At 44.3% G+C, this 72,089-nt stretch overlaps 1 protein-coding gene and 1 long non-coding RNA gene across 2 annotated transcripts; one reads left to right on the forward strand and one right to left on the reverse strand.

Moving 5' to 3' along the window:
- Positions 1–20,477: 20,477 nt before the first annotated feature.
- FBXO32 (F-box protein 32) lies at positions 20,478–49,251 on the reverse strand. The gene is made up of 9 exons (XM_006028450.3): positions 48,992–49,251; positions 43,736–43,848; positions 41,953–42,002; positions 41,254–41,346; positions 33,744–33,837; positions 33,032–33,216; positions 28,120–28,302; positions 27,014–27,157; positions 20,478–26,027 (listed from the first exon to the last, which is right to left on the reverse strand). Exons 1-9 carry the CDS (start codon positions 49,105–49,107, stop codon positions 25,938–25,940), a joined length of 1,068 nt encoding a protein of 355 aa, XP_006028512.1. The 5' UTR covers positions 49,108–49,251; the 3' UTR covers positions 20,478–25,937.
- Positions 49,252–49,626: 375 nt separating this feature from the next.
- On the forward strand, positions 49,627–54,301 carry LOC112551057. The gene is made up of 4 exons (XR_003095185.1): positions 49,627–49,807; positions 50,440–50,668; positions 51,820–51,982; positions 52,332–54,301. It is a non-coding gene; the product is annotated as an uncharacterized LOC112551057 (long non-coding RNA).
- The last annotated feature ends 17,788 nt before the right edge of the window (positions 54,302–72,089 follow it).

The raw sequence follows: 72,089 nt of genomic DNA on the forward strand, positions 1-72,089 counted from the left end.
TGTGGTCAGCAGGATGTCCGGGGTCACTTGGGAATGGGCTGGCTTGCTCCTGGGGCAGCATGGGAAGGTAGCAGGAGGGCAGCTGGGTTTGCTGGCAGCTGGAGAAGGCAGTGGGGATGGTGCATGGGGTGCTGGAAGCCCGGGTGGGCTTGGGGAAATGTTGGATCAGGTGCCTCCGAGCTGGGCAGCATCCAGCCAGCTAGCAGCCTGCCTGGGCTTCCAGTGCCCTGTGTACCATTCCCATCGCCTTCTCCCACTGCCAGGAAACCCAGCTACCCTCCTGCTGCTTTCCCATGCTGTCCCAGGGGCAAACGAGCCCATTCCTAGGTGGCCTCAGGCGGACTTCTGGCCACAGGAGCCTGCTGAAGGCAGAAGCAATGAGAGCCTTGATCCTTTTTTTCTGTGGAGCTTACCTGCCTCTCCCATATCCAGGGGGCAAGCTGACAGCTACATCATTGCAATTTGCAACATTGCAAACTAAACTATATCGGGATGTAGTTTAGTTTGCAACAATGCAAACTCATTAAAAAACTCTCAAACTCTTCCATGTGTACACTGTGACGCCATTAAGCCACACAAAGTGACATTTTCATCATGTGTACATGGTAATTGCATTACTTGTACAAGCAGCCACGGTGTGCGTGGAGCAGGAGTGAATGTGCTGGGCATATTTCCAAAATGGGGCTCCTCAGCATGATCTGATGCAGTGTAGACCTGCTTGGAGAGGAGGGGGATCTTCATAGTCCTGCTTGGCCTTAATTAGCCTATGTATCATTAAGGCCACTAATTAGCTTGCCTATTCTACTACACTTCTTTTGCTTCTAATAATACCTCCTCACTCCTAGTTTATAGCTCTCCTCCTTCCTTCCAAGCAGACTGTTTGTATTTACACAGTCTTCTCCTGGCTATTTATCTCAGCTTGCATCTGCCTCCTTCTTGAGCCTGAGTGTAACGGGGGTCTAGCCAAGCCCTGTACCCACTGGGATAGTGGCTGCTGGCATTCCCCACAGGTAGCAGATCTCTGATCAGGCTCGTGGGGAAACGGTGAGCCTGCGCACCAGGGACATGCTCCATTGCGCTGCCAGCCAGCCAGCCAGTGCACAATGGACATTCCCTGGGCCCACATCCAGAGCAAAGCAGGGGTCAGAACCCCAGCTCCACACAGACTAGGACTTCATCCCAGAGAGGGAGCAGGCAGCTGGTGCAGGGAGCACTACCTGGAGGCAGCAGCTTCAGGGAATGATGAACCCCTCAGGGGCTCCTAACGCCTGTTGACAGCAATCAGGCATGCAGAGGCAAACAAGGGGCAGGATTGTCTCCTGTCAACCCAGAAACCCCTACATAACCATGTGCGGACTCCACGATGGGGGAATGCACAGACAGATGAAGGCTCTCTTTACATTTCCCCATGGAGGCAGGTGACCTGAGCATAGCTCAAGACCTGAAGCATTTGAGCTATGCAGACTTATGCTGGATCACCATGCTGCTAGAAGAAGCCAGGTACCCCTAGGTGCTAAGCTGGGGTTTGTGACACCTTTGGTCCTGCATTACTCCAGGGACCCGCCTAGGACAGGCAGGTCTACACAGATTAAGCAAGTACAGGGCAACCCTTGTGGGACTGGGACTGCCTAAGGAAAGGTGACTGAGATGCCTGGAGCACCATAGAAGAGTCTAGGTCATGGTCATTTAAGTTGTTATTAGTTTGTTTGCTTTTTTACACAGGCCTTGTCTGGCCCACCCTGAACTTGCAATAGAATCCAGTCAGCACAGCCAGAACACGCCAACTCTGGACATCTTGGCTGCTTCTTTCTCCACCTGAGCTGCAAGGTGGTCACTCAGGATGGCCAAACATATGTCCAAAACCAACTGGAACCTGAAGTGGAAAGAGGTGGGGCGTAGGGGAGGAGGAGTCCCACAGAAGACCCCATCAGCGACCGATGCCAGCATCAGCCAGCTCTCTTTAAGCAGGTGCTACGTCCTTCTGCCTCTTCTCAACTACATCAAGTTATGGCAGGTGGCAAAACAGAGCGAGACATCTCTTGAGCGCGCAGTGCAGTCCCCATCACGGTGTAGCTGCTTAGCTTGGGTTCCTCTACACTGAGAAAGGGCACTTAACGTTCGAAAGCTTGTCCAACAGCCCTCCCAACTACATGGTTGGTCCAGTAAAAGATATCATTAAAAAATTCTTGACTCTCATACACTTCCTGAACCATGCCTGCTACAACAATACTCCAGCATACTCTAAGGATCATGTTAATGAATCTGAATGCTTCCCATTTTTTTGTTAGAAAAAATAATGGAACAGATTCTGATGCTTTTATATTTACATTTGGTATCATATCTCTTCTTAATTACACCCATCACCTTCATTTATGGAGTAAGGTTTGACATGACATGAGTAAGCACAGCTCAAGTTGGCATCACATGACAACAAACTATCACATGATATGACAAACTATCACATGATTTCTTTTCCCTCTCTGCTTCCTTTTATTCCTTCTCTCTCATTCTTTCTTCTTCCTCATTTTCTTTTATTGGCTGAATATGTTGTTTATTGAATATTTATATAACTGAAATTATTCTGGACCCCAGAGAAGACCCTCTGTAGTATTTTAGAGTGCATTTGTCCTATCATTATATTTCTGCAAGCTTGTAAACAATGAGAGTTGATTTTGTAAATGGTGGTTTCTCAGAGGGCCAGCAGGGAGAGCAGTTACCATTCAATAAACCATGCAGCCAGATGCTCCTTCCTTCCCCCATTTTTTTCCAGTAACTGTTAAACTTGTTTAATTCTGCAAGACAGCTGGCATAAGCTCTACCTTACATCTCTGTAACTAAAGGGTTATGTTCTGCCTTTGACTGTTTCAACATATCTCATTAACATCAGCGTGAGTTGTTCTTATGCCTCCAGAAGAGTCAAGGCAGCATTTTCAAACTCTGTAGTTTGCACCTGAACAAGTAACCTGATTTGTGTTATCTGTTTATATACATAGTAAACTTATTATATTGGCTGCATAGTTCTCTTCCTTGGATCTCTCAAAATATTTTAATAAACTGCTTCCTATCATTGCAGTGGCAGGATATTGGCAGTGCCCCCTGCTTTATCTGTGGCAAGTTAGAGTGTTTTTGATGCGTTGGGGCGTTGTGCCTGGTAGTTGTACAAGATGATTTTACTGCAGGTTTAGGAACAGGTTAGACAAACACTTGTCTAGGATGGTTTAGTCAGGGATGATCCTTCCTCAAGCAGAAGGTTGGACTTATATGACCTCTTGAGGTCCCTTCCAGCCCCACTTTTCCACAATACTATGGTACCCTCAAAAATGCTGTGCCATTTTTTATAGGCTGCCTCCTGAAAGGAAAGCAATTGGGCTGCATCTGTGCAATGTTTTGGGTGGGATAACTGGCACTGCTGAATGACTACCATTTGGTCTACCCCAGCTAATTAGCTTACCTGTTACACTGGGCAGACATAGCTACATGGCTGCTGGAGGGCACTGCTGCTAGGCAGCATGACCTTGACATGTAGACATAGCCTTTAGCATCCACCCTTCCTCTTACAATTGTTGCTTACCACTTTGGAAACTCAGGTCAGTTATGTAGGTACCAAACTGTGGAGCTGAATAGCTCCTTTTATGGACATAGGACCATAGTCTAATCTGCACAGAGTCCTGTTGGGCAGTAGGGTTCATCTTAATGTATTAGATTCCAGGATCAGAGCCCACGTTTGAGCATGCTGACCTCTGTGGCCTTCTCTTCTGATCTATTACCAAACTAGCCCAACCCCCAAGCATGTTTTAAAACTCTTGTACTCCCAATACATTGTCAGAATGGCAGTGTGGAGTTCTGCCTCTTTATTTTTATGACTTTGGACCAGATTTCCTCAGATTTTACCTGCTAGCCTTGCAACTTCAAGTTACAACCTGAATGGTAAGCTCAGAAAAATTCATATACTCGAAGACAATAGTAGTGAAGCAACAATACTTCTTTTGTTATAGTCTGTTTTCACTCTTTGTCTGCCTCCAAAGGCAGATGGGGCACCCCTTTTGGCCACTGCTCCTATTCTCCTACTACAGGAGTAGGAGTGGCCTCGTAAGGCTCCTGTGCTGCAGCCTGGGTCAGCTCTGCAAGACTCAGGCAGGCTTCTGCCTTGCAGCCCTTGTTAAGTGCACTGACCCAAGCTGCAGCACAGGAGCTTTACAGGCCTCTCACTTGCCACACCTTGATGTAGAAGTTAATATATTTAGGAGGCTGCTTTCACTCAAGTATCAGGGGCGAGGGGTCCCCTGTTGCACTATTAACTCGTACAAGTATCTTCTACAACAGTTACTGATCAGCCAGGGGGTACCTAGGCAATGACCTGGAGGAGCCATGTGGCAAGAGGGCAGAGCAGTAGCTTATTCAACAAGGCTCTAGCTTCTACAGAGGTGGGGATGTTCCTCTAAGGATTTGCATAGAAGAAAACCCTTGCCTCATTTCACACACACGCATGTGCACACACTTTTTAAAGTGATTGTGTACCAGAAAGTCTAGCAGAACTTTTTAAAATTTTCACTTTCCTCTGGCCTCTTCCCGTGAGTGACTCATGCCCTGGGCCAAAGCCTGGATCTAGGCCAGTTCAGCATGTCTAGAAACAGCAGCGCTGAATCCCTGAAAACACTTGTGCAGTTTTGCATGAGTTCACAGCACTGGGCAGCAGGATGTGACTTTTCATGACTTCAGCTGAGAGCAGAGATTTTCTTTTAGGCTATCATGCGGTCAACAAAGCAACCTTTCTGGACAACAATGCAGCCTTTCAGCAAGTTAAGCACAGCTGCAGTAGTGGTTTGTCCGAAGACAAACAAATATGGTTACTAGGCATCCTCAGTGCTTCCTTATGCTTATAGTAGGAAATACCTTGAATACTGAGGGACGCTAAATGCACCTTGTATTCAGTAACCTAAGGCAGCTGGCAAGGTTCTAAGGACCAGCACTGTGGTCTGGCACAGGTCCTAGATGAGGTGTTCAAAACTTAATTGAATGTAGGTAAAAATACAAATTTCAAAGGCTTGTCTTGAAGTCTGGTGAAAGTGGGTGGCATTAGCTGCCTAAGAAATTGTATGGGGGACTGGACAATGAGGGAGTATAAAATATTCCACATTTGTGCCAACCAGGAATTGAGATACGCAGGGTGTCTCCAATAAGCTGAACTTCTGAAATTATATTACTTAAATGCAGGAAATGCTCATTTGGTTTGGTTCAGTGTAATACCACTCTTCCCATATGAGACTATATCTGGAAAGCTAACATTGCAATAAAGCAGGAGTCATTATATGTTATTTTTTTAAACAGCCTACACAGTAAGAATATGGTAGTTATCTCGGCCCGCTCTTCTGTTTAATATGTAATTTTGGTGGCACTCTTCCCATGGTCTCAGCTCAGATGTTTAAATGGCGATGCATCAGTTTATGCTTGGAGCCGTCCAAAGAAAATGTTCTGCTGTGGCCTTTAACTGTTGCTTCTATGGTTCATGACGCTGATATTATTCCTGACTTCTGGGAGCAAACCCAGCACTTTCTAGTTCATGTTTATAGCTAATCTAATCTGTTTAGATATTTATACTGCACTCATCCAAGAGCACTTTACTACGTGAAACCTACACGTTAATATTTACCCCAGGACAAAAACAACAAGAACATACACACAGGAATGAGACGAATTTTACATTTTCCTTGGTATTTTGCTTTTTATATGACATGATTTCTTTAGCAATTTAGATGTTACAGGACAAAGTGAACCCTGCTGTAAGCTTTAAATCAACAGTTACATTAGTTAGGTCAGGGCTGTGCTTTACCCCTACGTATTATGCACTGAGTACATGTCACTGACATGCAAACTAATACTTATAACTGTAATAATAAATTGGTACAATAAGCAGCTACTTCTTAGATCAGTGCTCAAGATGAGAGCACTGCAAACAAGTCTAAAAGAAACTGCTTGCTTGGGAGTAAGGAATACATTAATTCCCTCTCAAGTAATGCTCCTCGGCTAGCTAGGCTGGTTGTCTTTCAACTCCCTGATCAGAGTCCTGCATCAGGTTACAAAACTAATGGCATCAACTAGGATCCTGCATTCTGGTTAATATTTAATCATCTTTTGACCTTATTTGCTTACAGGAACAATAAGACTGGCTTGTCCAGGTGACAGAGCAAAGCAGGGCTTTATAAGGGAAATCCCCAAACAAACAAAACTTTGGCTTGATAGTCCACATTGGTACTGGTGGCTATCATGTTTGGGCTTTATTAAACCACTGCAAACATTGTAAGCCAGTTAAGGTGAATAGCTGCGAGTCCATGTTTAAAGGTTTTTGGTCATATCACCAAGTGAGATGTAGTTAGCCACGTTAGTCTGAAGTCAAGTGGAAGGCAGGGTAGATTTGCACTTCATGGACTAGTCAAAGTAGAGATGTAGATAGATGTAGATGTAGATCGGGACGGGCAAATACGGGTGTCAAGGGCCTGCAGCAAGGCAGTAGCCCTTGACTTCAAGAGGGCCAACTTAAATGAGTTGAGGAGATTAGTGGGAGAGGCACTGGGGTCCTGGAGAGTAGGGGAACTGGGTGCCCAAGATGAGTGGTCGTTTCTTAAGGAGATGCTACTCAGAGCCCAAGGGGTGACAATCCCAACGAGAAGCAAAGGGCACAAGAGTGCCCAAGAGCCCCCCTGGCTCACCAAGGGCATTTGGGAATGCCTGATTGCCAAAAAGGAGGTATACACCCAGTGGAAGGGAGGGGCTATCACCAAAGAGGAGTATACCTCCACTGCTCGGGTCTGTAGGGGGCCTGTTAGGAAAGCTAAGGCAGATACAGAACTAGGGCTAGCATCAAGGATCCAGGATAACAAAAAGTCCTTTTTTAAATACATAGGGAGTATGAAGAAGGCACTGGCTAATGTGGGGCCCCTGCAGGATATGCTTGGCAATCTGGTGGTTGCACCAGAGGAGAAAGCAGACCTCCTTAACAATTTCTTTGCCTCCATTTTCTTGTGCAGGGACCGGGACTCCTCCACCGAGATTCAGGACGGACTCAGGAGAAACTCCGCCAGGCCTAGGTCAGGGAGGACCGAGTTAGAGAACTTCTGGAGGGGCTGGACATGTTCAAATCAGCAGGTCCAGATGCTCTCCACCCCAGGGGCTATCGTAGGGCCCCTGGCACAGCTTTACGAGCACTCGTGGTGCTCTGGCCATGTGCCAGATGACTGCAAGAAGGCCAATATGGTCTCCATCTTTAAAAAAGGGAAGAGGGAGGACCCGGGCAACTATAGGCCCGTTAGTCTTACTTCAATCCTGGGGAAGCTCTTTGAGAAGATTATCAAGGAGCACAGCTGTGATGGGCCAGCAGCAGGGACAAGGGCAGCTCAAGGGCAACCAGCATGGTTTCATTAGGGGCAGGTCATGTCATACCAACCGGATTGCCTTCTACGATCAGGTCACAAAATCACTGGACGCAGGTGTCACGGTGGATGTAGTCTTTTTGGACTTCAGGAAGGCCTTTGACACTGTCCTCCACCCCTATTAAAAAGCTAGGTGACTGTGGCATTGATGCCTACACAGTCAGATGGATTGCAAATTGGCTGAGGGGCCATACTCAGAGAGTGGATGGGTCATATTCGACCTGGAGGGAAGTGGGCAGTGGAGTCCCCCAGGGCTCGGTCCTTGGGCCTGCACTGTTCAATTTCTTTATTGGTGACTTGGATGATGGGGTGAAAAACATCCTGTTTAAATTTGCAGACGACAGCAAGAGTTAGAGTGAGGTGGCATGCTAGAAGGGAAGGACAGATTACAGCGGGACCTGGACAGGTTACAGGGGTGGGCAAATGAAAATAGGATGGGATTCAATACTGACAAGTGCTGGGTGCTGCATTTGGGCAGTAGGAACCAGCAGCATACCTATAGGCTGGGGAACTCACTTCTCAAAAGCACGGTGGCAGAAAGAGATCTTGGAGTCATGGGCCAACAATGCGAGGACATGGTCAGTAGGTGCGTACCTTGTCGTGCATCCACAGATGCATCACAAGCAGGGCCAAGGAGGTGATCCTCCCCGTCTATGCAACATTGGTCAGGCCGCAGCTGGAGTACTGCGTCCAGTTCTGGGCGCTGCACTTCAGGAGGGATGTGGACAGCATGGAGAGGGTCCAGAGGAGGGCCACTCATGTGATCCAGGAACAGCAGGGCAGACCCTACGCGGAGAGGCTATGGGACCTAACCTGTTCAGCCTTCACAAGAGAAGGCTGAGGGGGGACCTGGTGGCCATCTATAAACTTACTAGGGGGGACCAGCAGGGATTGGGGATTGTTCCCCCTAGTGACCCCTGGAGCAACAAGGAGTAACGGCTGTAAGTTGTTAGAGAGTAGGTTCAGACTAGACATTAGAAGGCACTACTTCACAGTCAGGGCGGCTAGGATCTGGAACCAACTTCCAAGGGAAGTGGTGATGGCTTCTACCTTGGGGGTCTTTAAGAGGAGGCTTGACGTTTCCCTAGCTGGAGTCATATGAGCCCAGTTTTCTCTCCTGCCCGGGGCAGGGGGTCGGACTAGAAGATCTACAAGGTCCCTTCCGACCCTACATCTATGAATCTAAGAATTATTTCGGGCAGAGGGCCGCTTATTTAGTTTTGGAAAGCCATCAAGGGCCACATGACAGGCGGCCCAGGGCAGATAAATATTAATTTTCTAAATTTTTTAGGGGCCCCGTGGGCTGGATCGAATGGCCTGGGGGGGCGCATCCAGCCCTCGGGCCGCATTTTTCCCCCCCCTGATGTAGATCTATCTATCTATCTATCTATCTATCACACAAACTTTTGTGAGCTGAAGCTCACTTGAGACAGGACCCTATTGTGCTAAGCACAGTAGAAACATAGAATAGGGTCATATCTTATCAACATATCTTTTCCAGACAAGGTGTGAGGCAATCTGGCATTTATTTTTTTTCTATTGCTGTTTTAATCTTCTGCTGTAGATCAGTGCTATTTCTGGGAACGTAGGATTGTCCAACTGGCTATATTTACTTCAGGCTGAATCTCTTCATGAAAAGAGGATCATGATTAACACAACAGTGTTCCGATCCTCCCCCACGGTATGAGCCACATCCTGCAGTCCTAACTCAGGCAAAGCTGCTGTAGACAAGGACCTGGCTGACCTTCATTACTCATGCTACAAACCCAGTATTCTAAGGCAGTGGGGGCCAACCTTTTTGACCAGCATGCCACAAATTAGCCCTGCATCCGCCCTGAGTGCCACTCTGATCCCCTGCCCAATCTGCTGCTCTCCTTTCTATTCCCTGCCCATGTTCCCTGCCTGATCTGCTGCTTTGCTGTCTACTTCCTGCCCTATCTACTGTTGTGCTACCTGCCCCCTCCCCAATCTGCCGCATGCCACACACGGAGGCTGTCTGCGCCACTTGTGGCGTGCATGCCATGGGTTGGCCACTGGCTAGGGCTGTGCAACATTTCACCAGGTGTTTCATTTCGATGCTGTTTCAGCTCATTTCGAGCTTGAAACAGCGAAATTGAAATAAAACAAAAGGCTTTGAAACAGCCTCGAAATGAAACAAGGGCAGTTAAAACGTTTTGAAAGTTTTGAAATGTTTTGAGTTTGGAAGCTGGGCTTACTTGCAGGGAAATACAAACTAAGGAGAGGGAGGGGGAAGAGGGGGGAAGGACTGCTCAACATTGCCTGTGTAGCTGGCCAGTGACTGTGATCCTTCCCCGAGGTCCCAGGGCTCTGGGGGAGGGACCAAAAACCAGTTGTGCCTTAACACACACACACAGTCACATGTCACAAGTTTTGCTTGTCAGCAGTTTGAGGTGCAGTTTCCCAGAAACCCCTGCACCTATCTCCTTGAAAGGTGGCAGGATCTGTGGCCTGAGAAGGGGCTAGCATGCCTGCTGTTTTCACTCTGCAGCACCTTAACACACACGTCATGGGTTTTGCTTGTCAGCAGTTTGAGGTGCAGTTTCCCAGAAACCCCTGCACCTATCTCCTTGAAACTTGGCAAGATTTGTGGCCTCGGAAGGGGCTACTACCCCTGCCGTTTTCACCCCCCTGTGCCTTCACACTTACAAGTGACACGAGTTTTGCTTTCAAGCTTTGAGGTACATTTTCCCAGAAATCCCTGAACCTATCTCCTTAAACCATGTCAGGCTTCATGCCCTCAGAAGGGGCTGCCATCTCTGCTGTTTTTATCCAAATCTACCAAGTAATGACGAAGTTATAGACAATTTTGTGCTTCCCCATTATAGCCTATGGGCGAAAGGTCGAAACAGTGTGAAAACAGCGAAACAGTTCTGACGAAACGAAACGGAACAGCGCTTCAAAATGAAATGAAACTTGAAATGAAACACTGTCCCATTGAAACGTCGAAACAAAACGATGCCGTTTCGCACAGCCCTAAGCATCCTGAACCACAGCTGTAGCTAACCCCTGGTAGCATTCTCTGCAGTGAATGCAGCTCTACTGGCTTCCAGGCTTGACAAGGTCCCTTTCTATTCTAACATGGTTTGAACAAGCCACGATTGTATCATTTGACACAGTTGTTGATTTCACAGAAAGTGGAAGAACTCAGCACTGCATTCCAGTCCAGTGTGCTACTGTTGCCCAACTGCAAACAAAACAGTTTTACAATCCCACTACACAAAGAGCTAAGGGCCAGATGATACTGTCACAGAGACAAGAACTCCATGGCAACTTATAGAGCTTGGCACAAGTGTTGAATAATATTCAGCTGGATCCTCAAAGCATCAAATTAAAGGTGGAATCCTCTCAATAGGCACCACAAATACATTCTCCCAGCAGGCACTTCCTGAAACCCTGATGGCTCTTTCAGTAGAGAACTCAAGGCCTGGAGGCCCTGGAAACTGAACTGCCTTACAAATCCTAGAGGTTGAGCTATGTTGCTAGGAAAGCACGAGAGAAGCACGTACTGGCATAGCATATGCTGTATCACATCTGTGGATACCTTCAAAGGCTTTTATTTCCAGGACTTCTAGTCCAACACTTTCAAAGGTTGTCACTGGTACTAAATTTCCTTAGAAACCTTTTAAAAAAAAATCTTGTGAGGGGTCAGAGGCTAGATCCCTGCTGGAAGACAAACTCTCAGTGGAAACACTGACAAAAAAGTGCAACATACTGTATTGCTGCAAGACCTTACTTTGGGCTGCTCCATCTTTTCTTTATAGTCCTAAAGGTGCCAGAAACGTAGCTACGATGTTATTCCAGTGAATTGTACCCTGCAAATCCATTTGCTTCCCGAATGATGACTCAGTGATCAAAACAACCATCTTTCAGCGAGGCCTGAATGCTTCCCACACTCCAGTGACCGCTGGGAGTTGCAGGCGGGCAGTATGTGGCATGACCTTGATGAAGCTGTTCAGGAAGGCTTTGGTTGCTCAGTCGTGAGGAGCTGAGGTCTGCTGGGAAATGCACAGCGAGCGCAGAGACTGTAAATCTTGAAGATGGCAAGGGGCTTCACACAAAAAATAAACAAGGGTCTGGGCAAGGCTGCCTAACTCCCAAATGGCTCCCTCCCAATGGGCCACATTCATCACAGTTGAATGGATCAGAGTCATCACAGTTCTACTGATAGTGACGGGAAGGCGTCAGAGGCTCCCAGACTGAGCCTAAGAGCTAGAACAATATGTTTACAGAGAGAGAGAGCCTGTGGCAGTGGGGCCACGTTCTTGGACATACTGATACTAGATCCAATATTAACCCTCTATTCTTGGCGTCTTCCTGAAGCCAAGTTCCTCCTTGGCCAGAACCAGTGGCAACTCATTCTTCCTGGAGTCTGTAAGTGTGAGGTAGGCTTCTGGCTTTATACCGGAGCAGTGGGTAATAGGGCAGTCTGTCTCTTTAAGAAAGAACAGTCAGCCCTATGAGGGAGCCCAGCTGTGGGGCATTGGGTAATGAGGCTTAAAACCCCAGAGGAGAGAGCAAAGATAGGCAGCAAACTGTGTGGGAATAGTTTGCAAGGAGGAAAGAAACAGGCTGCAAGCTGAACTGCTTGCTGCAGGGAGGGGGCAGGCTGCTGTGCTGGGGCTAGAGTAAAAGGGGTTTCCCTCCCCATGTCTGGAACTGGGCCACAGGATTTTGTTTTGCTTGGTTTTGTTTTTTTGAAACCAGGGTGTCAAAGTTATGGCCTGCAGGTCAGATGCCCATCATTTGCCCTCCTGTGCTGCCCCCGGAGCTCATATTGACCCACAAGCTGCACAGCATGCACCAAACCAGCCCCATGTGCAAGGCCCCAGGCACATGCACACAGTGCTTGCTTTACTCAGCTGGGGACCCACGCCGCATGTACTGTCTGCCCCAGCTGATCCAGGACACATGCCACACATGGTGCCTACCCCAGTCAGTCTAGGATACATACCACATGCAGTATTTGTTCTGGCTGGCCTTGGACCCATACTGCAAGCAGCACACCCCTGGCCACTCCGGGGCAGGTGCTGCATGCAATGTAGGTCCCAGACCAGCTGGAGTGGGTACCACGTGTTCTGGATCCAGCATGTGAGGGTTGGTGGGAGGTTGGGCCAGATTAAAAGATTGTTTTATTTGGGAGGAATGGGTGAGGTGCTCCTCAGGGAGCAAAACCCACCTGCAGAAGCCAGTAGGTGAGACAACCCAATAAGAACCTGCCTGAAAGCTAACTCCATAGCATCATAACTGTAGCAGGTCCTTTTTCTTCTTCCCTAGGAAGAACTGCAGGGGCTCTGCTTAAGAGGTCAGTATGCTGCAGTCCACATCGCATAAGGTTCAGAAAACAGATATAGTGCCATTTGTATCTATCACAGATACCTTTAGGACTGCCTGCCCATAGTTCTTCAGATGAATCTGAGAGTTATTTCCATGCACGCAATTTTATGCCACAGAAAAATAAGCAATGCTTTTCCACAGGGCAGTCCAAGTTCTGGGCAGCTTGGGGCTACATACCACATGGACCACAGACCTGAGGGCTGCATAATGTGTGGGTGTGCCCCCAATAAGGCTCCATCATGCAGGGTGTCCAGCACCCCATTACACACAGCGTGAGCAGCCCAGTTCCCCCCACAGCATTGGCAGCCTGACTCTCCCCTGCTGCGCATGCAACAGCCCCAACTCCTCCCTCCACACATCCCTGCAGTGCCAGCAGGCTCTCTTCTTTGTTGTGCATGCAGTTTGGCCACTCCAGTCTCCTTCCAGCTGCAGAGGCAGGAGCATATGGGGAAAGGGAATGGTGGCCAGGCAGGAGCCCACGGGCTGCAAGCTAACCCATTGGGTAATGTATGCAGCCCACGGGCCACCAGTTGGACAGTCCTGCTTCACCAAATAAACTTGTGTATTCTGGACAGATGACCAATTGCATATCTTTTTTTTGTGAGGTCGTACTGATTTTTCTGGAGTGTGCATTTACCTTTAATTGATAAGATGCCCTTGTGCATTTCTTTGTGAAATATTTACACACTTTAAAACAAATTCACAAACAGACTGAGATGATGGTAACTAAGGAAAAATCCCCACATCTCAATCTTTTCCCTTTCCTGAAACACAACATACTGTGGCTGAACACCCCTCTGGGGAAAAGCTAGGTATATGCAGCAAAGCTGTATACCTATGCTGAAAGTTTACAAGCAACAATCAGGTAACTCATGAGGGGTCCTGTTGAAATCACATGCTTAAGTGAAGCACAGGTGCATGCATTTGCAAGACTGGGGCATAAGAGAGTGTTCTCAGGGGAAGACAGTTCCAAAGTTTGCAGATCCTCCCAACTTTGTGATGTTATCCCAAGTTTCACAATATTTGGTGCTTTCCTTAAATCCTCAGATGCTGGAGTCATGGTTATGTGAAAATTTCAGCTTTCAAGGGAAAAAAAAAGTTTCCAGCCCTTGTGGCTAAAGGAAAATTTTGAAAAGTTGAACCCCGGAGGCTTTAAAAGAAAAAAAACCCACATAAAAAGCAAGTAAAAAGGCAACCCCCCCCTTCCCCTTTTTTATGTACATTGGCTTTTAAGCCTGTCTCATGATTCTGATGTGGAAATGAGTCAAGATTTTTGAATGCTCAGGGTTGACAGTTAGGACTCTGGGGCTTGTCCTTTGTTACCCATCTCATTACCTGGGTCCAGCCTGCAGTCATAAAATCCTGTACATCTGTGCAAAAAAGTGCAATCAGGACATAAAAGACTCCTGTTTTGTCTACAGAGCATTTTACACCCAAACTGTACTTATTTGGCATAGTTGCCAATAAATAGACAAAAAAATTGCTCAGATCTTGTATCTCCAGTCACTTCTGGACAAAGCTACTTTTACTCACTCTACTAACCAACCAGTGTGGTTGCGTCTGTATGTGTTGTAAATTTGTGTCTCACCCTGTATTCTGACAAGTTGAGAGCTATTGTTAATCTGTTGCTGTGGAAGCAAAAATTGGTGTATTATTTTCCACAGTTGAGGCCCTTTGAAAGAGCTACTTTTTTGTAATCATTTAATACATTTAAAAAAATATATAGATTAACAGGAATGTTTAAATAAATTAATAAAAGAAGAAGAAGCTGAATGTTCAGAGACTACTCAGTGAACAGGCCTTATGTTTTAAAGAGCTGATTGTCTACAGAAAGACCCTGGTACTGAAACAGGAAATTCAGGAAATATTACAGGTGACCTGAATTTTGACCCAGAATCTATTTGTAAATATATTCCCGACATATGATCAAGCTGCACTCCAATCTTTTACTTTGAGGCTTTCAGGGTTAATGAACAGTTTTAGAGACTAATTCTTATGTAGAACCCAGGAAATAAAATGTAATCAATAAGGAAATGTGAAAAAAGAAAAGTTAAGTTTTTTGACAGAGTAAACTTAGGCAAACCAGCAGGATAAGAAATAATTATACCTTTATGGTAACCTGATTTACCAGAGTAATCATTCAATAAAGTTACTGTCTACTATGTGCATGCTTAATTAGAGCCCTTTGATAAATGAGATGAGCACAAACTTATTTTGATATGCCAAGAAATTATGTAGCAAAACTTCATTCCCTCTTTGAGGTCCATCCCAGTCATTGAGGCTAGCTGCAGAGATGCACTGGTATAAACGGCCAGGAAAGAAGCAAGGCATTCGAGTTTTTTCTCTTATGGCTTACAAGTGTGCATATGTTTGAGCATTTTTGAAAGCTTGAGGAAGCAGAGAATGACAGAAATGCAGATTTTTCCACGGGGAATGGAGGAAAGGAATTATCATATAGGAGTAACCATGGGCAGCAGTTGGTTATTATTTTCTGTGAAAGAATTTGCTCTAGGCCCAGTGGAAATGCTGCATTTTTCATTCTCTGTTTCCTCAAAGTTTCAAAAATATTCTGTCACAAAACATTTTTTCTCACGGTCACATGAGGTAGCAAGAAGAGAAAAGGTTAAATTCTCCTTTCCTACCATAATGTAATTCATTTCCTGTTTTTCACAACTGTCTAGACATAGATCTAGCAAGCATTAACCCTAATCCCACCGTTGGGTTAAAAATAGAGGGTTTAAATATAAAACGTGCACGGTGAAAGAAAGATTGTAGGTTTCTACCTAGTTCTATAAGCCAGTTATTTTAAAAAGGGAACCATTTAATTGTCTTTAAGCAAGAAAAGAGAATGAAATAAAACTGGTATTTTGATTCCAGGGACGTCAGAGAGCTAAGCAAGTTTGCTTTCCGTAAATAACCCCTAAACAAACAAACTGATGAGCCACTCCACGGAAAGACGAGTCCCTTTATAGGAGTCATATGTATCTGGATTTATAACTCAAGTTATATACATAAAAATAAGGGAATACTTCCATTTTGTAAAAGGATCTATGGAAAGACTAGTAAAGGATCATTTAAAAGGTAACCCTGCCAACCAATGCCCCCCTAGGCTCAGCTAGGGGATGGTACCAATTCTCTCTTTCCCCCCCCAGCCTCACAACTCGCAGGATGGGGCTCTACAGCAGAGGCAAACAATGTAAAGTGCATTGGCTGGATCCAGCCTGCAGAGCCATGTCAGCCAGCCTCTGGGGCTCCTCATGGGTCTGGAAATTTAGTGGAAGGGGAATGGTGGCAGAACCACGGCAATTAACACTGCTGTTGCTCATCTTACCACCATATTTCTGGACCATTGGGGAGATCTGTGGGCCAGATGATGTGGCCCTGTGCACCGGATCAGGCTCACGGACTAGTTCTGCATACTGGATTGTGTGCGGGCTGGGTGTGAGCTGGGCCCTTTTTCGTGCTCTGCGCGGGCTGTGGCCAGCAGCCCGGGCACGCGGGGTCGGAGAGAGGACGCGTCAAGCTAGAATTAGGCACAGACTCGTAGCGGTAGATTTAAAGATTGTTTACTTACACCGGAGATGGTTGCGGTGCAGGCTGGAAAACTTGCTTGAGTTGCGGTTACAGACAAAACAACACGAACGGTCACGTGGAGTTTGCTAGGCTCCACGGAAACAGAGCTCCGGATGCTCTGGACAAGCGCGCCACCAAAATAGGAACTTCGTAGATACGTCTTATTAAATTATCGCTCGAAGACGGGAAGAGGTGGGTGATGGATCAGGTCGCCAAACTCCTCTGAATCTCACACAGGGTCTCTATTACCCTGCCGTGTACCCAGAGTCCCCACGAGATGGATGTGGAGTCCTCTTCAGCTTGGGCGGAAACTGCTCAAGCCTCTTATACGGCTAGCAGGCCAATCGTTAGCCGCCACGTGGGAATAATTTAGAACTAGCCAATAGCGGGACGCAAATTTGCATACGGGTGGCGGGAACTCCTTTGCACCGTGCATTTCTCTTGCAACTTGAGCAATGCACTCTGCAAAGGAAGCTGCAAATAGGTGGGAAACCCTTCCTTGCACCAGGGTTCTCCTCTGCAGCAGAAAACTCTACCGTGCAACGAAGCTGTAATTTGGCGGGGATAATTCTAGTGCCAAAGCACACACAAAATCATACCTTTGGGTTATGACAGATTGCACCCGGGGGGGTGAACCCACTTGTCAGATCAGACCCACAGGCTGATTCTGTGTTACTCCGCTGGCCCATAGACAGGCATGCGCCACACATCCTGCTCAAAGGGTCGGACACCCGTGCTCTACAGAATCAGCACAGGAACCACAAATGGCTTTCTCAGGTTAAATTCAAGGTCAAAGTCAAAGTTCTGGTGGGCCAGGGTTCTCATTCAGCAAAGTCTTTAAGTAATTACTCTAGCTTTTAGGTTAGTGTTCAAGTAAAACTTCCTTCCTGTTAGAAGAGTAAGGGTGCCCAGGGAAGAGGTTTGGTGGAACAGATGACTCTTGATGTCTCTTCTAACCTTATGATCCTGTGGTTTATCAGCTAAGTTTTGGCTCACTGAATTATGTATGATCTGGGCTTTATTTCCTTAGATAAACATCTCTAACTAAGTAAGGTCACCCATACATATTCACCCAATTTTGAAATAGTTTGTATTGAAGAAAATAAGATAGAAGATGCAACAATGATGATGAGAAAGACACAACAATGTTGGTAAAAGGCAACTGAGATAGACAAGCTGATGAAGACTGAAAGAGCAATTTGCATCCATAAGTACTGTATGGGGGAAATTTCAGCTGCAAAATCCATGCTTTCCTCTATTCCTTTCCCTTTCCCCACCATGAGCTCAGACCAGTTCTGACCATGATTTAAATGATCCAAGTAAAATATGTTAAAGACATATTAGATTATTTATTTTAAAAAACCCAACTCATGGAATAACACTTTTGAAGATTTGAGATAGTAAGGAAGACAGATCTGCATCCAAGAGAAGCTTGAAAAACTTATTTGTAGATCTCTTTGGAAAAATGGTCCATCATAGAAAATTTTGGTTAAAAACAAGAAAAACCAATGTTGTCAAAAAAGTTGGAATATTGATTTTATATGTAAATCATATGTATACTTATAGGAAATTATATAAATATACATATTTAATCCATATATGTATTTATATATTTTACATTATATATAAGTATTACGTGTATTTTATATTTCATGTATATATATTTCATAAGTATGTGCGTGTGTATTATATATGTATCCCCCCACACACTTTTTGGGTTCTGATGAAAAACTATTAACATTTTTCAAAGAAGGATGCTTTCCTTAAAACATTATTGTTTTCTATGGGGGGAGGGCGGGGGAAGGGTAGGGAGTGGTGGAGTGAGCAGGCTTTCAGCAAGCTTTCTTCCAGCTTGTATTTATTTGAAATAAGGACTCTACAAAGAGGCAAAAAGTTGCAGTTCTCAGCTCAGTAGATCATAGCTGGGTGAAATGTAATGATCTGCAATATGGAGGGAAGTCAGACTACATGATTTATCTTATGGTCCACTTTGGCTTTAAGTCTTAAGAACGTAAGAGGTATTGCAACTGAGATTCGATTAAGTTAGAAGAGGAATTACTAGATCCTTAATCAAAGGACTAGTACAGGGGTAGGCAAGCAACCTCCAGCACAGGTACCAGTGTGGCCCTCAAAGACATTTTGCTTGGCACGTGTGCCTCTGGGTGGATGGTGGGGAAGGGGTCAGGGATATACAGCAAGAACAAGGATTGGACCCCTTTTGGCTCCCCAGCTGTCCACCCCTAGCACACCAACATCTTACAAGTTGAAGCTGCAGGTGTTTTTGGCACACCGACCAAAAATGTTGCCAACCCCTAGGCAAGTAGCAGCTATCTGCAAAACTACGTTCAGCAGTCTAACTCTGGATCAGTCCTCCTCAAACTTTTTTAAACTTGAGGCACCCCTCCACAACCTTTGCAAATTGGGTGGAACCGGGTTTCAAAAACGAACTCATTTGTGACGCTGCTTACACTTCCTTACAGCAGGGCTGGGCAGTGGGAGCAGGGCAGCAGGGAGGCAGGGACAATGGCAGATCCAGGGGGACTGCAGTGGTCCATTTGCACCCACCTTTGATTCCTGCTTCACCCAAAGTTTAAAACCAACTGCCTGGCAGTTGCAGCAGCATTTCTGGTTAGGAAGCCCTGAGGGAGTCACTTCACTTCTTGGCTCATTATTATCTACCTCATCCCTTCCAAACTCTTCATTCCACAGGCGTTAAGGATCCTCTCTTCTTTCTAATGGTCTTGATGCTCCACCACTCAAGCTAGCCTTTGGTTTGCCATGCTGCTCTCTGTTCACTGCTCCTGGTAATGAAGTTCCTATTTCACAGCCCTGCAGATGGTTTTTAATTTATTCCAACGAAGTGATATTTGTTCTTGCTTCAATCTTAAATGGCATAATACAGCCCCAGGCCCCTAGCATATTAGTAAAGCTTCTAGTTTATTTTTAACTGGATAAAAATATGTATTGCTTTTTGTAGGATGATGCTCCTCACCATCTTTATCCCCCTTTTCACAAATCTAGATCTTTTTATGGGCAAGGAATTTCTGAGCCTGCCCTTATCTATCAAGTTCTTCACACCTCACTTATCTCCTCATGCTTCCTGCTGTACCCTTCAAACAATCCAGTGGCACCCTTGGGTGCCCCAGGACCCTGGGTGAAAGTCACTGCTTTAGATACAGTGACTATTTTCTTAATTTTTAGGGCTAATTAAGCAAATCATTGGGTATATACTGTATTTACATCTTGCATTTGAGTACAAAGTGAGGTGTAGACAGCTGCAACATCTCCGACTGGCCCCAACCTGCTACTGCCACCACCATTGTTGCATAGCTGGGCTGGGGCTGGAGCTACCATGTGCTCCATTCCCCAGGGCTGGAATGGGGCAGGAGTGGCAACAGGCAGTAAGCCATGCGAGAGGGAACAGAGATTGCAGGGAGCAGGCACCTGGACACAGGGGGGCAGGAGGTGCAGGCACCACAGGGGGAAGACACCAAGGGAGATCATCTTAAATTCAAAGTTGTTTTGGATTTGGGTAGATGGTATATTTAAATTCTGTCCAATTCAGTAAGCACTGGTCTTGCTCAAGTTCCAACCAGGGCTTGAAACGCGTCTCCCCCTTTTCCTGAAGGGTCAGAACGCCAGGCCACAGAATTCCTCTTACAAATTCCTCCCATCAGATCAGAGGATTGGGTTCAGATTATGCTCTCCTGACTTGGGTGGGAGTAACTTGGATTTCCACTGGGGGTTTGCTCAATTAAAGACTTCCAGCCCAATGGATCCTGAAGATCTATTGCTCAAACAACCCTGCATTTCAATCTCTGAGGAGGGAACAGCAGGTTAGAAACTGCCAGTTAAACTCCATTCAGGTGAAGTTTTAGTCCTGTGTACTAGACAAGCATAGAGCCTTGAATTAACTCAGTTATAGACTTTTTGTTGGCTTTACCAAGTGTGACAGTTATACAGAACTCTTTTTTTAAACTTAAAAATAGCATATCTACCCATTCAAGGTATTTCTGCAGCACTCATTCCCATAGTGTCTAAACTCCAAATGGTCTTGTGATCAAGGTTTTCATTTGCAAGAAATGTACCAACTTGGAAACAACAAATCAACCAACTCCAAGATTCACATTGTTTGAACATTTATTGTAATTCAGTGTCAAAAACATTTTACAAAAATACATCACTGTTTGCATGAAACAGCTGTAAAAAAAAAAAAAAAAATCAGAGTTGAACATGCAAGGAGAGTGTGTGCAAATAATTTATATGGAAAGATTTAAAAGTCACACAATATTAAATAGAAGTCTTAATACGCAAGGTATGCTGTTCAGTTCATACCTTTGCTAGTTACAGTTCTTAAGAAAAACAAGCTCTTTTCATATATAAATCAGGTATTTATTATTACTGTTGACTAGCTCCTAAAAATTAGTTCACTTGCTTTTTTCAAATTAAAGTGTTAACTCCAGAACTGACCTGTTGGCACTGTGGACAGCAAGCAATGGCTAAAGACAGAGATAATCTTTACCTTCATTCACAGCAATGGGATCACCTAAATGAAAGTGCAGTTTGGCCCGCAGAAGGCCAGAGCAGGTTGGGGACAGGGAATGATTTAAGTCGGCATTGTGAGACTCCTTTGGAGATTGCATGTGTCAAGGACAGGACTAGTATGCTCTCTTTTCAGGGCCAGATTCTGCAAAGCCTTGGGTGATCCAGGGCAATGCTGACTACTGGTAGTGAAGGGACAGAGTATATTAAGATTGGGCTCCATTATGAAAAATTCTTATCCGCAGATGCAGTAAGGGAGCCAGTTCACTAAACACTGGCAGTAGCATGGATGCCAGTCAAATATTTGTCACATGCCCAGGAGTTTTGAAAGAATCATAACAAGTATTAAAGATTTACAAGCAGCTAGCATGTCAAGACGCATTACTCTGACAGAACAAGCTGAACTTCAGAGTACCGAATCTTGTAACAGGGGCATTTAGATTGATTAGCCATCACATCCACAGCAGTGTTTTTGCCAATAAGCCGCTAGCAAGAGTAGCACTTTAATCTACAAGGTTTGTGTTTTTCTTGGCAAGGTGCTGATCTGTGAAAAGAAGCTGTATACCAGGCTACTAAGAATCCCCTAAAGAACACTGATTGTTTATCATCCTGAACAGAAAATCTGATGCATGAATCATGTAAAATTTATTAAGTAATTTACTGCTTTTGAAATGTTCCTGGTCTATTTCAGTGGTAACTAGTAGTGGCCAAAAATATTTGCTAGGCAGAAAGAGCTGGTTTACTACATGCGTATGTTCTAAAAGCAGTTAGCTTTGTAAGAGTAATTAAAGCCAAACAGCAATGGGAACACAAAATTTAGTCACTATAGGAGCTGAAAAAAAAATTGAGGACTAAAAGACCTTCCTATGTACAGAAAGTGGTATGGTGCAATTAAACATATGAAGCACATCTACAGAGCAATACAAGCTTTCCTACAGGACTTTACAAAACAGAAGTATCTTAAAAAAAAAGAAAGGTAAGAAGTTAAAAAACCCAATATAAGAGGAGGTACACACAGTTTATAATCAACATTAAAAAGATACTATACTTTGCATAAGCTGCTCAAGTTATGTACAACTGAAATCCTGCCTCTTGAAGTGGCTGTCATTAAAACTCACTCAAATATGTGCCTCTTGTAGGAAGCTGAAAAGCAAGGTCTACTCTTCCTTCCTAAGCCCCCTCCACTGTGCAAGACTATTTTAAATTGCTGTACAGAGCCACATTCTGCTCAGCTGCACTGGTAAATACAGTCATTCTATTGTCTTCAGTGGAATTTCTCTGGATTTATGCTGGCTAATAAACCTGTGCTGTTTTTTGTAGTGTTGAAATGGAGGCATTCCTAACAGGAACCTTCCACAAAATGTACCAAATTTTTTTTTTTTTTTTTTTTTTTTTTTTGCAGAGAACATTACTACTACTACTATTGTATTTTCCAAAACACAGATAAAAGCCTGTTTTCTTTTTCCGCTAACTTTGCCAGAATCATCTTGAAAATAAGGAGGTCTCTGTGCAAAGGCAGCCGTATATCAATCTGCCTACCCAGGGTTCAGTTTTCACTATCCTGCCTCCCCAAGCCAAGCAGATGTATTAGCAGTGTAGATAAGCTGCTTGAGTAGATTGGTGCCTTTGTAAATGGTCAGAAGAGCCAAGATACTTGATTTTTTTTTTTTTTTAAAAAGCTTGTTTTGTTGCAACCTCATCACTTGCAAAAAAATCAACGTCATATTTAAGAACTACTGTGACAGCCATAAGAACCTCTACAGCTAAAGATTCGGATGTAAGGGTGCTGCATTGTTATATTTAATTATCTAATTCAGCATCATTCACTTGCGCATCTCAGTTAAAAGACGGAGGCTTTGTTGGAACCAGAACTGCTGTCCGAGACAGATTCCATTTCTATTTCTTTCTCTAGCAGAGCCATTTAATAGGTTACATTCCTTAATATTTTGTATTGTTTGCTTTCATGCTCTAAGCCTCTGTCTTGGAGGCTTTACATTGGGTAGCTATATAGGCAGTCTTGAAACAAATGTCACTCTTAACTAGTGTAACAGTTAAGAAAGGGCCCTAGGATAATGCCCGTGTAATGCTTTGAGATCAGGACTGTACTTAGAATGGTTAATGAGCATGTACTAAGCAGTAGGGCACTGTGAGGTGTGGGGCCAGGGTTATCTTCCCTTAACGGATCGGGAGGAGAGGCAGAGAGTAGGCAATCTGCCTGAAGGGAAACAGTAGCAGAGCCACGACTAGAGCTCAGAAGATGCCAAGTCACGGCTCTAAACCCACACTGTAGCCCTCTAATGCTAGTGGAACAGGAAATGCAGGACCAGAATTCAAACCCTGAGGTTAACTCTGACACTGAGTGAATTTAACAAAGGAGAGAGAGAGACTCAAATAAAGACTTGAATGGAAAGATTTGTTTTTAGCCTGAAACACTCATTGCTTGGGAAGTCACATTTACTTCCCTGTCACAGTCTGGTTTACTGGGAGTAGGCAAAGTACTGTAGTGGGATTGGAGGAGTGGGGAAGAAATAGGCCTTCAAAAACAGAAGGTTACTGAAGTACTTTTAGCTGCTAGAGAAAGGAATAAAAGGACCTGCAAACACAATGGCAGCACTTCATTTACTTTCAAGTTCTTGCCCCTAACACTTCCACCAAGCCAAATCCTGGCCTCACTTATATCTGGACAACCTCAATGGTGTCACAGATAGCTGAACAGGCATGAATGAGAGAAGGTGGCCTCCGCTACCTTCCTTACTTGTGACGCTAACACCCACAATCAGAGATTCATTTCTCCAGGATAACCAGCTTGTTAATATTTATGTCAATTGAAAGTGGTAAAGTCATAATTACTCCTTTCACCAGTGTTTGATGGAGGGCATGGATGGGAGGAGAAAATGACTGGAACGAATTCCCCATCTTGGACACTTTTTAACCCTTCTCTGGATAATGCTGAGCTCTCTGCCAGGGAGGATTCACGCCCTGGCTCTCAGAAGTTTCTGTAAGAACAAAACTTTTTGCCTTTGGAATGAAGCAAAATATCCATTCTCCTCAAAACCAGCATCTCCCTTTATCAGGGCTTTAGTCCCTATTCCTTATACTCGATCCAAATCACTGGACCTCTTTTTTCTTTTCCACATCTACTCCAAGAGTGAGCAAAAATTGATTCAGTTTGCAAAAATGCAAATATATATTAAACAGCTGCTGCAGAAAGTGTTATAGATCATTTATTTAAAAAAAAAAAAAAAAAAAAAGTAAAAAAGGAACAGAATATTTAACTAACTCAAGTAGTTCTTCCTGAATTGTCCTGAGTACTCCTCTCTCACACTTCCTTTGTACATACCATTCAACTTATAACATTTGCCATTCTGTTGTGCCTTGCTTACAGAAGAGAAAGTGCCGTATGTGAACTCTGCTATGGAACTGCAAAGATTTTTCTATGTGGTTTTTTTCCTCCAAAACCTTTTGTACATGAACTGGAATCTGCCAGATTCACATGAGGTCAAAATCCACAAGTTTATGAGTATTGTAGAATACTGAGAACCAAACCTAGGTCATGCTGAAATCAGCTGAACTCAAAACAGGACCAAGGTTTGGTTTGAGGCCTAGATACAATGTGAAGCACTCTGGCACTGGCAGGGGAATAGGCAAGATAAAGTCTTTTCCATTTCTATGGGATGCCAGTTAGGAAGTCAGAAATCCCCTACTCACCCTCAGGACTGGTTGCATCCTTGTTATAGTAGGAATTCACAGCTGGATTTCCACAATACTTCTGCTGTTACATCAAATACAAACTAACCGCATTCAAGATAACCATCATGGGCCAGATCCTCAGGGAATGTAGTCTGGTACAATTCCATTGGCTTCCATGGAGTTTTGCTAATGGGTCCGATTCTTCTCCAAGTTGCACCAGTTTCGGGGCATTAGGATTCCCTTGAGGATGAAATTCCACTTGACTTTAAATGGGAGCATGTGGTACATTATATGTAATGTAGTGTATATTGATAGTAACAAAACAAAAACAAAAAACCAAACCAAGGCCCAACAAACCACATCCTAATCTCTCAGATCAGTGTAAACTCAGCATAATTCCATAGAAATCAGAAGTTATTGTTAATTATTTACACTGTAAGAGATTAGATCTGGTCCCTTCAAATCCATCACATTCCCTTGTTAAATATAACCACACCCTGGTGTGTTTTTTTGCTTAATCTTAAAACAAATTCAAAAGAGGATGGAGTAAAAATCTTAGGTATTTCTAAGGTGCCTATTGTCTAGGCAATCAAGCACTGAGTAGAGCAAGAAAACCAATGTAAAAAGTAAGCATTAAAATGTGAAGGAAAAATGCTTACTCACAAAACATCAGTTCCCTTTAAATCAAAATACAAAATACAAAAGTTCACATTGCACACTGGATTTTTGCTGAAAGATATTCTTCCTCAGAGGTAGAAAATGGTGTGGTGTGTGATTTTTGTTTTTAAGTAGGATAAAGTCCTATACATGATATATATTTCAGAATGTATCCAATTTTTTTTAAACTCACACAAATATTATTAAAACTTGTCAGAGGGATGTTTTTCCCCATAAATATTTTTAAAGTAATATTTATAAATATCTGTTGTAAATAACAACCAGGTGGAGGAACAGTTCAATAGTCCTCAACTCATATTGCTTCCTTTTCAATTATTAGAACCTGAAAAAAATAACAAAATGTTCAAATGGCCAGGAGTGGAGCGGAGGGGAAAATTCAGTTTTAACTTCTAAAACCGAGACTCAAGTTTCTGTCCTGTATCTTGTACTCTGATCAAGAAATGGAACTTTTTACAACATGCTGCTTTCCACACCAGTCTTGTTTGGAGTCTGTTACTACTTAAATAGAGTGTCAGCGAGCAATTTCACCTCTTGTCTTCAAATTCCTCTTCTCATTTGCCTCAGGAGCTTCAAACCATCACAGACATTTACACTATTTACAAGTTGAGTGTCCAAGCTCAGCAGCATAAAGTGTCCTCTAAAAGAATCTAGTATGCTGTGAAGACCCCGCGTTCAGAACCTGAACAAGTTGATAAAGTCTTGTGGTGAAAGCGAAATGGAGCAGCTCTCTGGGTTATTGGCTGTGCAAGGATGATCTGTACCCTGAAAAGGAAAGAAAAAAAGAAACATTGTTTAGAGAGGCAAGAGAATGAGTGTCACAACTCAGACTGGTCTAGCACCATTCCTTGTGCCATGTGCTGCACATCCAGTTTGCACGCACGAGCTAGATAGCAAAATCAGTGTTACTTATGTTCTCACCCAAAGCATAAGTCAAAGCTCAGATTTAGATTTTAGGGACAGGTAAATATTTGAGGGAGACAGGGCAAGGATCCAAATTCACTCTGAGGATCCAAATGCTCGATTCTGTTGTCTTTGCATTTAAACTGGCATACAATTCTTTGAAGGTTGGAAAACAGCTGGCAGAATATGTCCCCAAGGTTCAATAAGGGCACATCTACATGTGCATCTAAGAACGACTAAATATAATGTGCATTAAGCTAATGTACATTAGCTTAATGTATTTTGGCAGGTGTCTACACGTGCAGAAACTTGGCACTAAGTTAGTACCAAGTCTCTGCAGCTTTGCCATATACCCATCATGGCTGGGCAGACCTGGCACTAAAGTTAGTGCTGGGTTGTGTTTACATGTGCATTAATGTGCTTTAACTAATTGCGCCTGAATTTGATACCTGCAAATGATACCTGCAAGTATCAAATTTAGGTATGATTAGCCTAATTTCACCATTTTAAATGTCCAATAAGGGCATGCACATGTAGATGCACACACACAATGTGCATTAAATTAGGCTAATGTGCATTAATGCATCTTGTGTAGACATGCCCCAAATTGACCGAGTCATACCCAGCCCTCTTCTCTCATCACAGGGAGACACACTAATCCTCAAGGCCATGAATGGGACTTGCTATTCCTTTATGAAGAGAGGACAGGGTCCCTGTGGGGTAACAAAAGTAGAAAGACACCTTCTGGAATGGCAAGAGCTTTAAGCTATGTGGGCCTGACTTTCAGAGATGCTGTATACCTGCATTTTCCACTAAGACTTCAGAGAAAACAAACCCTCTATACGTACCTTCCAGGAGAGAATGTGACAGTGTCTGCAGAGCTGCAGTGTGTCTCCATATTGCTCTTTCTTTGGGTAACACCTTATAAGTTTGAAGTACATCTTCTTCCAATCCAACTGCCCCTTATCTGATAAAATAAGCCGTTTGCGAATCTAAAAACAGAATTAGAGAAGTAGACTGAGTGCATACTAGCATTTGCTTGTTTTGAAGAGTGATCTTGCAAAGAATTCTCTCCATACTCTAAAGTAGTAGCTCTCAACCTTTTTCAGACTTAAGGTAACCCTGGACAGATTTGAGACACCCCTTGGAAAGTGCCAGCTCAGTTTTCACCTTTTTTTTGCCTATGGAAAAAAACAACCCCCCCCCAAACAAAACGAGTAGCTTGTTGCAAAGAACTCAAAAAAACCACAACTATGGATTTCTATTTGAAATCTCTGGGTTTATTTGTGAATCAGGTTTGTAAACCTAACTGAGCTAATAGTGTGTGGCACCTCACCCCACCCCTGAAAGGATCTCAAGGCACCCTAGAGTGCTATGGCATCCTGGTTGAAAATTACCACTCTAGAATAATTAGGTGGCAGCCCAAAACCTTCATTCACAAAACAGCCACAGCATGTGCAATAGGAAGGGTAACATCCTGCCCCTTTCTTAGGGATGACAAACCACCTCAGCCAGCAAGTGTTTTCTCTTTAAAAGGGCAAAATACTAGTCATTCCTCATGGACTACTCAATCCTTGTCCATTCTCACAAGGATGCCACCTGCTGTGACTGCTAAGGTTAGATGAAGAAAGAATTCTCTCCAATATAGTACAAGCAATGACAACACTTGGTCATTACCATCTTGGATTACCTTGGTTAGCAGCCAACATGGAAGAGATTGGCCCTTATTGTTAAAAGGCCTTCCATTTCGGGGATCAGTACTGGGGTATTTCCAACACTATCAAACTTCCAACAGAAAAGCTTTTTGGCCATAACATGCCAGTCAATGTTAGAAACTTGTGGTATAAGCTTTAGATCCAAGTAATGCTCAATATGAGGAAGGTCCTTTATGTTCACTCACAAATATACAGACTGCAATAGGTCACTGATCTAGCGGTAACTTCTTTCCTATTACCTGTCGGTCTGTGAAATGGTACTGGCAGAGTTTCTTCCATAGCAGTCGGTCTTCACTGAGCACCTGCAGCTCAGGGGCAACTTGACCAAGGCTGACTAGGTCTCTCCCATCAGTTAGCCGCTGCATGATATTTAATTGTAAACACAGTGGCAGGTCGGTAAAGGTTGTTCCTTTAAAGGCAGGCTGGGAAAAAAAGTAAAAATGATACAAGATGAATTAAACCAAATACAGCTGTATTATTACTTACTAAAGATTTTATATACACAGGATTCAGCAGTGTTGGATGATTTCCCATCTGTGGGAAGAGACCAATTTCCTTGGGAGATCTTCTCATGGGCTACGGTTTTTTTGAGCCACTACTTCCAGGGATCTACTGAACTTGAAGAGACTGCCAGCTGATTTTGCAGGCAGATCCTAGGGCTGGCCACCATTTGCATGGGCTGAGCATGACAGCCACCCCCCAATTGGCCGAGGGCTCCTAGCAGTCCCACCCCTCACTGCAGGTTACCACATAGCCCAAAACCACAACTTGATTACCGCAATTAAGCCTGGGGAAGCCATTAATCTGCATGTTAAGTGGGGCAGGGCTGCTTGCAGCAGGAGGTGCAGAAGCTGCAAGCAGCTACTGCCTGCTGCATCCAGGCCTCCTGCTGTGAGCAGCCCTGCGTGGCCCTGGCCCTCTTCCTCCCTGCTCCCTCCCCTCCATGCTCCAAGAGTGCAAGGCTTCCCGTCCTTTTCTCTGCTTGCAGGAAAAAAAAATTACCAACAAGCCTGCCAAAATCATGGAGCCCGCCATTTTTCCCACGCAGTCCACCCAAATTCAAGATTTCCACAAAAATCACGCAAACTGAAAATTTGGTAGGTCCAACCAGAATTGGAACTGGGTCTCCAGTGTGCAAGAGGCTGTACAAACATAGAAGGAAGACCAAAACCAACACTACCACTGTTTAGTGTAGTAGAACAGCATCCATGTTGCTCTCCCAAGCATTAACTGCACAATTAACTTCCCTCATCACTGGTGCATAGTGGACATACTGGTCTCCAAAAGACATTTTAGCACTTCAAGTGTGGGAGTGAGGGGCACTGGGTTGGGGCTGCCAGTCGGTATTTACAAATGGGTCCTGGTACAAGAAGGTTGAGAATCACTGCAATAGAAAGCATCTCACCAAGGAGGAAAAAATAATTCAACACCCAGCTTGCCATCAGACAACTTGGGAGGTAAACAGACTGCTTGAATTTTTATTTAAGCCTAATTTGCATAAAATGAACTTTTCCACCCAGGGGAACCTATAACACCTTTTTATTCTCCTGTGCAATATGAAGCTGCATTTCTACTTGGGAGAAGTGTTACAAATCTGTGCACTCTCCTTTGCCTGAGGAAGGGCAAGTGAGCCCAAAAGCTTGCAAGTAAAGAACATTTTTTGCAACTATTTAGTTGGTCTAATAAAAGATATCACCTCTGCCAAGAGCTCTGCATATTTTTTGATTGTAGAACAAGATGGCTAAAGCCTTTATCCCTGGAGTCCTCAGATTAATTCAGTCCATATAGGTTGGATGTTGTCAAACTAATGTTTTTTCTTTTTTAGGGTCATAAGAACTTAGGTGAACCAGAGCAGTTCGTGGGTAATGGTAGAAAGCAAGATTTCACTGCCATTGTTGCTTGGGATATTGTTAGCAATTACTGAGGAACGTTCTTTTTAAGTTCTCTCCTACAGAGGATACTTCTATAGGTCTTGTCTGGGTCATATATTTGTCCACAAGTATGCCAGTGTTAAACAACAGCAATCAGTATTTATACTCATGCACTAAACCCTGAGGCTCCATCAGAACACACTGTAATTTGGTTGGATTAACATCACTGCGACTACACTGCTACCTAGATTCAGACTGTTGAATGTGGGAAAAAGTCCCCTGCATGGACCAAGATCCAAGCGGTGAGAAAACAAGAATATGGGCTCCAATTGCTACATGAAGTAGCAAACTATTATTCAGACAAGTTAAAGTTTGAAGGTTTGGGCTCCCCTGGTAAAATGACAAATAAGGACCTTAAACAAGTGTCCCAAGTCATCAACTACCCTGCACAGAGATGCCTCTATTTTAAGTTGTGGCATCACCTCACCCTCTTGGCAATTGGCATAGCAATTAATTGTTTAAAACCAAACACACAAATTGCTGAGCAGATGATGGAAGTTGTGTGGCACTATTTTTACTCCGATGACCCTGTCTCCATCAGCTGGATGGTGTCTGGGACTTCAAAGGCATAATAAGTGTATTTATACCAAACAGTTCCTACCTTTCGATCTGCAGGGAACAAAACTATTTATTACTAGTCCAGAACAGAAGCCTACGTACTCTGCAGCATCACAGCAGTGAAACAGGCTGCACAGTCCATCCACCCTTTAGCCAAGTGCTTATCTTTTAGAAAAACCAGTTTTCTAGCACTGAGAATTACCAACAGCATCACAAACAAATCTAGTGATGACTGCCAATCAACAGCAGCCCCAAAGGACCCCATTGTTCCATTCTTCTTAACACAGCATTAACGTAAATGTCATTCGGTTAACTATTTTGATACTGATCCTTTCGGAAGAAACATTTAACTAATTCTCTCCAGATTCCATTATCAACCTTGTCTCCTGTTCTGTTTCCCACTGCAATAGCCTCCATGTTCTTGGTGAAAAACCCCTGCGGCAAGCAAAAGATTCAGATGCAAGAGTTCTGCATAATTAAATGCAACTATTTAAATTCACTGTCATTTACTTGTTTGTGTCAATTAAGAAATGAAGGCTTTGCTGGAACCAAGACAGCTGGGACACCCCCTACCCTGCAACAGATCTGCCTGTCGTACTGGGACATCACAGGATTCTTGCCCTCACTCCACAATTAAAGTCAAGTTTCCTGCAGAAGATGCAGGACTGGTTATAACCTCTTAATGGCCTCATGTCCAAAGGGCACTAGACTGCAATACTGCTGAGCAGAAGGCCTATTTAAATAAATGAGGGTTTTATCCAAGTGAAGCACACTGGCCTGAGCTTCTAGTTCAGCTCAGCTATTATGTACATGCTGATGTCTTGTTACTGAAGAAGTCAGTGAGACTAAAGCACATGCTTGAGAGCTCTGCTGAAAATCAGGGCCAAAAAAATTATCTGCTCTTTTTTTTTGTTCTTTCCAGTACCTTTCAAACATGACTTTTTTGGAGAAGAAAAAGATTAGATCAGAGGATGCTTTTGTTGTTAAAAATGGACAGAAAAGTGGTTTCTTTTTCTTTTAAAGAAATTACTGCACATGCTTAGTAGATAGGTTTCAATCTATTCCCCGCCAACTTTATATTTTTTGGCTGTTTCAAGACATCTTCCCCTTCAGAAATACCCCAAACACTTAGCCCACTTACAGTGAGTGACCAACTGCCTTCGGTACTGTGCTGTCCCTTTCCCCTCCCCTCAGCTGGCTCAAACTTACCCAACAGCCATTAACAAGAGCAAGAAAATGACATTTTTCTCCAAGCTCTACAGCTTAAGATATTCAAACAGTGCTTTAAAAAAAAAAAAAAATAGATAGATAGATAGATAGATAGATATATCTCTCTCCAACTGCCTCTCCTCCACATTGTAGCCAGCAAATACAAGTACATAACATACAGGCAGTTCAGTTTGCAAATGCCGATACGACAGAACTTTGGCTGGGATCAACACCATTTCTTTGAACTGATGTGGGTGACTTTCTTTCCTGACTTGATATGGGTTCAATCAAGAAGGGAAAATGTTTTTAGCTATTAAATTAACCAGTTGGGTCCCGATTCTTCCGCAAGCTTCATGCCAATAGAAGCCCAAACCCATTAGGTGCTCCATGGAAAGCAGTGGCCATATGTCCATACAGATGACTGTGGGATTGAGGATATGGCCACTGGACATAGCTGAGCCAGAGCCCGGAGGAGCTCATTGCCCATTAACTTCCTTCTCATCACCTCTCTTTTGGCTGCAGAGTGGATTTAACTTCAGGTTTCCTTGGTCACAGGATACAGCACTACTTGCTTTGAAATTACAAGGGCAAGCACCTCACTAAACTCTTGCAGGCTTAGTATGGAAAAAGTTCACATGACAGTTCATTTAGGTCTGTATCCTGGTCTCACTGAGGGGACTGGGATTTTTTACAATTAATTTCAAATTGAAGAGTCACGTCATAAAAGGAGGACATATTGCAGCACTGGAAACCAAAGGTTCAACTTAAGCAAGTCTTCATTTGGAAGTGTTAGCAAATATAGGATTAAAAAGAAGATATATGTTAAACCAAAATTTTTGATAAAAAAAGTGGAGAGTTTGGAATTTTCAGTTTACAAAGAATCGAGATGTTAAGATGAAAAAAAAAATACTTGGGTCAGGAGAATTTTAACACCCTAAAGTTTCTCAGGGTAGGAAAGCTGCTTCCTACCCTACAAAAGCCACAGAATTAATGTCTATTTACAGGCCCATCTTCCATTACAACTTGAAGTGGATCCTGCATCCAACACATTTATTACATTCAAGACAGAGTGACTGCGGGGCACTTGAGGATGCCAGGCTCTTTCATGCTTTTCCTAGATAAAGCTGGTTTTAGCTCAGAGCCACCTGGAACATTTAAACATGCAACGGGGGGAAGGGAAACAAACAAACAAACAAACATTCTTCATCTTGGTTTAAAATTTAAAAACTCAGAAGTAATAAAATAATAACAAAAATAAAACCCCTGTTCCATTATCTTATCTGGTCCAATTCAAATCGTAACAATCCAAATTTCTACATCAGCATGCTTTGTATGCAGTCTGGGAACGCTAATGATGATCCAGTCCCCCAGGCAGGAGCTGCTGTATGATAAGGCTGTATGAAAGAGCCAACATATCATTTGCCTCTCAGCAAGGGCCAGGATTCTTGCTTACCCTGGTGATTTGGATGTTGTTCAGCTGCTGCTGCCAGTGAAGGATAGCCTCCATTCTGTGCACCCACATGTTGATGTTTCCAACCAGAACCGACTTGCCTACCCTTTGAACCAGGGTACATAGTGACTGGTAGAGAGTCTGAAGCAATTCTTTTATTAGCCTGATGTTCTGCTGATCTTCAAGAACTTTGGAAGCCAAGAAAAAGAGAAGGGAAAATGGAGTTCATATATATTTTTGTTATTCACTTCCTTCTGACGGTTTCATAAAAGTTAACTTTTGGTCCAAGATCAGAGACAGTAATTTATTAAGGGCTGAAATCTTAATAAAAAAAAATAAAAATAAGAGAGCTCCAGCATGAGCTAGACAAGACAAGTTAGAGAGGTCACATTTCCTCATAATTCATTGTTCCAGAGACTGAGCCAAGGTGAGGCATGTGGCCTTTCTACAGTACTTCCAAGTACACCCCCCCACCCTTCCCCCTACTCCCACCCAGGGAATTCTCTCCAGTGGACCTCAGTCACAGGAAGAGATTAACTCGTCTGATATTGCAAATCCTACATCTGTGCCCAGGATTGGATTAGGTGACCCTTAAACTCCCTTCCAATTCTGCGTTTTGTTCTGCACCTCTTCCCAATCTTCCACTGTGATCATCCTGGATTTGGTTGTCACCAGATGCTGTGGATATAAGCCAGGGTCATTATATTTCTCTTACCTTTCTGCACCACTTTTTCCAAGATGTTCATAAAGTTTTTCTGGGCAATTCCACTCAGTGATGTTAGCTGAGACTTTGCTATCAGCTCTAACAGCTGTGGATAAAAATAGAAGTTGCCAGTCTTAGAGTACAAAGATATTTTTCTAATCTTGCCTTCCAGTCACATGACAGCCCAGCAGTTCAAATACTTGTTTATTGCTCTTATATACAACAGAGGTAGGCACACCACAGAGAAATGCAAGGGCAAGAGGAAAAACAGATGATTAAACCCACCCCAGAAGAAGAGCACCTTCTGTTGATAGAGGGCTCTTTAAAGTGATGCCAGCATCGTTTCATGGTTCAGAGGTATAGAAAGCCATAAGCCACTGGTCAGACTGACAATGACTATTCAAACAATGAATGGTGCATCTCAGCGTCTTGCACCGATATACATAGACAAGTAGTGTCACCAAGGGACAAGAATTAAACTCATGCATTGAGCATCAGAGATTCCCTCATTTATGCCAAATGACACTCCAATTCGCTCTCTGGCAACATGTTTCATACAGGAGTTTTCATGAAGAGGAAAGCTTAAGACTCCTATTTTAGAAAATTCCTCATTTTTATTATTGTTAGAACTGAAAGAATCCAGAACTATTTAGGCCACGTGTTTACTTTGCTGATTCCTATGCACTAGCTCAATTGCTGCAGTGTTTGGGGTAAAATTACTGAAGGAATTTTATCTCATAAAAAAATATTTTTCTACTGGAATAACAAGTGTCCTGGAAGGATTTTTTATGGTTTTAAATAGTGAATAAATCACGGGCAGTAACCCTTTTATAAGCCTAGGGGGAGATCTGAAAGCCATACATTTTTTACAAGCCATTCTATTTTCCTAGTGGTTCATATCCTTCTGTTCTACATGAGAAGGGAAAGAAAGAGCATTTATACTGCCAATCAATCCACATGCATCATCACATGACTGGCCTATTAAATGCTTTATCATCCATGGTTACACTATCCCATTACTGACAATAGGGATTGTACAGAGCAGTTGCTATTCCTTGTGTCAAGTAACAGAGATGGTTCCTGACAAGAGTTGATAAGTCATGAGTTGATGTTTGCCAACCTATTAGAATGGCAGGAATGAAATCATAAAGTTATCGGCCCCTTGCCATAAGCTCTGAGCTCAGAGAGAGGTATTATTGCAACCATTTGCCCATTTTGCTCATCTCTGTCATTAGCATGTGACTGTCAGCTAGAAGCCGTAAAGTGGCCTAGAGTGACCAGTCTGCTCTTCTGTTCATCTTTCAGGCCAACTTTAAACTCAAAACCATCTGATGTTTACAGTCTATTAATAATCTTGCACTTCACATGATTGGTATAAAACAAGATGGGGAAAAAAAAAATCCACAGTTTAACATTTCTGTGAAGGGCAGAAATGTTTTGGGCTTTTTTTGTCATGACTCAATTTGAGCGAGTAGGTGAGATAATGAAGGGACAAGCTCATCAGTTAATATGTAGTACCTGTGTTATGACAGAGTTCTCTGCTGTTTCTCACTTGTACAGTGTATATACTCCAATGCATAAATCTAGCTAGCAAGATTTTTTTTTTTTTTTTTAATATAATCTTTTTTTAAAATCTTTCCAAGATTTTTTTGAACACTGAAAGTTCAGAGGGGGTGGGGTGGAAAAAAAAAAAAAAAAAAAAGAACACTTCCTTAAAATAGTCTTTGTAATAAACTGCTAGTACTGGTCTATTTAACCTCATGACCTTCAATTATGATTCTCAACTTGCCAGGCCGTGCAGTCATACAAACACCCAGATCGGCTTCAACCATAAACAAGTCCTGTCCCTGTTTTGCAATGTTCTAGAACGGCCCCGGGAACAGCTTCCTCAAGAAACTTTATTATAAAAAAACCAAACAAACAGGGCAGAGTTTTGCTTACAAAGATGTTAACACACACTAAGTCTTTGCACACGTTATAAATGCCAAGTGGCTGAAATGCTATAAGATTCAGTTGTTCTTTTTTAATTAAAACCCAAACCAAAATTGATCCTTGAATACTGAGGGAATTAAATAAAAAAATAAAATAAAAAAAAAAAAAAATCAGACAATCAAAATGAAGTAGAGTCCCTTCCTTTTGCTATTTATCAAGTAAATTAGCAAAGCTATCACATATCACTTTTTTCCAAGCAGCAATAAATAAAGGATAAAATCCTATCTGAATACAATATTATGAATGCCTCCTGAGGCATCATATTCCAGATCAAACTGCAATGCCAAGAAGGAACAGCCAAATTCCAAAATAGACTCCAGACATGTGAGTAACACTAGTTTTCTTTGCCAGTACACATAAAGACAGGTAGAACAATAAGTAGCAAAGTGCAGCTTTGCATTGAGGGTCTAGAGTCATCAACCAAGATCCAGAATGACAGAGCTAATGGAATTTATTCCAAGATTACTGGGGACATAGTGAAATATGGCTCAGAGTTTAGAAACACACAACACATATGGCATATAGCATGTTGATCAATGCATTATACAGACTAACACCACTGCAAACCAAGAATAATACCCAGTGGAACAAGGAGATTGTAGTCGTCATTCCTCCCCTGCCCAATTTATCTACATGCAGTATCACAGAAACCACTGTTGACACTGGTATTCACCCAAATCCACGTACAAAGTGCTGCTAGCTTTAACAGTACAAAGGGAAAGATGAACAGCAGCAGCCAGGGCCTAATTTTTTTTTGAAGATGCTCAGCAATCCCCAGTCCTGCCAATCTGGAAGCCCTCAGTCCATAATCACCAGTCCTGCCAATCTGGAAGCCCTCAGTCCCTTTGTGGGAAACCAAACTTTTGGGCCACATCTTGAGACACATGAAACAGTTCCTACTCTTGGACATAAAGGGCATGGGGTGGGAGATGGAAGCAGAGGTGGTGATGGTAGGTCCGTGGCAATCTTCTTCTGTTCTATGCAATATCCCCAGGGAAAGTCCCTTGGCCGCCTCACCCAATTCAATCTCATTTTATTTGGAAGGATTAGGCAGGCAAAATAAATAAATAAATGGTGGAATGAAAAGCTGCAGAGTGCTCCATACCCTTAATCTTCCTGGTTCCACTCGTGTGCATGTGCATTGGCCTTATGACACTTGAGAAACTAGAAAGTATCTTTCTGCCCTTAACTATTAGGAGGTAGAATGAAAAGAGTTCCCAACCAACCCCCCTAAGAAAGTCCCGGATTGAAACATTTAGAGAGCGAGCTGGTCAGCTAGTTTGGGGTTTGTGGAAAGACTACTGGCCTTCTCTCAAACACAACTACACAGGGCTACGCATGAATGGCCGGTGAAGAAAAAGGAACTTGTAGTGTGGTACAGGGATAAAAGGTATTTTTCTCCATCCCCCCCGCAAGAGTTGTCAAAACACAAGTCACAATGCAGCACTGAGTATAGTATGTCAGATCCTCAGCTAAGGTAAGTTTGCACAACTCTGACTCCCATGGTTGAATATCTGGCTTCTGGCATCTGCAAACAGAAGTTTATTGCAATGAAAACCTGTCTCCCCCATAACACACACACACACACACACACACACACACACACACACACACACACACACACACACACACACACACACACACACACACACACACACTTGCTGATGCTTCATATGCCAACTTCCAGCCTGGAATGAAACTGATAGTCAGATAAATTACTGCAACTCACAATAAAAAGACACCAACGGATCTACAAACAGATGCTACAACGTAAATCCAGGATTCCTAAAACTAGGTCCCATAGAAATTTTAACACAAATCTGAGAAAGTACGTTAGCTAGCCATGAGCTGTCTAGATCACGTGGTTCAAGAAGATCTGTCCTCAGGCAGCTGGGATCAGGTTCAAACACTTTATGATTTGAAGCAGTGTTACAGCAAGAGTGCCTCATCTCTTGCAAAATATTGTTATGCAAACACTGTAAGGTAAATTGTTGTGAAGGGAGGAAAGTCTGCACAAGCTCACTCATCTACCAAAAACATTTCAGAAAACGGGCAACAGCTTTAGTGCTTGCCTTGCTGTCTAAAAGGTGCCATGTCAGCTCATGTTACAGATGTACATGGAGCATACCTTTATTCAGTCTCCATTTTTAAACTGCCCCACAACTACTTCAGGATTAATATGTGGGGTCTAAGCTCAAACTATTTTCCAAGCTTCTTGGTTACTAATGGAGCTGAGAAGTGAAGGCTTTAAACTTTGCACCTAAACAGTGGATAGGGAGATGCAAGTCATTAGCCAGCAAGAACCCATTTCAGGGTGATAGCCCCAACAGTATGAGATGTGTAGTAAGTCACAACAGAAACTATCATGACAAGGTGAGTGTGGGTAAAGAAGTGTCTTCCCCTTTGAAAGCCAAGGAGCCACTGGATTGTGTGTGATGTGTTTCTGTAGAAAACACTGTTTGCCAAGCTGTTACCTATAAACTGCAAAAAAAAAACCCCACAATATTTTCAAGCCACTCCTGGCTCAAAAACAAGTTGTTAGTGCTCCTGCAAGATGCATGAGCTTAGCAAAAGGATTTTCAGGTTTTACCCAAACAGACATACCTAGTAGCAAGATCCAGGAGACAGAAGTAGGAACCTTGGGTAGGCTTTTGAATGCTGAGTTTTTCATAAGTTTTACAAAAAGCAAGCAAAGCAGATATGCTAAAGGCTCTATATGAACAGCTGGGCTGTTAACAGGGGAGTTCCCAGTGCACTCGAAAGCTATATTGTTTAGTAGTCCACAATGCTTATAAATGAAGTTTCCAGGATACAAAGAGAAGCATTTTAAACTTCTCCCTGGCCACCTGCACCTTCACTCCCTACTCCAGTTGTGAAGTGGCACTTGGAAAGCATTTGCATTTGACACTATGCTATTGATCAAATGTGTGGGGCTAATGGAGTTGTACTTCTCTAGCCATGGGAAAAAGGGGGGGAGTTAGTGTGCAACAGTCAGGGCGTGTTCTGTGTGATGGACTGCTCATCTACGTGCTCTGGAGCATCTCCCTGCTTCGCTAAGGACTATCAAACAAAACCCAAGAGGCAACTCTATGTCCAGGCAGGACATTTCATAAACAAACCATGCACGTGGTGTTTTATGAGCTACTATCCATTGACTTAAGTGAAAAGTTTGTATTGGCCAAGTCAGTTTTATATATTTGCAGCATAAGACTAGATTTAACTGGTCTTACCTGCCAAACTGCTAGCCAGCTTAAGATTCATGCTTCCAGGTTATGCCGTGTTCTTAAAACTACTGATCAAATCTCACAGCTTGGATGCAAGGCAAGTCAAAGAAACAAGAACGCCTACCGACTTTAGTGTGAGAGGCTGCTACCTCTGCCAATCTGCGATAGTGGATGGTGAGAAGAATCTAAAAGTGCCACAATTTGTTCCGCTTGTGTCTTTACACTGCTATACAGCAACACCCTGAAAATAAATTGACCATGACTAAAACTTCAGTTGACCAGCTACTTAATGGATGGCTCATCAGTTCAGAATCAAACCCTAAACAGGAACCAAAATCACTTTTGGAGCTTAACATTAAATTTACACGTACCCTCTGCCCCTCAACTACAGTTCTTTGATTTCTGCCCTACACAGTGGTAGTGTGTGGTTAAAAGCATTAGACACCAGAGATACGCTACAGATCTGGTCACTGTACTATTGTTTTTCTACTTGCACAGAAGCTTCAAATAACAATGTCTACACTTGAACACTGGAGATGATCATGTTGGAAGACAGCCCATAAGGGTCTGTCATTCTAGAAGCTTCAGTTGATCACCAAAATTTAATTCCATCTTATGTTTCTTAAAAAAAAGTCTCACTTAAATTTTTATATAGGTGGCTTGCTGCATGCTATGTGGAGGATAGCACAGACAAACATAGCGATTTCATTATGCAGGGAGTCTAAAGGAAAAAGGGGACTAAACTGTCTTTTATAAAAGTTAACAGTAGCTCAGCTGGACAAAAAAAAAAAAAAAAAAAAAAAAGGTTAGCTATAGAGAATACCAAGTAACAATCACTACCTCCATCCTGCACAGAAAGATAAGAGGTTTTGATTAGATGAAGTTGGAATGCTTGGCCTATACCCAGCCACCCAACAGGTGCAGGATCCAAGGCTAAACTTATTCTGAATCATCTTTTTGGCCAACTCTTTTCCAACAGTTGAGTAAAAGCAGTGTGACAGCAAAGACTCTGCTTGCCCCAGAACCTAAAACCTAAACAGCTTGTACTCCATCAATGATCATCTGGTGATGATGTGTGAAGAGGAGCCTTGAGTTAATTCAAGATTTTTTTTTTTAGCTGATCAAATTCCAAGCTTTGATAAACACATTCTGAAATTTCAGATTAACCTGTGGTTAATGTGCATGTAAGCATTCCCTGGTTTTAGGTCTTTGGTATAAGAGCAGTGTTATTCTTGGACCACTGATAATTAGAGAAGAAGTCTTGGTCTGCGTATATGGGCTTTGCACAAGGATCTAACGTAGAAGTGTAGTACTAGGAGTCCTTTTCTATCTGAAGAGGTTGTGCAGAGATAACAGAAGAACCAGTTTGTTGGAGCTGTCCATGGAACTACAGTCATGTTTGTGTTTCCTCAGAGTTAATAGGCAGTGACTCCTGGATATTCAGCTCTGCTCATCTCACTCATGCCCCCCCCACTTCTCACTTTTACCTTCTCAAATGGGTCACTGATGGACTAGTAAATAGGACATTCAGGGATCCTTAATCTTCACTTGCGTCTCAAATAGCCTGTGTTCCAGTGCACAGGCTATTCCACTGCACTCGAGGCATTCAGCATCCCCCAAGTTTTTTTCCATCATATCTTATAACTGTACTTTGGTGGTGGGGTACATCAGTTAGTGTTCATTAGGGAGAGGGGCTGATAAACCTGGAGCACAGGCATCAACATTACAAATTTACAATGTCCTTTTATAGAGTTTCAACTACGAGATGAATGGATCCTCTTCCAAAGTCTTGAGTTAGGCAAGTTTCCATGGCCTCATTGCTCAGACTGCCAAGAAAATGGCAGTTTGAGTTGGGGAGACCTGCTCAGTGATATCTGGACTAAGGACAGTCAAGTCATTTCAAAAAGAAACTGAACAGATGACTTAAAACCACCACCACCACCACACACATGCACATACCCCATCAAAAATTCAGAAACAAGTCACCACCACACCAGCTTTCCGGCACAGAATGAGATAGGAAAACTGGAGATGTGCAACTTTTGTTTCACTCCTCTACACAGGCCCTCCACTGCCAGTATATCCACAAGCAGGCTGTGTGGGATCTATCTGGCCTGTGCAGGGAATTGACAGATGGACATATATCTTGAGATGCTTTAACTGGTCCCAAAGTCTCCCCCTTGCACTGTGGAAGAGCACAGCATAGTTTTTCTAGTTTTGACCTCACTCTGTGCTTAGTCAAGCACCTCAACAATTTGTTTCTTCATAAGAGGGTACAGTGAAGTCAGTCTTGGCCTTATACTTACCCTAACAACATAGTTGAACCTTCTGGAATCCAGAATAGCGCTGGAGAAGTCAAGTCTATTGAAAGCTTCTCCCAAGGTACAGTAGCCGTGACGCTGAGAAAATGAGAAGCACAAAGCTTTGTCGTTTTTTTATTGGACAGAGACAGGACTACATGTTCTATACCAACATATCAAATTTATGGTCATAGGCAGAATAAAGTCAGAGTGGTTTCTTATATCCACTCCTCCCCATGCATGCAATTGAATTGGCGTGTAGTGTTTGTTCATACTAGGAACGAACAGGGCAAAAGCTAAGGATGTTATTTGGTTTACCAGTAGGTAAGCAAAGTCATTTTTTAAAGTATGGATAGCATTTTGCACAATGGAGGCCTGATCCCCAATTATGGCCTGTAATCACCACTGCAAGACAAATTACAAGCCAGATCATCTAGTTCAGGGGTTTTCAACATTTTTTTGAGGAGCATACCCATCCTGGCAAGTACCCTCTTCTGGATATGGAGGCGGAGGGGGTCCCCCGGCAGCCAAACATGAAGTGGCAGTGGCGCACGGCAGCCACACAGCGGTGGCGGTATACTCCCAGTTGACAACGCTGACCTAACTGTTACAATTTTGCTATGACAAAATACACATCAAGAGGTCTGACCCATTAACAGTGTTTGGAAAAACCAGCATGGGGAAATAAAACAAGAGGGTACTCACTTCTTTTGTGCTTCCCTTGTGAACATATATCCATTTTTCTTGATGGAAGTCTGTTAAAAAAGGAAGACAGACAGTTTCTTCAGTTAATGTATAAAAAGTTAACTTTGTAAAAAGATGAAGCCCAATTCTGGTCTCGTGCTAGTTCCATCATCTCCACTGGTATTAATTTTTTGATGTAACCAGGATCACCATCAGGCCCTTCTGGGTTGCTTTGCTTCCCTAATCCTTCATCTGACAGAAGGAGAATCCTAGAAAGGGCATGCGTTTCACTGATACAGTCCAAGCCTCTTTGTATTTAATAATCTACATACTGCAGATCTACCACAGCACCTCACTTGCTTTGCTCCCAGCCCATAAGAGAGGCTGACAGCCAGGTTTTGTTGTTATTGATTTTATTACATATTTACTACCTTGGTTACAGTGTCTGGATTAAATGCCAAGTATAAAGTTGAGCAAAAATGTCACAAGACTCAGAGGCACTCTAGCATTTATAGTGGTAAGCTTAGGCATTCAGAGGAGAGGCCCACAAGAAACTGCTTTTACCTGCATGTAAAAATTTTTAGGCCCGAGTTTGCCATATTTTTGACATCCCACTCAAACATGAATAATGGGAGTAAATTAAAAATACAAAAACACTAACATCTTTGCTCTCCTGCTTTGCATCATTTCCCAACACCTACAGGAGTTCAGGAACCCACTCAGCACTGTCCTATCCCATTCCCTTCTTCAATGCATTTTACAGTGGCCATTTCTTAGCAAAGATGTTTAAGGGCAAACCATGCTTTTATCTTCCCCTTATCTTTAAGAGTATCTTTAAAGATAAAGGCAACTTTAAACTCTCAGTTTTTATCTTTGAAGACGGGATTCAGTGCAGAAGAATACTACATGTAATGCAGCATAGAGGATGCAAATACAGATGCCCTTATGTTAGGAAACAAAAGTTAAGGGACAGGTCCAAGTTTCCATTGCACATGTGCAGATCCTCAAGTCAGGCCTTTAAGTCAGTGACCAAGGGCAGAATCTGGTCAGAGAGTGTCAAAGTAATGTTTAATTTTGTTTACACTGCAGACTGAATCAAATACACCTCTGGGAGTCAATTTTGGCAGAGATTAGTAAAACCCTGGGGGTTGCAAGGTAGCCAAGTGATGATTCTCACAGTACCATTTCCTCTCTGCGCATGTGAAGTTTACAAATGTAGCTATCAATGCTCCAGTCAGACCCAGGCAGACACTCATCTGTGCACTTTCCCCAGGGTCCACCCATACTGGGCACAGAGATAAGAGCCCAAGTTGCACGTGGACTTGAGTTAAAATCTTCCACTATTTAGAGCAGGCCAGAATCTTCCCTGCCCCCCACGTGCTTTGCATGGCCAGTGAGGGCCCAAATTTACATTCAGGCTTATTGCCTCTGTTCGTATAAATGTGTATAGGGAAGAGAGAGTAACATTCAGTCTGCTGTGTACAAGAAGTCTACAGGGGGGAAAAAAATTGGAACTGGTTCACTTGAATGTACCATAGGAAAAAATTAGTCTTCCTCTGCCAAATACAGATGACAAAAATTTGAACACAACAAGCACCAATGCTTGGAGCAGGGATTAACAACAGGGGCATAAATCTTCATATTAAGAAACGTATCCAAGTTCTCTACTTAAGTCACACATGGGTACAAGAGACTCAAGAGGTTTCTGGAAGGCTTCTTGACATTTATGCAAGAATATACACACTGCAGCATTTTTCCCCTCCTCCAACAACTTGTTTTAAAAATACCCAAACGGCTGTCTTACACTGAATCTTGGTTTTGTTATTCAGCAGGTCCTTCTTTCTCTTCTTGGCAGCAACATCATAGTTCATGCCGGTGAAAAGATTCTCCTTATTGCGGTCCTCCTTTTTGCAGTAACTGTGAATGACAACGCAGAGATTCTGTTTATTTTGTGGTCTGGGGCTTTTTTTTTTTTTTTTTTTTTTAACTGCAAAAACCATTTTACTCTTCCCAGAAAACTGGTCCCTGTAAACCATGTCCATTTTTGCACCTACAAACAGTGCATTTTAGTGCTATTCTGGAAAGAACTAGAAGTAGGATTAGAATTCACAAATGAATAGTAACAATAATCTGAAGATATATTTTTTCATTAAGGGTTTTGTACCCTCCATGCTTAGATTTTTGTGGTAAGTAATACTTACACACACACACACAATGTACCTATATACGTGTTATACATACACACCTATAAAAACAGAAACACACAAACAGCATGTGTTATATGATGAAATTCATGACCTTGCAGCACTTCTGTCCTCTCTTTAACCTTCTCCTGGTTTGATGTGGTCTCTTCCTACCAGCTGCTGTGGCTAACTGGGATTGAACTCCTTCAGAGAGGCTCATGCAAAGCACAATCCACACGCCTATGAAGATGCAGAACCAGAGTGCCCAAAGCTTTCACTCTGTAGTGGCAGGCCATAATATCCTCATGCCAGTTAATAAAAGGGCTTTGGGAGGGGAACCGAACAGCCAGCTTCTTCAAGATTTGAAATTTATTTTGAAGAGATGTGCTCCCAGCTTGCATGCTTGTAAACATAAGCAAACCACCAGCTCATGTTTGGATGGCTGTCTCCACAACTCTGCAGACAACTAACTGGGGGGCATTATCAGCTGGGATCTCTGGCTAAATCATCTATTTAGAAAGGTTATGCATCCATTTGTTTACTTGTACTAACCATGTAACAGAGGGATGCAACAAACCAGGACAGGAGCTTTTATCATCTCAAAAACATGCATCGAGTCAAACCTTTGAAGATACCCATTGACTTCAATGGGATTTGGATCAAGCCTTTAAATGTTTTGTGTAACTCTATAGAGTGTCAAGCAGCAGCATGAAATGGAGAAGGGACAGTGTCAGCACTGCTGTTCAGGACCCTGCGAGCAGCAGGGAGAGGGAAGTCTCACGTCATCGTAAGCAGCAGTGGAAAAGGCACTACACCAGTCAGAGAGTTGGTGCCAGGGACAGCAGAGACACCCTGGCAGGCAGCTCGAGGAAAAGCAAACAAATACCCCATCTGGGGGGATACAAGCTGCCATGGGGAAGGAGGGAGGTTTTAAAAAAACTGTCCTATTTGAAAGTCCAGGCTTGTTCCTTCTCTTTGCTTTGTCACCATTGCTTTTCGGTCCTGCACCTTTGCACCTGTCCCTGCTCCTAGTCAGGTGCTAGACTCGTGATGGTTACAGGGCTCAGATAACAGCTTTGCAATATGTGCCGAGTTTCCTGCCCGAGAGGCGCATAAATAAGCAGTCTCGTCTGAGTAGACAAAGATGTCAGGCTGCTTCCTGCCCTACGTAGTTCATGCTTAACCATTACAGGGCACGCTCCAAGGGCTTATCGTTTAAAGATATTTTACATTATCTCAAAAGAGAACAAAACGCAGAGAATCTCACTAAATATAGGTCCGCTGGCTGTATTCCTTTTCCTAAGCTTGCTTGCAACCGGGGGGAGAGAGAGGGTAGTAGTAGGTCACACGAACATGGGGAAGGTTTGCTATCAGCTACTCCAAATTCCACAGCACTTGGCTGTGCAGCGAGACCAAGTGACAGAAGCTTCCTCTTCTTCCACGGGTCAGTTTGGAGCTACGTGACTAATGTTGCGCAAGGCAAACTCTTACTCCCAAAGCAACATCTTCCTCTAGCAAACCACAGGAGGGGCTCTATTCGGACACATCCATACTGGTCCAGAGTGGGTCCAACAGTGGGAAGAGGAACTCCCCCAGGAACCTGAGGCATCAGTAGGTTGAACACAGAGGAAGGGAAAGAATTGGAGGCTCCCCACAACCACTCTGACACTAAAACCTCTTTCAGAGCGCACCTCAAAGCCCTGCACTGCTTCATTTTCCTCCTAAGCTTTCCAGCATCTTAAGTGAAGAGCAGAGTTAATGACCCCATCTTCAGGGTCTTCAAGAGGAGGTTGGATAGATATCTGGCTGGGGTATTACGATCCCAGCACTCGTTCCTGCCCAGGCAGGGGGTTGGACTTGATGATCTGTTCAGGTCCCTTCCGACCCTAGAAACTATGAAACTATGAGTCATGTTGTCAGGATTCACATAGACGCAGCTCACAGGCTGCCCCGAGGATTTCACTGGCGCAACTCAGATGGGGTGCCTGATAGCTGGCTAAGAGCGCTCTGTGTCAGAGATGGGAGCTAGCCTGCATGTGAAGGCCGAGCTGCAGTGGTTTAGTGAGTGAGTGAGTGGGAGGAGGAAAAAAAAAAAAAGTCCTCTAAAGGAAAAAAAGTTACAACTTTTGAAGAAAGTTACAGAGTGTGCAACCATCCCTACTGCTTAGCGTGCCAGACACCAAGATTAAACTCAGTCACTGGAGCGTGGAACAGAGGGATCTTAGTCCTGCATTATGCCTTTAATCTCAACCCACCCCTGACTCCAGAGTTGACACCCAATGCCTCTATAATCAGAGATCTTCGTAACAGCAGTTGTTGATGAAATCTAACTGGGGAGGGCTGGGGGTAGTTTGGGATAACCATCTGCATCTGCCTACTCCACTGTCAAACAGGACTGTGGACTGAATGGACCTTGAGTCTGATCCGGCATGAAAATCCACAGAAGGAACTGAAGGAAGGCACCAAGCTCATTACTCTACAGTCGACAGCCATTACATTTACCAGGTCTGACATTCTTCCTAGGTGCACGGCAGACATTCTGGATTCTAAGCTTTCTTTTTTGGTGGAGCTCACAAAAATACACGAACATCTGCTGCACTGGGAGACCCCACTCTGCCTGCAGGTCACAGACGAATCATGCTTACTGTATGCCAGCTTCAGTGACATTCATCATGATTGTGTGCAAAGAAATATTTCCACCCCCATCTTCAGTCCAGATCATGGTCTACATAACCCTCACTCTAGGCTCTGATAAGGACAATGGGTGGCCTTGCATCAAGAGCCTAGCTCTGGAACGAGCAGTTTGGCCGTTGGCAATCATCACACCCAAAGTCTCCCTGCCTATCATCTCTGCAGCACTGTAAACAGCTGAACTGCCTGAACATTTTGTTTGCATTCAGAGTCATCAAGCTACACAAGGAACATTATTTACGATCTGTGAAAGATTAATAGCTGCAAAGGCATCGTGTTTCTCATGAACCAGGAAGTCTTAGGACATATATTCTTCTGGAAGAGGGGGAGGGATATTACAGAAGTTTCCCAGCAAAGCTGGCAGTGGTCCAGATGATTTTCAGGGACCCATCCTGCATCATTGACTCAATGACAGCTTTGACATTTTCTTTGGTGCAAGCAGGGTCAAGGCTTGTGTGTTGATGCTGCTGCATACTTTTCCAAAGTGCAGTGGGTCCCTGAATGCAATCCACCCCCTTCTCTGATTTAAGTTGTAGATTATCATCTCATGGGAAGGCAGAGCTTCGCACACTTGGGTGACAGCCCAGAAATGGTACAGAACCCACGTGGGCCAAGAAGTCTTCATCAGTGAATGTAGGTATCTTCCAAAGTCAGTAGGAACTGCACCCCTGGCAGCTGGAAAGTCAGGCCCACCATGTTTACCCAAATCAGAAGCCCTATTAATCCCCATCTTCAATAGACGTTACATCTTTGTTTATATGCTTACTCTACTGGGAACAGAAACGTCAGCAGATAAGATGACTCACTGGTACTCCACAGCATGAGATCAGGCAACACAGAACTGGTTACGATGGGGTCCTTGGACCCGGGGCTCAAGTTCACAGGGGTGGCAAAGATTTAAAAGCCTCAGGATAAAATCTGCAAAGTCACGGAGTAAATTCAGCCCTGTTCCAAGCAGGTGTTTTCCCAAAGATACTCAGAAGGACTAAATTTGTCCCTAGATTATCAAGTTTCCTTTCACTCTGTGGACACCTGGTTCATTGCTGTGGCTGCCTAAAACTCAACCAAACACCGGATTCTAAAGTATCACAAGCCTCTGACCGATTAATCATGTGACCTTGTAAAGGATACCGGACCCCGATCACTCAGTGAGGAGAGGACTTCACAATAAGCAAGATGTTGTGCCCGAGCCAACCTTTCCAGGGTAAATAAATTCCAGATGCCGCACTGTCCTCTCCTGCTGTGCTTGGCCTTAGCCATGGTAACTGAGGTCGACTTCTCCTCCCAGGCAGGATGCAAAAGGCATGAATCTCTCATGCTGCAAAGAGAGACCAGCACGACCAAAAGACATGCGCGGAGAGCCCAGGGCTCCACGGGGCACAACAGAGACAGCGGAGGGAGGGTTAAGTTTCACGTCCCACATGGCTTTCAAAAATATATTGTTCCTTCACAGTATATATAAAGCAGAGTTAAAACAACTCACTATCTTTGTGCATGGGAGGCTTTTATAAACAAAAGCAGACCTCTGTTTAATGGCCCAAGTTCAAGGCTATGCCAGAGCCATCAACCAGGAGCGCCTGCCATAACAAGTTGACGTCAGCTATGCTTTCAAAACACACACAACAAAGGCCCCAGTGTTTAAAAATAGATCCTGCCCGTTTTCCTCATTTTGGTTCTTAAAAAAAAAAAAAAAAGACAAACCCACGACACGCTGTCCGGTTCCAGAAGCCGCTGGGACGAGCGCCGCCAGCCAGGCTGCAACCTCTGGTCTTCGGCCTCCACCACCCCACCAGGCAGGGGATGAAAGTCAGCCCTGCCTGCACAACTAATCCCCGCTGAAATAACTCGCCTTTCTTTGGCATGGGGAGATAAAAAAGGGTGATGTATTACAAACACCAAGCAGATGAGGGCTCCAAGAGGTTAAGCCTTTCTACAAAACAACGCGCTTTCTGCTCCTTTCCAGGCCAAGAAACATCGAGGGCTCCAATGAGGGGAGTCAGGAGCCATCCATCGTGGCCCAGCTGACAGCTGCTCGCCACGCAGCGTGGGAGGGAGGCTGATGCCAGACCCCGGGCGCCGGGCGCGAGGCACGCCGAGCGCCCAGAGCCACCCCGCGGGGCGCACCCCGCGCTGCCCCCAACATCAGGAACCCCTGCCTTCCCGCACTGCAACCCCGGGGTCGTCACCTGCTGAGGTCGCTCACGTAGCTGCTGCTTTTCTCATCCAGGAACCGCGTCCAGCCGTCCGCCGTCTTCACCCAGCTCTGCCCCGGCGAGCGCCAGTCCTGCCCCAGGAAGGGCATGGCTGCGGGCGGGCGGCAGCGGCGGCAAGTCCCGTCGGGCGGGCGTGGGTGTGCTGTGCGCGCGGAGCGGCCGCGGCTTGTATTTATCCGGGGCTGGCGCGGGGTTTGTTGCCGGAAGAGCCGCGCTGGCCCGGCCCCGCGGGGAGGGAGGAGGGAGGAGGGAGGGACACGTGGCTTTGTTTACCAGCGCGGGGAGCTGGACACTTGGGCGCTGGCGCCGCCTCTTCCCTCCCCTCTCCTTCCCCGCCGGCGCTGGGCTCGGGGAGCTGCCCTCCCTGCCTTCCCCAGCTGCCCGTGGAGGTCGTGGGACGTGGGGCTGGGGAGTGTGGCAGCAGGGTGTGCACAGCTCAGTGCACTCAGAAAAGCATAAGCCTCCCTCAGGACACCTGACACCTGAGCAGTGGGGACGGGGGTGGATCCGGGCGAGGGGCGCCAGTGTACTGGCACCCGGCTTTGATTCCTGCGCCACCCAAAGTTGAATGCCAACTGCCTGGCAGTTTTTCTAGTCAGGCAGCACTGAGGGAGTCAAGTGACTTCACAACTCATTATAGTCTACCTCATCTCTCCTAAACTTCATTCCACAGATGTTAATGGCCTTCTCTTTTTTTTAATGGTCTTGATGGTCCACTAGTCAAGCTAGCCTTTGTTCTGCCATGCTGCTGTCTGCTGGGAGCGAAGCTCCTACTTCACAGCCTGGCAGGTTGTTCTGATCTCTTTCCAGTGACGTGACACTGTTTTTGCTTCAATCCTAAACTCCATAATACAGCCCTAGGCCCATAGTGTATTAGTTCAGCTTCTAGCTTATTTCAACTGGAGAAAAATGTGTTGTTTTATATGTGATAAAGCATCTCAATATCTGCACCTCCCCTTTTCAAAATGGTAGAGTGGCTCATGGCTGGGGACAACAAAAGGGAAAACAGTGAGGGGATTGTAGGTCATAGATTTATAACCAGAGGGATAGGAAACCAGCCCCGCAGTCACCTGGGTTCCCTGTGGCAGACACTGTTTCAGGATAGAAATCGCCTCCCCCAGTATCAGCTTCCACATGCTCAGGTCCGAATCCCCAGATGCCACCAAACCCCTTTGCCAGCTGTACCTCAGCTCTAGGGATGACCCTGGTTCAACAGTGGATGGAGAACCCCAAAAACCCTTTCCCATAAGGGGAGGGGATTTCTGTATTGGGAGATGGTTCGTGTTGGTCATAGCTGTTGGGACGTTGGTATTAAAAAAAAAAAAAACAAAAAACCACAACAAAAAAACAGAATCTTTGAAACGAGTCAAGATAAATGAAAGCCCTGGAAGGAGGTCAGCTTTAAAATCATTCTTTTTCAGAGGCTGCTTTGGCAGAGCTGGCCTCGCGCCCCTGCCAGCGTGCGTGTGCCTGTGTGTGTCCTGAAACCCTTCCAGAAGAAGAATCCAAAGCGCCGGCTGGAGAAGAGGGTGTGAAATAGCTGTTGCTGCCTCTCCTTTGTCTAGTGTTTGGTGTTTCCCCTTATGGGTTAAAACAAACGGACCTGCAAGCCAGGAGGTCCTTTGTGCTGTGCTGCTGACTCCATTTCAGGTCTCTGTAGCAAGGAAGTATATAAATAAATAAAGCCTGCTTGTATAAGACTGAGAGAGAGAGAGAGAAACACCCCCACAGTGGCCTAGCTGTCATAATTCGAGTCACATTGTCAACCTTTCCTGAGGGGGCTGAGCTTGTGGGATTGCAACAACAGCTGGCACTTGCAAGAGAAGGTGTTATGTTTTCATATTTAAAAAAAAAAAGGCTTTAAAATACCAGCTCGTGGTAAATACAGATCTGTTAATGTAATGCATTGCTGTTGGAGCACTGCGGGTCTCAAAGCAGCAGGCATATGAAAGGGAGCAAATTCCAAATGAAGGCTACCGGAGCAATGTTTGCAGAGTAGGAAACTGAAGAAGCTACGAGTTAGAAAACGAGGGAGCCAGGAACAGCAGCTAACTTGAATAGCTCAGTGAAAACAGAAAATAGCAACCGCTGTGAGGCTGTCTTGTGCTTTTACCAGCACTGCACTCTCTAAGTCCGTCCTGGGGCAAAGCAAGACAGATTTTCTGTCTGTAAAGGCACAGGGATAGTTCTTTGACATTCAGTTCCTCCACGGCCTTCCTGTGTGAACTTGGGTGACTCACTCTGCACTTCAGTTCCACATCTGTAAAACAGGGATGAAAAGAATTCTTTTGTCTGGTGTGCTTCTATTTGAAACTCTTCAAGGCACAGGCTTCTGTACTGTGTTAGCGCAGTGCTTAACACTGTGAAAGTGCTCATGCATTCCCAGTAATAACATGGTGTCCCACATCCAGTCATGCGGTTGTACCAATGCCCCTATTAAGTGAAAGGGAGCGCCTAGACTAAGAATAATAGGGAGGGATGGAACTGTACTAGGGCTTTGGCAGGTCAAGATCTCCCAATGGCTCCTTTTTTACTACCCAACACTGAGAGGTTGACAGGGATCCAGCTCCTAATGGGTAGGCAGATAGGGTGTTGTAGGAAGTACAATATGTAATGGTCTGTGGTCCATGCTACACAGGCAGCAGAGCTATTCAGTGGAAGGGGAATTTCACAGAGATTTCTTCCCCACTGGTTCATCTCTGAGGGGGAAGGAAGTCTCTGGTTATAATTTTGTTGACTATTTTTTGTGGTGAGCTACTCACAAAAACGCTTCTCACATTTTGTGTTACAAATCAATCTAGTGCAACAGAGATCAACCACATGTGACTTGCCATCTAGTGCGTTTCGAATTGCATATGTCTAAGGAACGAGGAACTACCTATGTCATGGTGAATATAATGCAAGGAAGGCCAAGGGAGTGGTTAACACTTCAAGGATTTACAGATGACCTTAAGCTCCTGGAGGGTGAGGCCATCATCTAATAGCCTTAAAGTTAATTTAGCTTGCTAGGTGTGTTTGAATAAAGGCTGCCAGCTGTATATTATTTTGGTACTGCTGATTGCAATGCCTTGCCAAGTAAGTTAAGTCAGTCAGACATATGTCACTGAAAATATGTTCATCCTTTTAATGAGAATTATTTGGCAACTTTTACATGCAAGCCTGATCTGAGCTGTGGAAAGGGAGACACAAACTAGCAACATACATTACAAAATACAGCTTGTTTTCCTGTCAGTTATTCTGCATCAAGATCCAGTGCTGGAAGCTCAGGCTCATCTGTAATGCATTTTACATTTATGCTTTTTTAATATTTCAGATTCATGGCAGAAAAAGTTCATGCAAAGAAATCTTAACGACTTAAGAGGAAATAACTGAAAACATATAGAGCTAATAGTTTAGTGGTTTTCAAGGTTTGAGCTGCAGTCAGGTGGTATGCTGGCTGGTTTAAGGTACAGTGTTAGATGACAAACTGTAACTACTGGATTAAAATGACAAAACCTGGTATGTAAAGTGGGTCTGAGTGCTAGATCTGGCATGCAGGAGAGTTGCCACAGCCACTGATGACTTGTACATGAGAACAACTGGTTCACCAGAACTGAGAACAAAAGGGCATTAATGTTTTTGAATCAGGAAAAAAAATCTACATCAAGCCACCATCCTGCAAGCACTTGTGAACATGAAAAATGGAACTGTTCTATATGGCAGTATTGAATTCACAGCTTTTGGGATGCTACATGCTATTAAATTAGGAGCCAGAGTGTGCATGGAATCCAGAACCACCTGATGCATGGGCCCATTCCCCAAATTACAGATGAGGGCTACTTCCAACCAGCGGAGGGAAATGGCAAAGACACACTGAGCAGGACAAATGCTGCTCCAGCTGCGTCTAATGGAGCTCCTCATATGGATGAACTGTATGGTAGCTATTGAAGTTGTGTGATGCTGGTGCTCTGTCTGGATGTTGATGTGATAGGATGGAAACTGTAGGAGAAAAACCCATGAAAATGACTGGCAGATGCAAAGATTAGCAAATGAGCCATGCAAGGGAGTGGTCCTAGTCACAAAGCTTGTTCATGAATAACTAACCATTGCTCCATGTGTACAGATACAACAGTTGTCTATGGGATTTGCACGTGGGATTGTAAGCATCAAAGGGAGAAGATTCTACCACTTGGACTAAAAGAGCCACTCCATGGGATGCTGCCAAGATACAGACCCTTTTGTTAATGGAGTTTTTCACTAGACAGAACCTCAATCTCCTACATCAGCCTGGTGTATCCCCATGAACTCAGAGCTCTGCATGGATGCATGCATTTTAAAGAAATCAGAATAAAATAAAGGTCGTCTTTGCCGTGCTGAAAAGATCATAAACAAGGACCTGATTGGTTCAGATTATACTGTACACTTGTCATGTGGGTAGCTGCACTGTGCATATTTTATAGCTGCATATATTATGGAGTGAGTCATGCTGTAAATGGGTTGTGATTGGCAGCTACAGAGGGATGTCTTCCTGAGAAGCAGTGATGCACAATTAGCCAGGTTATCTGGTTGTGTCATTTTGGTAAAAGGACATGTAGGTTAGTTGTATACAGATGTGACGGCATAGCTGCCAAGTCACGTAAGGTGGCTTGTCTGGGTTTAAGGTTTCAGGGGCTGTATAAATGTTGGGGCTTATTATTAGAATGGAAGAGGTGAAATGGGGCTATGGTCACATACCATGTTACAGAAAAATCCAGTAACTCGATCTCTCTGTACTCTGAAGACCTGGATTGTTTATATGTATGCTACGTCCCCACACAGGCTGCACCAGAACTCAGGCTGTAAGGATTTTTGTTTCCAGGAGAAAAAGGAAATTAGCCTGGCTGTTGCCATTGAGTTCCAGATCCTTGGTGTTCAGCATGGTGACAATCAAGAAGCTAAAATTAGTCAAAAGTGGGTGATAGGGGTAGGACCAGTAATCCTGTAAATCCCTACCACTGAAGGATGAGCTTATTTAAGTAGAGGAGCAAGTGAACTGGCCAGTGTGGGTTTGTATCACACTTAGATGAAATCAGAGCTGCTCAGCTGTGTGTATGGTTTCTGTAAGTTGGGGCCTGTGATTTTGGAGCGGGTGGCTCTGAGTTTTAAACCTAGTGTTACTATCGATTACTAGATGACTGTGACACACTTCAGTGACAGCCCTGAAGTCCTAGACACCCCCGTATTGTTTCTCCCTGTAGGAACAGCGCAGTGCTTCTGTGGAGAGGATTGTTTTAGGCCCATGTGTTCTAGGGATCTACTGGCTTTGTCTGTGTATATGAGAAGCCATAAATCTGTGTGTCCTCATATTACAAGTCTTTACTTTCCAACAGGTAGAATCGGCTCCTTCTTATAGTAAAAAATTAGCCATGGATAATACAGGAAGGGTACAGGTGACATCAGTGCATTCACCAAAAAACCAGCTGCATTACTGCACAGCAGCACTGCAGACACCTGATGGTTAGTCACGACTCATCAGAATCCCTAGTGACAGGGATATAATTATATATATCATGTATATAATTTATGTGATAAATATATAAATCTCAATCAAAGATACTGCCAACTGCAGCTTGACTCCTTCAAAGAAAAATATAAGAAATAGCACTTGGCAAGAAACCCTCCTATAGCAGAACCCTGAATGCCAGACCAGCAAGAAATAGTAGCAGATCACTTTGTCCTGGGGTTAGATTCACTGATGCAGTTCATGTGAGGGTAATTGCCTGTTTTACAAGGCCCTCATTTATATCACACATTCAGGTTGCCCTTGCTATGCTCCTGTCATCTCGTTATGATGCAACCTGTGTCTGAAACCCCCTTTACAACACCATGATTAGAATCAAGTTATAGGATTTAATAGAACTTGAATTGTCTCTCTCTGTCTTGACCCCAGCTGACTTCCTGCCCTTGAGCAGGGGGCTGGACCCGATGATCTTGTGAAGTCCCTTCCAGCCCTAATGTTTATGAACCTATGAACCTCTTTCATTTGGCTAGGTAAACCCTGGTGTCCCAATGTGATCTGCTGTACCATATTTGGAACCTCAGGTTCAACCATGCCATGTTTTGCCCAAGGAATGAGTCACTTCATGCTTCTTGGCGAAGATGAGACTGAGCTAACCTCTCCCTCCCAGTCACCCGTACCCAGATTCTTGACTAGCTGAATCAGTTTGTGAGGGCAGAACAGGGGCATGTGGGGAAGTCCATTCTCTCCCATCCACATAGAAACACATGGCATGTGTGCAAAAGGGTTTCTCTGGTGCAGCAGTGTGGTACTGGGAGTTAAGGGATCCCCAGGTGTGGTACTAGCTCCCCTGACTCAGTGTGCTATGGACCAAGTTACTTTACCTTGTCATGTCTCTTTCTTTAAATAACCTATTCTTATAGCAGTGTCCACACAGTCACAATGATAGAACAATACCCGTGAATACGAGGGTAATCCTTTTTACTCACCTCCCGGAGGTCCTGAGGGGGTGCAGCGTTACATAAAAGCGGTTTATTGTTATCGGTGGCTGGTTTTCCTGCATTCTAGGGAGCATTGCTTGTTCTCTTGTGACTGCTGCCTTCTATAGTTGGTGGGTGGTGGGTAGGATCACCAAAGCGTCTGTATGACCAGTCTTCACAGCTTTGGCACCAAACACCTGAATGGCAGGGGAAGCTTTTTTCTACAGTTTACAGATCAGTTGCCTCCCAGAACTAACACCTTCTGAGTGACCCTATGAGAACTCCACAAGTCCCAACTCTCCTCTAGGATATAGCCCTACCTAGGACCCTCCAAAACAACCCTTTATTCCTGAATGTCCTAAAGAATACCTCAGAATCAAGATTTATAGCTCCCATGGCATTTTCCTGGGGAGTAGGACTATTCACACCAGTGTCTAGGCTACATTCTAACGTGTCTCTGCCTTCCCCCCTGCTTTCTTGTCCTGGTGCCCATCTCTGTGTCATCTAAGAAAGACTAGTGACCTTTATAAATGGTGAGCAGCAGTTTGGGATTTGGCTGCTGCTGCAGGTTGCCAATCCTCACTTGCCATCCCAGCACTCCTTGCTCTTTCACTTCCTCTCATCCCACTCCCTACCCCCACATTTTTGGCTGACTGTTGTCACCAAGTACCACGGAGCCTTATGGCCAGTGGCTGTGCTGGGGGGCAAATTTGGTGGTGAGGGTAGATAGTACTGGGTCATCAGCAGGGACTACACAGGTGAGAGGTGGAGCATGGAACAAGAATGCACTGAGAAGAACAGCATACAGCAGGGAGAAGGACCTTGGGAAAGACCCCTCTGTGGCCCCTGCTGCTGATCTCCCCCAGCCTCCATGGGCTGGATCCAAACTCATTGTGTGCTGGATCCAGTCCACATGCTTTATCTTTATGGGGAAAAGTTTTTGTCCACATGGAGGTTTACACTTGTAGAACAGCACCTGAATAACTATCTTGGTATGGCTGATAAAACTTTTGCATGGAAGCAAGCCCAAGCAGCTTCAATAGTTACATCCAGGGTGCAGCTAAACAAGATACTTAATGCACAGTAGCCCAATAACACTGAACGGTAGTGTGCCGGACAAAAACCATGCTAATACGCTACTGTGCAGTATTTAGGCTATTGCTCAGTAAGTGTCACTAAAAAATGGTGCACTGGTGCTACTGCGCTGCATTTGTAGTTATTATACATTTAGTTTGTACTTCATTAAGCAAGTACTAAATGAAAGAAATGTGCAGTAACTACTGCACATTAATGAACATGTAGATGCACCCCCCCCAGTCAACTGGAAACATGGTCCTGATGATATCATTTGGGAAAGCTGTTCTCCAGGCTGCCACCTTCAAACCATGCCCACCTCCAATGACTGTTGCTTGCACTGGTACATAGTGGCTCCCACTATCTACCTGCATTTCAGTGGTGCAGAAAATGATCTGTAGACCATGGTCAGACTGATCCTTCCTTGGAAGATCCTTCAGGAAGAAAGGTGTTACATGAAGGTTGATTATAACACATATCTGATCATAGCCTTTCAAACCACTTGACTGTAAATGCCTATTAATAGGTGTACATAACATTGGTCTCTTATCCCAGAAAGTAATAATAGTAGCACTTAGCCGTTTACATAATGCCTGCCATCTTCAAAGTATTAACAAATATTAATCCTCATGCCAGGCAGGTGAATATCATTATACTCACCCCACAGATGGAAAGATTTAACAAAGCCTGTCAAACAGTGAGTCAGTGCCACAGCTGGGATTGAATCACCGGGGTTCCTGTTGCCCAGTCCTGTGACCATTAGACCACACATAGTCATCAGATATGCAGCTAGAATTCTCCTGCAGTGCACTGTCCCAGCTAGTTCAGTGTGACTGCAAAGCAGGCTGAACTAATAGGCAGGGCAGCCTGAAGGGAACTGCTGGGCTATTAGTCACTTTTTAAAGGTATTCAGCACCTATGCACCTGTTGCACTGCTGGTTGCGTTGTTTGCTCAAGTTCCAGGCTTTTCACTACGATCTCTGTTTTCAAGGGAGGCAGCTCTCATAGAATGTCAGTAGGTTGAGGGGACCTCACTCTCTTGGTCATCTTTGAAAATTGCAGACTAAGATCTTAAATGTCTCATGGAGATTATGTAAGGAACACTTGTACTGATAGGGAGGGCAGCAGTATTAATATTAGTTCCTAGTAAATCAATAATGCTGCCCGGAGCAGAGAACTGGGGTTCTGGGTTCTAATCCTGGCTGGGTCACACACACACTTTTTGACCTTGGGGAGGTGATTTGATCTCCTTGGGCTATAGCCAACCCAGAAGTGAAATAAGAGAAGTGAAAAGCAGGAGCACTTTGGAAATTGGATAGAGCACAGGATTAAATTTTTCTGGGTAAGCACTCACACCAGTTTGGGTGTAAAGGTTAAATTAACGTGTCTATTTTTTTTCTTTAAATCCTCTCATTACACATGCTGAAGAGAATCCTAACCCTTTCCCCAAACAGGAACTAACCAAGTGAAAAGAGGAATCTGACAGCTTTAATTAGAGAAGAGATTGTTCTACTGTAATATTGCCAGTCCATTGTATATAAAAGAAGCCCATTATGAAGAAGTCCACTTCAGTACATGCTATGCTGTCTGTCACAAACAGGTTCATGCTTCCATCCTTTGTATGTGTTAGGGGCAGATTTCAAGGGGAAAGCAGGCTGGGAACAAATGTAATATGAGCAGAGTAAATGTAACTAGTGCAGACTGAGTGACTGATGTGTATTGGGAGAAGAATTCGAACTGTCCCCAGGAGCTGTTCACTCTTCATACTAAAGTCTAAGCCTTGTTGCAGATGATTGTGGATTTCATTTGATAGACAATGTCCAATTTTCATATCTGTGACCATAAAGGATCTTGCCACCTCCTACCTGTTGGGTTTAAGGGAGGATTTTGGAATACGGTATTAGCCAGCAATTGTTAGTGTTTGACATTCGGTTAAACCATTTCTGATTTCTAAGTTTAATGCTACTGCAACTAACTCAGTTGACACAGCAGTGGCCTGGATCCTTCTATTGATAGCAGAGGCACAACTTCCTACTGACTTCATATCGCTAGTGGATAAAGGAATATGGTTAAATTACGGGATCAAAAAAAATACCTACTCCTTGCTCTCTCATTATTACATGGCATTAGACATACAATTTAGGTCAACACATTGCATCTAGGGTGCCTGACGAGAAACAAAGGTTTTAAATTAATCAAACTCAATTGGTGCTGTGCATGCCCAGCATTTCTGAAAATCAGGCTACTCCCTTGGGTTCCTATATATGTATGAAGCACCCTAGCTTTAGGCACTCATATTTGAGAATACTGGCTCTGCTCTTAATGTCTCTTTGGCTTAACTTTCCTTTCTCTGAAATGGCTGTAAACATGTATTCAAATAAAAGGGGCTTTGAGGCTTCACTCCTTAAAGTTAGCATTGTGCTTGGAAGATGGGTTCTATAGAACTGCAAAGCCCATTATAGTATCAGGACAATCTACTTTATATTTAATTGCAATGCATGTTCCCTAGGAGGGAAATGAAGAACCTGGACTCAGGTAACAGTGTGAAATTTCCACATCGCCCTGGCAATCTGAGGAAAGCAGCTGTTTAAATAATCCTGCTTGATGAAGAGTTGTTCCATTATTAGAGCAGTCTCCTGAACTGTGGGTTGTAATCCCAAATGGGGTCACAGGAGCTACCTAGTGAATTATAGTTGAAATTCTCAAGTACTTTCTCCTCCTTACTTCCAAGTCCAACACTCTTCCTCTGACTACCCCTGCCAGGAAAGGAGGAATAAGGAATTAAAGTTAACCCCTTGTTCCCCACCCTACCAACTGTCTAGCAGTCTCCAAAAGGAGCAATGCTTTTTTTTATGCATGTGTTTGGCAAGTGAAGATTCACTGCAAATACTGCATATTTTTAAAATCACAAGGAAGCAGGGTGAGAACTTCATTACTAATTTTATTTGATCCTAACATATAACATATTTTCTTAGTTTTGGCAAGCTGTGGAGGGCCACATGGGTAGCCCCACCCCTTGACAGGTGCCCTGCCCCCAGTCACCATCTTGGGACCAATGTCCCAGGGCCAGCACCAGTGTGGCCCAGAGTGGGGCACAGGCTGGCAGGGGTCTGTGGAGCTGGGCTGGGCTGCACCAGCAGGGAGAGGGGGGAGCTGGCTCGGCTCCATAAAGCCCCTGCCGGCCAGGACTCTGCACTCCTGCCACCCTGCTCTGGGCCCTGCTGGCACTGGCCCTGGGACACCGGTGCGGGCCCTGTGCACCCGCTCACTCCCAGTGCCCTCCAGCCCCGCGGTATAGGTGGGGGGTGGGAGGGGGCAGTGTACAGCCCTGACCCCGTGCTTGCCGGCAGGGAAGAAGCTGGTGCTGAGTGCAGGGAAAAGCAGCCCTTCCCCTGCTCCATGGCCATGCTCTCTGCTGAAGCCACTTGCAGCCCACACGGGGCTGTCCTGAGCAGGCACAGGCAGCCCCACACAGGCTGTGAGGAGCTGCAGTGCAGGGGGCCAGCCATGGGGTGGGCAAGGGGCCACTTTTCCCCGCACTCAGCACCAGCTTGTAACCAGGCCCTGCTGCCAGCCTGGGCCCTGTGCCAGCTCCGGCCTCACCCGTTGGGGCTGCGCTGTGGCTCCCCTGCTTGCCACACTGGGCAGTGTTTGCCACTACCACCTCTGGGCTGCCCAGTGCATGAGCTCCAGGTGGGCAGCAGCAGCAAACACCGCCTGGCGTGGCAAGTGGGGGGGCTGCAGCTGCTGCCGCCCCGACAAGCGAGCCCGGAGCCGGTGCGGGGCCCAGGCTGGCAGCGGGGGCAGGTTACAAGCTGGTGCTGAGTGTGGGAAAAGCGGCCCTGCCTCCGCCGCATGGCCGGTGCCCCACACTGCAGCCACTCACAGCCCACCTGGGGCTGCCTGTGCCTGCTCAGGACAGCCCTGCCTGAGCTGCAAGCAGCTGCAGCAGGGAGCAGGGGCCATGGGGTGGGCGAGGGGCCACTTTTCGCCAGGCTCAGCTTTTCCCTGGGCTCCTTTCCTGCCCAGGGTCCCCCCTCCTTGCCTGAGGTTCCCGCTCCAGGGCAGCCATGTGGTCCCAGACCAGAAGCCCCTGCTGGGGCTTCGGGGGGGGCAGCGAGGCCGGGCGGGCCCTGCTGTTGTGGGAGCCCACCTGGCTTCCCCTGGGTCCTACTGCCCCTGGTTCCTGTCATTTTTGACAGGAACCAAGGACAGATCAATATTAATTTTCTAAATTTTTTAGGGGCCCCACAAGCTGGATAGAATGGCCTCACGGGCCGGATCAAGCCTGTGGGCCGTATTTTGCCTACCCCTGGTGTAAGATACCATGGATGCAGCATTATTATTATTAGAGTTCCAGTTCTCATTGTTGATGGGACACACAACTTTTCCTAAATACAATCAGCCAAACTGCATTCCTAAAACACTGATTCTTTGCTTGTACATCTCACTCAGACCTGGGCCAGGAAAAGCACCGGCACAAGCTTCACATGGAAGAGATCCCAAAACACATCTTTAATTGAACAGAGGTTTCCACTTGAACAGAGGCTTGCATGGCTAGGCTAAGATCAGAAAAGCAAAAAAGCCTGTCGTCATGGCAAGTGCCTGTGCTATTCTGCAGCTATCATCATTCATTCTTTGTCTTTCACATCTATTACTTTACATGTTATTAATCTTCAGGTTTAATTTTCTGCATACTTTAATGTACTGGTAATTAGTGCATAAATAATAGGCCCTGGGTATGGGTACGTATCACTGCCCTCTGCTGGATAGGACATCGGATCTAATAAAAGATGTGTCTGTTGTACTCTTCAATGGCTGGCCTTTTTGGAACTGGAGCTATTAACATGTGCTAATGGCACATTAAAATGGTTTTGGCTTGTTTTTATGGAGCTGGAGGTACTAGCTGTAGCCTTGATACTGAACACTAAAGATTTCACTTGTGGTTTGTAGCCACAGAGAACTCTTTGTCATCAGATCTTCTGATTTTATTGAGAGTCTTGAAATATGTATATTTTTCTTAAAGCGTGAGTTCCTGGAGTATGACATTTGAGTGAGAATTTCAGTCTGCATGTTTTTCACAAAGAAAACGTAAGACCCTGGAACAGGCTGGTAGTTCATGTACCTTTCTGGGATGCAGGAAGCCCAGGTTCAAGTCCCTGTTTTGTTTTGGAGGAGAGAATGTAACAGGAACCAGTATCCCAGGCAAAATTTTCATCACCAGGCTGTAGAGATGATCTCACTTGTTGGAGCAGTTCTTTTTTGTATGTATAATTAAGTACTTCTCATGTTAGAGAGAGACTGAGGCCAATCAGACAAGTAGGACATTCACCAGTGATGTAGGAGACTCAAATTCAAGTTCAAGTTCTTGAACGAGGCAGATATTTTCAACATTTCAGGTGAGCCCCTTAACCACTCAGCTATTGGCTCTTCTCAGGTGAGTGTCTGTCCACCCATCTGACTCTCTCTCATATTTTTTCAGGAAAAAACCCTAAAGTCCCACTTTCATTCTGTGGAGCAAAACCAAACTTACTAAACCATGACCTTTTTCACAAAGTTATTATCTTTTTTTTTTTTCTGGCTAACCCCACTGAAGATGACCAAAGTCACTCTTTAGTCAGTCTCTCTCAATAGGTGATATAAGCATGTCTGGTTGGTGTCTATTTTACCATGGTAGGTCTTGCTCTACAAAGGTATAGGATGCGTGGCATAGTTTTCCTTCAGCCCATTTGCTCTTCACTTTGCTATGAGCGGGTAAAACTATTGTGTACAATCTTGCTGTTTGATTTAGCTCTGACTACCCAATGTTTTCATTTTGTACAGTGTTCTGAATGCTCCAGAGAAATGTGCATAAAAAGTTAGAGCTTCACAAAAGCAGGCCACATTTATAGCAATAGGTGGTTACTGACCTCTGTCCTGTCAAAGAGAAGTGACCCAAGAGAAGTGACTAGGACCAGGAAATAATGATAAGTGCCTACCCAATACCGTTGTTTGTTGAACTATTGTTACTTGGTGCCAGTAATAAACTAAATACAACAGAAAATTGGAGCAGTGGAAATCTCCTGAATCTTTCATTCTGGAAAGGAACAAGGAGGTGGCTTAAGCACTTAAGACTTTCCAAAAAAGCAAGTGGACATGCTTAGAAATTGGAGAAGATGTACTGTACTATACTGTACCTTAGTGTCTAGTGCCAGGACTAGTGGGGAAGACCAGCGTTGAGGAAGTAATCACAGAAGGCCGTCTTCTTGTAGTGGAGCCTCATCTTTAAATTTAAATGAAGTGCTAGGGGCCAACCGCAGACAGAGAAATTCCAGTGGAATCAGTGTGTGCTGGAGGCCCAGGGCTGGGATCTCCAGCATATGCGGGGAAAATTGCTTCATTTTGCAAAGGAATAAGGCAGGGGAACCTCTTAAAGGAAATCCTACTGTAGTTTTCACTCTCTATAGCACCTGTCCCTTGAGTTTTACTGTGTGTGACAGAGCCTGTGGGCTCTATTACTTTTAAGAGAACAAGGGTCCAGGCAACACCCTGCTCAAGGGGGAGGGTGCAGCTGCAGTGGGGTTGCCATAGAGATTGATTGGTTTAGGAGGTCCCACAGGGACGTTTTGGGGGGGAAGTGCGCAGCAGCCGCAGAATGAGCTCGAGAGGAGCAGCTGCAGATAGAGTCCAAGAGAGCAAGCCAAGAAGCTGGGAACCCCAAAGCTTGGTTTGGTCCATGGACTACAGCTAGAGAGCTGAGCTAGAGCAAAAAGGACGCAGGTTGAGAAGGCCGAAGCCTGGCACTTGGGCTAGGGACAGACATTACACATAAATTGGTTTAAATGATCAGAAACTGGTTAAAACCTGTAACAGAACAGATGTTCAGTGCACATAAACCAGTTTGAAAATGGCTGAAACTAGTTTGAGATAAACCTGGTTGAAAGTAGTATCAGACTTAACTGATTTGATCAAGACGTTTATGCAATGTCTGTCCCAGACCCCTTGCTGGTTTAAGTTAAACCAGACACTGCATCCTGGCATGGTCTCTAGGCTGGGCGAGGCTCTCTGCTCCATAGCAAGGCTGGCCTCTTTCCTCTGTTCCCTGGCTGTAGCTCAGCAGGGAATGCAGGCTGCTTCCCCCCTCCCCCTCACCACTCCCTGCTAAGGAGGAATTTCCCCCTCCCCTCTGCCTTGCTGAGAGGTGTCTGTGTATTAGCTAGCAGACCACATGCTGGCTACGGTCTGTGCTGTGGCAGATGGGTCAAAGGCAGAATCAACAGGTAGCTGGTAATGTCCCTGCGTTGTTTTCTTAATGTGGTGATAAACACTGAATTAGAGGTGATAAACACTGTTATCAATTCCCTGCTGGGCTAATTAGAGTGTTCTGCTGGGGCTGGGCCATGCCCCCTCTCAGCTCAGTACTGTAGAAGGGAAAGGAGGGCTGCTTTAGCACCCCGCAGCTTCCAGCCTAAGCCGCTGCAGGCATGTGCCTGCATGTCTGGGATATCTATGCAGTTACAAATTGATTTAGCCTAGCCAGGTCTGACTAACCTGTAAAGATTGAATCAATTCAGGCTCAGGCTTTTTGAATGTCCCTAGCCTTGAACAATAACAGGCTCACTCTAAGACCCTCAGGCAGCCTCCCTCCTAATAAATCTTAACATCAAAGGCATGACGGGCAATTAAAGGATGTGCAGGACCGTAGAGCTGGACCCGGGGCAGGAATTACATGGCCACCGAGTGACACCATGGCTCCCCTTGAACTTGAACCTGCCACACTATGCAAGGGTGTTATCTGTCCCACCAACATTTATAGGAATGCTCTTGCAAAACTGGACCTAGTTTAGAAATATTGACTAAAAATATTTAATTATATTTAAACTATATGTTTAAAATGGTTCAGAAAATCTCATTCTTTGTGGAGTTCCCCCAGTCAGTAGACAGGGCAGCTGCCTCTCTCTGTAGGGTCTGCTATTGCCAGTACACAACATTATGCTTGACTGCACCACAGAAACATTTTTTGGAGAGCCTCAAAGGTTCCTTTCCCAAAGATCAAGGTCTGAAATTCTCTGTGTTACACCAGGCCCCTTAACACTTCTCTGGTAATATAAAAGGGCCTTCAAGTGAGTAGAAACATAATTTATCCTTGGCCTAGTGTAACTGTGATTTCAGCCTGGAGAATCTGAAGTAATTCAGTGAACCCAGTGGAATCATAATTCAGCAGAAACAAAAGCAGGCCACCTACCACGACTGGAACAGATCTGCTTTTGGCTGTAGCTGTTTGGGATGAATGGCCTCAGAACCTTCTGATAAGCGGCCAGGTGCTTCATCCAGCTGCAACAAATTATCCCTTTAAAGAAAAAAAGTCTACCTGTCTTGCTGTTGTGGGTGTGGCGTAAGGTGTGTATGCTTTCTGTGTTGGACCTGCAAACCAGTTTTAGGAGAAAATGCTGCCATTTCTCCATTTCATACATAGTAAAATAAGCCCAATACCCAATCCAAGATAATTTTTTCTGAACTTCTTAGACGGTTTGCATGGCCATTTTACTTCAATTGAAAGTTCCACAGTGCAGAACCTGTCCCCTCTGTAATTTTTTTTTGAAGCAAAATACTCTGAAACTTGTCTTCATACAAAAGTGTTAATTTCCTCTTAAACCGTTTCAGTCAGGAGTTGGCTAAGGAGAGTCACACCACGATAGATGCAGAAGTGGACTCCTAGCTTATAAGGCTTCAGGAGTGAGTTTGGGAGCACCACTAGGAAATGAGTCCTGTCCACTCTATGTATGCTTATTCCCATTAATAAAGTAATGTGGATGGATGGCTTGGGACCAGTCTCATGTTCAGGATTGATTTATTACAAATTGCAGTAGTTCAATAGTGTACCTGTCTCCAACAGTGGTCACTGCTGTGGTATCTGTGCACAAGTGGGGCCTATCCAAAAGACAATGTTTGCCAACATATCTCACAATTATCATCTTTCTAATGACTAAAAGTGAACCTGTGGCATCTGAGGTTGCTCTGTGAAGAGCATACTGACTTTTTAAAAGTTGATCTTTGCAAATGCAGTGTGTGGAATACTGGGAAGGAAAACAAATAAAGACAAATATCCCCATAAACACAAATATTATATGCATTCAATGTAACCCCAATGCTGGTACCCCAGAATTAATTCCAGATAAACAGACCTTGGTATTAGTATTACTGGAAAGTTAAAAACCAACCAAACAAAAACGCCCATTCTGGGAAGGTCATCAGAGAACTTCGATGTGGATGACAGTCTTAGACATATGAGGGCTAACTGAAGTCCCATCACATGTGTTGGTTAGAAAATAACTCTTGCCTAAGGTACTGCTTGTAACATATGAGAATTTTGAAACCATTAATAGATCACAGCTGATTGAACAGCTGAATTATTAAGATCCCAAGCCATTAGTAACAGCTAAGAGGCATCACAACACAACAGCATGATTTGAGCTACCTGGCTCTACAGAATGTATTCAAACAGAATCTATTCTGTTCCTTTGTTACCATGGAATATAACTAAGCTTGTTTAATACTATAGTCACTTAGCTGTGCTGAAAAAGGTTTCACAATCATAATTTAGCCCTGGAATAGGACTGATAGAATTCTTATTCTTAATAAATTAGCTCAGTCTAATGGTGTTAATAATATGCAATCCTGAACTGCTATCCTTGGAAGCCAGACTGTAAATGTATTGCTCTCCTAAAAATGAACCTACTTTTATAATATTTCTAGAATGAGCACTTCTGTTGTCCTCTACAATCACAAATAGTATCCTTGGTCTCGCATAGAGAAAGGGGCCACTACTAGAAATCTCTTGGGTGATAAATTTGAATTGAAATTCCAAGACCAAAACCAAACACCATAGATTTGTTGCCAAAAAATAAAAAGATTTGAAGAAGTTTAGTTCTTGGCTCTGATTTAAGATCAGTTGAAATCTTTCAAGAATAGATAATCCTATGCAAGTGGTTGATCCCTTGAGGCAGACAACCCTCAGGATACTGGAAATCATGTAAGATCAGATCTGACATTTGGGGGCCAAAATTTCATCAGATTAGCCAGCGTGACTTCATCACCATCAAATCTCTTTCCTAATATGGCCTCAGATCTTATCTGGATACAAAGTCTGATTTCTCGGGCCTTGTTCATCACACAATCTGACTGTATCTTCTTATCAGAGGGAGTTTTCATGACAATGAAAATATTGCAGAATCTATAAACAGGGTTACATTGTGAGGAATCTAACATTTTTCATGGTTGGTCATTCGCATACATAGCAAATTCTGCAGATGTTTCCTGGATGTGCTCCAGTGGCCCAGCCCCTCGGTGCTGATTGTTGGAGAGTCCCTGGCAGGGGGTGGGGATTACAAGGGGGTGGCTGCCATCTTGTCTGTTGTCCTTTGTGCTGCCCCACCAGCTGGAGCCTTCTGTCCCTGAGATGGGCTGTGAGTCTAGGCTGCAGTGGCAGTGAGGACCATTCCCCCCCCGGGGGAGCCAGCATTTTATTTTTATTAAGTTTTTTTTTTTAAATTGACTTTGCAGATAATCCCGGATTTTGCATTTTAGTTGAAATCTGCGGAATCATGAATTGAATAGACCCTTATCTATAAATGTGTGGATGGGGATGTAACACAGATAGAGACATTTCTAGTAGAATTTCAATTAAGTGAAGAGGGGGAAGTGAATACTTCTCTTTCTAGACCCTAACACTATCCATCATCTCCACCTCCAACCCTCCTACTACAGGTTTCCCCTTGATTTATGCTGTACATGTGTTCCTGGAGAACAGTGCATAAATCGAATTTGCATAAAGCAAACCCACTTTACAATGTAACAAATAGGGATCGGTTCCCATGGCAGTGAGGGAGGGAGTGAGGCTGGGACTAGGGAAGGGGCAGGGGGAGGGGTGCTGCTCCCAGGGCTGCACAAGGCAGCAAAACAGAGGGAACAGAGCGGCACTCATCCCAGCCCTGGCTGCAGCGGCCCTGGAAGTGGCCGGTGGCAGTGACCTGCAGCTGCTGGGCTGCACCGTGCTCCACCTGTCCCCACTCACCTGTGCTCCTGGGCTGTGCTGTGCTGTGCCCTGGTGCAGGCAGCTGGTGTGGGCTGCTCCTGGGGCTGCTGCAGCCAGGGCTGGGTGAGTGGGGCCACCCTTTCCCCTTCCCTCACACACTTACCTGCTTGGGTGGGGTGGGGGGCATCTATGTTGATTGCATAAGAGTGAACTTACCTTGCATATAACAAATTATGGGTATAGATATGCTCATTGCATAAGAGCGAATTTTCATATAAAGAACCTGCATAAATCGAGGGAAACCTGTACTCAGAACAGTTCCTTCCACCATTTTCTCTCCTTTGCATATACTCACTACACTCCATAGAATCTGAGGGAAGCCGCTAGTAGGGCTGTGCGAAGCTTCAGTTGCTGATTCAATTTGGCGGAGATTTGGCCCGATTCAGTGGCCAAATCTCTGAATCTGAATTGAATCAGGAAACCCTTTAATCTCTCCAAATCTAATTGGAACCCTCCAAATCAATTCGGACAGATTTGGAGAGATTTGATGATTCGGACATAGACATAGCTTTAAATGTTTTTTCTATGTACGTCAAGGTACCAGGTGGCTCATGAATGCTGCAATGCTGGGGTGGATGGAGTGTCCCACAGGAGTATGGGGGGGTCCCTGCATGCTCAGCAGTGGACCACCACTGAGTGTGCGGTGACCCCCCCCTCAGCCCACCGGCTCACTGACTGGTGCTTCCTGGGTCTGGGGGGGGGCACCCAGGGTCCCCTTGTGGCCAATCGCTGAGCCGATCTACTTCTGGTTCTACTTCTGGTCTACTTCTGGGTCCACCACCAAGTATGCGGGGGGGTCCCCCGTGCTCCTGTGGGACGCTCCATCCACCCTACCATCTCAGCATTCACAAGCCATGCCTGGTACCTTGAGGTATGTAGAAAAAACATTTAAAGCTGTGTCTATGGCTGAATCACTGATTCTCTGAATCAGCATCGAATCTTTGGATTCAGATTTGGCTGAACTGAATTGGGACAGTGATCTGAATCAATGAATTGATTTGGGTAGAATCCAAATTGAATACGGCCCATTTTGCACACTCCTAGTAACTAGTGCTTCTGAGAAGTTTTCTTAACCTTTCGTCTTGGAATCAGGTTGGGGAGATTTGTCTGTTGATTGTTCTCCTGCATGTGGATCTTGGTATGATCCCTCCAGGGCTTTGAGTGAAGACTCAGGATTTTGCCAAAAATCAACTATGCCTATAGACTTTGGGCATCAATAGGTACATCATTTTAGAATGTCAACTGTTTCCTGAAAGGAGAGGAACAAACATCCCTACCGGTTCAGAACAGTGGAACAGGACAGTCAGTTGGGCAACAAGATTGCATTGATCTGACTTAGTAGCAGGTAGGATGGTGTGCAGGCTTGCTGCAGCATCCAGCTGGCCTTTGAGGCATGATCAAGGTATACCACATAGCAATAATACAGTCTTGATGGTGAAAATTTAGATTGTCTGCATCTGAGAAGTGAAGCCATGGTCTTCTTGGCATTGCCTTCCTCTCCACTCCTTGTTACATAGTGAGCTACATTGCAGTCTCTGCCAGCTCAGCTCACACTGCATGAGAGTTGCCAGATGAAATGAAATCGGATAGCTTGAGTTATTTAAAATAATATTCTAAAAATATCTCCCTGTTTCCCAGGCAGGAAAAGCACAGGGTAGGGGAGGCTATATAGACCAGCTATTTTACCACAGTACTTGTCATCCAAGTTATAGCCCAGATATTACGGATAGGTACAGACATACAAAAAGCCTGAGGTGGAATTGATCCAAATTTCATGGTTTCCCGTGTCGTAGTTTATATTGGTAGCAAACAAAACACACGTTCACCCCTTGGTGGGGGGCGGGGAGCAAATCTTAGATCAGGTTCTACCATTGTTAAACCAGTCTATGTGCGCCAAACTTCTTCTCTGTATAGACTAGTTTTGTGTGCTGAACTTCTGTTCTGTTATAGGCATAGACCAGTTTCCAATCACTTCTAAGAGTAAAAGTATAATGTCTGTACCTGGCTTATGAGTCTCCTTATGACCTGCAACAGTTTCCTTCTTCAAAGACACAAGAAAGATCTCCTACAGGTCTTTGTCATATGTAGTTGGATTAGCTGAAAAAAATCCATTAAAAGCTTTTTTTCCAATAGAAAGATACATTTTTGACTAAACAATTTTTTCATTAATGGCATCTATCTCTCTGTAAAGATCACTCTGGACAATGCTTAGTTTTTGCCTGAAAGGCAAAATGTTTTGAATCAGCTATGGTCCATATATGGTCCATCTTTTTTACAAGCTGGGTTTCTCAGTCAGACTGTGTCTGTCATAGATTCATAGATTCATAGAGTTGGAAATGACCACAATGGATCATTGTGTCTGACCCCCTGCCCCTGGTAGGAAAGAGGACCGAGGTCAGATAGCCCCAGCCAGATGACTGTCAAGCCTCCTCTTGAAGACCTTCAAGTTAGGTGATAGCACCACCTCTCTTGGAAGTGCATTCCAGATTCTGGCCACCTTACTGTGAAAAATTTCCTCCTAATGTCTAACCTAAATCTACTCTCTACTAGTCTGCACCCATTATTTCTAGTTACTCTCTGGGGCGCTCTGATAAATAGTGCACCCCCAATTCCCTTTTGTCTTCCCTTGATGAACTAGGCAGCTACAAGGTCTCCTCTCAGACATCTCTTGTGAAGGCTGAAGAGATCCAGATCTCTCAACCTCCCCTCATAGGGTTTTTCACGGAGGCCACTAATCATGCGAGTGGCCCTCCTGGACTGGGTTGTGGTATATCATGAAATGCAATGTTTTTCCCAGCAAAGAAGAAAGATCTCATGGTGCTCCTTGTGGGAGTAGTCTAATGAGAAACCTCTGCATTTTTAGGAGAACAGGAGCATAAACTACAACATTCCTGTGGTACTGTAGTGACTTTGACAAATTGAAATATTTCAGTTTTTGATTTGGGGCCCCAGATGACCTATTTTCTAGCTACCTTTTAAATTATAATGATAGACAATACATTTAATAATACATTTTAGTTTTAATTCACATATAAATGCTGCTATCAGTATGCAGCAAGAGCTGTACCTGTTAGATATTTGTTTCCTCCAGAAAAAGTATGCTAAAAAAATGTAGGGAGTGTAAGGGAATAATACTAAGAGCAAGCTAAATTGTTGTCAGGCAGGTTTAAACCAATGTAAAGGTGTCCACAAAGTTACAGTTGCTTTGCTAAACCCATGCAACATTGCACCTTGAATACATTTTTGGGTGGACTGAGCTGTGGTTGGCGGCTAGAGTACATGGAAGAAACAAGGTGCTAATGGGCAGGTGCTAGAGCCATTGATAAATACCATCCTCTTACAATGTCCAGGACTAAACATCTAATTATGCAGCTCCAAATTCAATTAAAAATGGCCAGAGACATTTGTGAACTGCTTAATACCAAAGTCCTTTGAAACCAGTTTCCCTTGGTGTCCTCTACACAAGTTAAAAAAAATTAAGCGTCAGCCTCCCAATATTAGGCATAACTACCTATCTTTTTTGGAGGAGTCCAAGAGGAGTCTCTTGCAACTGGAAAATGAACCCAGGCTACAGTGTTCAGGTCTGGATCTGAATTTCAATATGTTCAAGGGTGTTTGGTTCAAGGATGCACTTTTGTCCCCTTCCTAACTATTTCTTCTGAGCCTGAATACTGTGGCAGGTCCAATATTTAGAATGCTCCCTTTTGGGCGGGTCTAGGAGGAGACAATTTTGTTAAGGTAGGTGTTACAGACCTCTCTCGGGGATGTAAACTGCTGAAGGCATCATGATGTCTCATGTCTTGTGCTGTGATGTACACTTGGATGGTGTCTGACATCTGATCATTCATTGCTGATAAAACTTGAGTGACCCTTAATTTAGCATGTTTTATATAGTTCATTCTTCATAAGCCATCAGATATTTTATTTTATTTTATGCTCTATGGGCTAAACTCAAATTTTAGTGAGTCTCGCTTAGTGGTGCATGTGCTAAGATTGCCTGTCCCTTGGGGAATCGACAGCATTGTCCCAAACATACAAATGGCAGAGATCCAGTGGAAAATGATGTTTGGAGCTTGCAAGAATCCCATGAATCCTCAGTTACTTGTTTCAGCCAAAAAATACTTCAGCTAAAGTGCTTATCTGAGATCTGCCTTACAGATTGGATGGTGGAGTTTGGCTCTCAGCACTGTAAAGCTCTTGCTGTGGCAGAGGTGATTTCCCAAAATAGAAAGGAAAATGAGAAACCAGAAACTTGTTTTGCCTCTCTTGAAAGTTTCAGGAGGGAGCAAGCAGTGAAAAACCTCTAAGAATGACTCTTGCCCAGCTGCCTCCCCTAAACCTGTAATTATAAATATTGGTTCAAGAGGTCAAAGCAGGATGATTCTGGAGCCAGATTGGGCTCTTGGATGTGCACTTAGGGCTCTTGGTGTTGATAGGAACCACATTCATGTACCCAAACTCTGTGAG

The sequence above is a fragment of the Alligator sinensis genome, unplaced genomic scaffold (assembly GCF_000455745.1).
Source record: "Alligator sinensis unplaced genomic scaffold, ASM45574v1 scaffold681_1, whole genome shotgun sequence".
In the NCBI taxonomy this organism is placed as follows: Eukaryota; Metazoa; Chordata; order Crocodylia; family Alligatoridae; genus Alligator; species Alligator sinensis.

What these genes read in the sequence shown, in the direction of transcription:
- FBXO32 (XM_006028450.3), bottom strand. Translation starts at nt 49,107, where the DNA reads ATGCCCTTCCTGGGGCAGGACTGGCGCTCGCCGGGGCAGAGCTGGGTG. An exon ending in TACGTGAGCGACCTCAGCAG is followed by an intron (nt 43,849 to 48,991) that starts GTGACGACCCCG and finishes TGTCATTCACAG; the next exon opens with TTACTGCAAAAAGGAGGACC. An exon ending in TAACAAAACCAAGATTCAGT is followed by an intron (nt 42,003 to 43,735) that starts GTAAGACAGCCG and finishes CTTTTTTAACAG; the next exon opens with ACTTCCATCAAGAAAAATGG.